We start from the raw sequence: 72,089 nt of genomic DNA on the forward strand, positions 1-72,089 counted from the left end.
ACTATATAAATCTTAAAGCACTATGTAAGTGTGTTATTATAATTATGATTTTAAAAATTAATTTCTTAGTCGAAATAGGCTTTGTTGCTCTTTTTTACAAATAAAGAAACTGAGGTCCAGAGAGCTTAAATGTTGAAGGCCTCGTAGTCATTTACCTACAAAGTTTGATTTTTCTTAGCTGAACGCTCTTTCCATCAGTCTGTTGAAGTTCCCACACCAACCTATGGGGCTAGAAAGGACCTCTTTCATTTTAGGTATGACACAGTATAAAGTTACTCTAATAGGGCATCATGAAATCTGAGGTCTACACAAACACACACACACTTTCTCATTCTCAGACACACATATACACACACTCATTCTCACACACATACACACATTCTCATTCTTCTCCCTTTTTTTTTAAACAATCAAGATTAAATGACTTGCCCAGAGTAATACAGCTAGTAAGTGTCTGAGGCTGGATTTGAACTCAGGCCCTCCTGACTCCTGGGCTGATGTTCTATCCACTGTACCACACACTCTCACTCTTATAGACACTCATTCTCTTAGACACACAAACACGCATGCACACACACACACACCAGCTCTTCCACCTAACAGCTATGTGACCTTGAGCCAGTCATTTAACAACTGTGGGCCTTAGTTCCTTCATTTGTCATGGGTTAAATTTCAGTCATCTGGGAGCTCAAGGAGTCAGCACTTGAATGCCCTCTTCCTTTTAGAGAGTTCTTCCTTCCTTCCTCTCTGCCCACACAATGGAGACTGTTCTGTTATCATTAATCTTCAGGAGGACCTCAGGGAAGGGCTCCCGGATTTCTAAGCTCTTACAGCCTCACTCCAAAAGCAACCACTCCATTTTGATCAGATTCTTGTCTCACTTGCTTCCCCAGGGCTGACTCTGGCTGGGATAGAGGGAGAAGGGGACAATTTTAAATAATGGGAATGTATTTCAAATAAGAATGAAATCTTTTCTAATGATCAGATTAAAGGGGGCAGGGAGGGTGGCATTTAGAACAGCTTCTCATTTGGTTCCAGAGAAGGCATTTGGATCACCCTACATCTCCTTCTCATGAAACCTGGATAATCTACCACACTCAGTTGAGATTTCTGAGCCAACTATTCAGGAGTCAACAGAGAGAGGCAGGAAGCTTGTCTTGTAAAAGGAGCTGGGCGATATTGGTACATTTCCATGCACACTAGCTACCTCCAAAAGCAGATACCACATGGGTAGCAGAGATTTTATTTAACTCATTTGTCTTGTCAGCCTTCTAACACATGATATAATAAAACCTGCATGTCTAGTCATTTCACTACCTCCGATCCTTTTGCAGGAAAAGGATATCCTGAAAAATATTAAAGAAAGGCAGGGTGTCCGACCAAACTCCTGTAAATAAGTCATTTACATGCCTTGAGAGCTCTTTCAACATGATCCACATGCCATGTTTTTTTTCTTCCAATACCTTGCCAAAAAGAAAGAAAAAAAACCCTCTCTCCCTACCTTCATTTCCCAACAAAACACAATGACCTAAGAAGAAAAAATGATAAACAAGAAATAATATCCTGGGCAATAATTGGACCTGAGTTATAATTCTCACCTATGCAATAACTCTAGCCAGAGAAGGGATCCAGGGGAAAAAAAAACTTCCTCACATTGCTCCCCTCTTCTCAATGAATTAAAGCAATAAATTAAATGAAATGATGGATTTAATGATGGAAAGTTACAACAAGCCAATGCACTTATTCCTAGGTGTCAGTGGAGTTAAAATCCTGTCTCTAAGACTTAAAAATGTGACCCTAAGCAAGTCACTTAACTTCTCACAACTTCAGTTTTCTTGTATATAAAATGGGAATGATAATAACTATAACACCTCACAGGTGGTTGTGAGGATCAAATAAGATAGTGTATATTAAACAACTGACAAATATTAAAGCATTATGTAAAGGTTATTTATTCTTATAAAGAGAAGGAGCTGGGACTTTGGGTGGGGGGAGCAGGGACAGCTGGGAATCACACCAATTGCCTTAATGAAGATTTCAGTTTCCTCTTTTGAGACCCCAGAACACAGATGGCACAAGGTGGTACAAAAGCTTCCCGAGTCTTTTTTTTTCTTTTCCCTCTCATTGCTCAAAGCCACAATGAACCAATGACAGGAAGGTAAGTTAGAGCTCTTACATACCCCAGCATGCCAGCCCCTGCCCTAGTGAATAACTTGACTTGTCTACTGCTTCTAAACAGCTGGAAAAATGTCAAACTGTCATCGGTGATTAAAGTGGGATTTTCCAAAGGTTTCAAAAATATTTAATAATTCTAGACCTTATTCCTCCCCCAGAAAATAATGCTTTTCCCTTAATGAAGCTAGGGGGGGAAGGAAATTCCATTTCGCACCCTACCCCTACCCTCTCACCTTGGATTATTTCTTTTAGGCCACCAATTTTGGAGAGAGGAGACTCTAGCAGCTACTGTCAGAGAATGGCCTTCACTAAGAAGCCCTTAATCTTTTCCCCTTCTGATCTGAAAGTTCATTTTGGATGCTTTTGTCTAAGCAATATGCTTGGGAGTATTTCACTCCTTTCATCAGGACAATGATAATCATGGTCTCCTCCTTCACTAGCTCCTTAGGATGGGTTAGTGAGGTTTTGCCATACCTAAATGACTGGATATAAGGTCCTTGAAAGCAAAGGCCACGACTTGTAAGTCATTTCTAAAAAACTTCAGGGTCAGGCATTGGATATTTTGAGTATTCAGAAGAGGGAGTGTAAGATCATGGAGAGAGAACTATATTTGGGGTATAAAGACCTGGGTTCAAATCTCAGTTCTGTACCCTGTTTAATGAATCATTTAATTTGATAATGAGTCATTTAGTTTGATAAATAATGTGACCCCTCTGTGCTTCAGCTTCATAATATGTAAAATGAAGGCTGAACTCAATGGTCTTTAAGGACCTTTCTAGTTCTGTATGCTACTCTTTCCATGTGTTTTCCCCTCCCTAATAGTCTACTTTTAGGTGACTATAATGAATGAATATCTTTGCCATTTCTTAGGCTTTCATGTAATAAATAGAATTCACAGAATCACAGAAACATAGACTTTTAGAGTTGGAGGGGACCTATGTGCTCGTGCAAGCACGCACACACACACACACACACACACACACAAGTACTTTTACAAAATTCTTCTTGTAATTTTAAGTCTAGAGTTGTAAACCAAGAAGACAGGATGGTTGGGGATGAAGATTAAATAAAGACCAGAAGATCTGGCAATCAAAGATCATTGGTAACTTTAAAGAGAACAGTTTCAATCAAATGATGGCTTCAGAAGCCAGATTTCAAAGGGTTGAAAAACAAGTAAATGGAAAAGAAAGTGGAAGCAATTAGTATAGAAAGTTTGTTAAAGGAATTTGAATGAGGAAAGGAAGAATGATGTGGAAGGAAAAGTATAATTCTATAGCTCAAGAAGATGGAAGAGTCTAGGGAAGGTTTCACTAAGTATGAAGGGACAAAGAGACTTGAGTATGTTTAAAGAAAATAGGGAAAGCATCAATACATGGAAAGAGACAGAGAAAGAATGAGGATGAGAGGGGATGGGATCAATGTAGAGGAATTGACCTTGCCAAAGAGAAAGCCCCTCTTTGTCAAAGACTGGGGAAAAGAAGAGAGTGGGAAATGATATCAAGGGGTTTTGAGATAAAGAGAATGGAAGAAGAAGACATTTGCATTAAATAGCCTCAAAAAGGCAAAGTCCACAGCTAAGAAAGTAGTGAGGGATTGGGGAGGGAGGAGTGAAGAAGTAGGTCATGGGATTGAAGGCAACTGAGGAATGGGAGGTTAGTGAGTTTGAGGAAGCCTGTATATGAAAATTAAAGTCCCCTCGAGTAAGTGTAGTTTTTGGAGATGAAAGGAATTTGGAGAGCTAAATGCTGACCTCCTTGAGAAAGAAGGGGAAATCACCTGAAAGTTAATATACCACAACCACCATAATTTGAATTGGATGAAAAATTATAATTGAGTGTATCTTAAAGGAAGAAAGGTTACTGAGAGCTTAAAGTTAAAGTAAAGCGGGGAGCAAGGGATATTCCAACTCTTTCTCTAGGTGAGAAATAACCTTCTCCAAAAAGATGCTTCTCTGTAGGAGAAAGGTGAAAAGCAAGTACCCTTGATAGGGGGGTCAGTTTAGGGCAAGAGATGAACAAGATTAGACAGGAAGTAAATCAGATCCAGAAGAAAGGCAGATAAGAAATGAGGCAAACAGGCCAACCTCAGGGTAGCAAGGAACAATGTAGTCAAATGTTAGACATAGGAGCAGTAGAGATCTGTTGGAGGGGTGTGTGTGTGTGTGTGTGTGTGTGTGTGTGTGTGTGTGTGTGTGTGTGTGTGTGTGTGTGTGCTCACGTAGGTACTGAAATCAAACAATAAAGTAGGTCAGAAGACCTAAACTTAGTTCTGGCTTTGCCATTTCTTAGCTATGTCATCTTGGACAAGTCACAATGTTTCTGGTCCTCAGTTTAGTGCTGTGAGTACACATGTCATATAGAGGCAATGTGACATACTGGATAGAGAACCAGCCTTTAAGTCAAGTAAACTAGTATCCCCTGGGTGTGAGAGAAGATATGGTCAGTACTAGAGAAGAGGTTCCTTTCTTGGGGTGTGAGGGAAGAAGGGGAAGGCAAGGTCTCAGTGAAGGCTATTAAAAAGGAGTGGGAGAGAAAGAGTTCCAGCATGAAGGGGACTGTTCACTATGGACTAGGAATTCATCAGGTTGAAGCAGGTCATAGATGGAGTAGTAAGGATGACAGAGATGAGAAAAGGGGAGGTGGGAGATAGTGATCATTTTCTCCTAATGGACAGTGATTATTCAGAGATATGAAAAGACAGAGGAAAAGTCATAGGGGTAATAGTGGGTGATTTATAAATAGTTGAAGTTCACAGTTTCCATGGGGCATTGCAGATGGCTCTGCTCCTAGGTCCAGAATCTGCCTCCTGCTTACTTGGGTTTCTTGACTGCAAGTCCAATATCTTTTCATTAACCAATTTTTTTTTCTCTAAGAGATTTCACCATTATAATTTCATTTAATTTTTCAAAATATTTTTATTGTGAGTCTGATCATCAGAGAGGACATTCAAGACAACCAGAGAGGAAGGCCAATATTTCAACGTGTGGTGGTGGGAAGGAAGTTATTCTGGGAAACATTTCAATTCTAACTGGGCCCATAGCATGGGCCAGCACAAGCCTTGGAGTAAGAAGGCCTGGGTTAAAATCTTATTTCTGATACTTTTTAGCTATGTGACCTTAAATAAGTCATTTCCTCTCCCTGGGTCTCTATTTCATCATTTGTAAAATGAGGGGGCTGGAATAGATGCTTTCTATGGCTTCTTCCATCTCTAGTATTGCATGATTTTATGATTCTCCACTTTATATCTATATTTTAATTTTTCACGGATGTAGGATGTTCTCCATTCTTTCTACAAATGCAGATTATAACTTCTGTATGGCTTAGCAGAGAGTCTTTGTGAACTGCTATGGTCTGGAACAAAAATTCTGGTAATCCATTTTCTGGTAGTGAGCTTCTTCAAACTTAGCTCGGTCCTTGGATGACAGATATACAGTTTATCACTAGAAGACTATCTACCTTGGTAAAACCTGTCAGCCAGTCAATAAGCATTTATTAAACAATTACTATGAGCCACTTTGCTAAATACTGTAGATAGAAAGAAAGGGAAAAACACAGTGCCTTGACTTCAAGAAGCTATAATAGTAAGGAAATTTGAAAATCTTCCCTGCCCTTTAATGGGCCTCATTTGGAGCCCAAAAGAAAATTGCTTAGGGGAGGCTTGTTTTCAGGAAGGCCCACTCCTTTTGTTATTTTGTAATTAGGCAGTGGGTTATGAGGGTTGTGATGCCCTCTGACCCTGAAGAAGGCTATGTATGTATATATATACCCTAATGTGAGGTTTTGCTTTGGGGCTTGCTTATGGGAAGAGATGTGTAATTTGGCCAAATGAGACTATGTGCAGCCGTTGAGTCCCCCCAATTTTGAAAACCTAGATGTTGGTGCTTTTCTCTCTGGTAACTAGCTATGTAGGTATGTGATAGTCAGACAGCTTGAATCCCTGTCTGTTTGTCTGTTGAATTGTGTTATTTTCTCTGTCTGTATTTTTTGTCTGTAACTTCTGTTTGTATTTTCTCTTAAGTTCAGGGTGCTGACTTTTCCCCCTGAACTAGGTAAATGATATATATTTGATTAAAGTAAGATTGTTAACCCCTTTTGAGTAGAAAAGCAGATCAAAGAACCTATGCTTATAGCTATCCTGGATATGCTAGGGTGCTTGCTGCTACAGGAGCTTATATCCAAATGGGGAGAAAATATGCAAATAATTGTACATATTCACAGCATAATTTAATCACAGGCAGTCTTCAAGGGAAGGTACTGAAGGAGAGGGAGGGAGAGGAGGGGAGAGACCAGGAAAAGTCTCCTGCAGAAGGTGAGATCAAACTGAGTCTTAAAGTCAGAGAAATCAGGAAGTAGAAGTGAAGAAGGAAAGCATTCTAGACATGGAGAACAGAATAAAAAGGCACAGAGATGGGGGATACAGTGCTTGTTTTAAAGGAATATCAAGTAGACCAGTACGGCAGGGTCACAAAGTTCCTGGAAGGGAACAAAGTATGACAAGACTGGAAAAGTAGGGAGATGCAAGGCTGTAAAGTGTTTTATATTTGATCCTAGAGATAGCAGGGAATCCCTGAAGTTTATTGAGTAGGTGCAAGACATAGGCTGACTTGTGCTTTTAAAAAAAAACTACTTGGGCAACTGAATGGAGGCTGGATTGGAATGGAGAGAGATTTGAGGTAGGGATACCAACTAGAAGGCTATTGCAATGGTCAAGGTAAACAGTGATGAGGGCCTTTAACCAAGTGGTTGTTGTGTGAGGGTAGAGATGTTGTGAAGGTAGAAACAACCAGACTTTACAATAGATGACATATGTGGGGTAAGGGTAAGTGAGGAGTCCAGATGACATCAAGCTTGTAGGCTTAGATGACCAGTAGTAGCACTAAAGTTTATGTTCCACTGACTTAGGATTTGAGCATCCAAGGCTGCCTTCAGGTAAGACTTCAGGAACAGCTACCACCTGTAATGAAGGACATTCTGTATAGCATGCTCAGAGTAGACCTTCCTAGTACTGACTTCAGGAATGAAGAAATCTCTAGTTGTTTCCAGGTATGTGGTCACTCTGTGCTGAAGTACTTAGGTACTTTTAAATGATTGTGTGACCTCTTCATTGGCTGCTAAGCCAAGGAATTAATGACTCAGTGGAAGAGACATCATCACAACCATACACCACAACTGTTTGGAGGAAATATCAAGTTGTACATAGTAGGTTTGTAGGTTCATGTGTAAACATCTTTTTTATTGCACTATATCATGGAATCACTTGTTTTATTATGGGAATTGAAAATAAAATAAAATTGTAAAAAGAAGTTACCACTTCTAACTCTCTCTCTCTCTCTCTCTCTCTCATTCCCTTTGATCCTCTAGTGGCATCTTATCCAGACATTCAATGAGGGGTGGGGGATGGATTGGCTCTTTTCTATCCAGATACAATGATTTTCACATCACATCTATAAGAAGGAGTTCTATCCTTTGAATAATTGTACCTGAGTCTTCCTTTTTGCTTCTACATGTTTCCTTTCCTGAATAGGTGACCTAGCATCAACCTTGAGGTGGATGTGTCCAAGTTTGGATGTAATTTTATGCACTTGAGAGATCTGGAGGTCCTGTGGATACATTAAATGAAACTGAGTTTCAGAGTTTTTGTACAAAAAAAGTCAATGTAACCAAGATTAGGAGGGAAGCGGGAAATTGAGGAAGAATTTTTACAACCAGTATTTCTGATAAAGGCCTCAGTTCTAAAATATACAGAGAATTGAGTCAATATATATTCTTATATAAGAATATAAGTCATTCCCCAATTGATAAATGTTCAAAGGATATAGACACAGTTTTCAGAGGAAGAAATTAAAGATATTTATAAGCATATGAAAAAATGCTCTAAATCACTATTGATTAGAGAAATGCAAATTTAAAAAAACCCTGAGCTACCACATCTCACCAGTCAGATTGGCTAAGATGACAAAACAGGAAAATGATAAATGCTGGAGAGAATGTGGAAAAAATTGGAACACTAATGCATTGTTGGTGGAGTTGTGTATTAATCCAACCATTCTAGAGAGCAATCTGGAACTATGCCCAAAGGGCTATAAAAAAAAGTGCATACCCTTTGACCCAGCAATTACCACTTCTGGGGCTATATCCCAAAGAAATCACAGAAGTGGGAAAAAGACCTATACGTACAAAGATATTTATAGCAGCTCTATTTGTGGTGGCAAAGAATTGGAAGTCAAAGGGATGCCCATCAACTGGAGAATGGCTGAACACGTTGTAGTATATGAATGTAATGGGATACTACTGTGCTACAAGAAATGAGCAGACGGACTTCATAACAACCTGGAGAGACTTATATAAATTGATGCTGAGTGAGGAGAGTAGAACCAGGAGAAATTTGTACCCAATTACAGACACATCTATAATGTTATCACATGTGTGATAACGAACTTTGATAGCCTGGACACCGCTCAGCAACACAAAATTAGAAGACAACTACAAAAGACTCATGATGGAAAGGGATGTCTACACCCAGAGAAAGAACTACACAGTCTGCAGACTGAAGCAAACCACTTGCTCTCTCTCCTTTGTGTTTGGTTTTGTTTTATCCCTTCTTTCTCATTTTTCAGCCCGTTGGTTGTAATCCTTTACAACATGACTAATGTTCAACGTGAAGCTATCTGTAGAACCTATATTTGATTACATGTCGCTATGGGGGGAGAGGGGAGGAGAGAGAGGAGGAGAAAATTTGGAAAAAAAAAAGAAACTGACTTTCAGGAATGGGAGTTTCTCCATTTGACAAGATGATTCAATAAAAATAGGAGACCAAATTCCTAGATTGGCATGGACTTTGAGAGGTATAGTGAGGAGCCAAAGTGAAATGTAAAATGCCTAAGTAGTAATCCTGCAACTTGCTTAAAGTCCTGATGAGGCTGACATGTCAACTTCTCATTATATTGTAATGGTAGTTATGAGTAAAGTTACTGAATACTCTTTTAAGTAGATCAGCCAATGTGTGCTATAAGTCTTTTATGTTTATCATTTCTTTTGTGTATAGGAATAAAATACATTTTATATAACTGATTCATAATGTGCACTGATTAGCTTTTTTTTACTCACCACTTGGAGGAGTCCTAAGTATGATTCCCCAAATCTAAGCTTTAAATAATTGTCCAGTGGGTGCCAGATTGGAGTTTTTAAGAACCAACTAGCATAAGAAAAGGAAGTCTAATCCCTTCTCTTTAGTCAAGATTCCCCAGGACTGACCCCGTATAAAGCCAGAGCACAGGGGCCCAATTTGTGCAAAAGAGTATGGGTATAAATGACCCCATCCCTTGTAGACCATCCAAGCATTTTTTTTAATATGGCACATCTTGTATTATTTGAAAAAACTCTCACTTGTATGACATGAAACTCTAGCTCATTTCAAATTTCCAATTAGGCTGATACTTTTTTCAAGGACTGACCTAACAGGCAGTAGGTTTCTCATTTCTGAAAACAACAACAAAATTGTAATAACAGAAGCTATTAGATGGGGTTCAGGCAGTGATATCATGTTGAAACATAGTCCGATACAAAGAAAATTACTGTATAACAAAAGGATTTCTGAGGATTTAAAGGTTACACAACAGCCCATGCAAGAAAATTTCAGCACAACAAAATATCCTGGACTCTGGATTTTACTGTAAGGGGAGGTGATCTATATATCTTCATAAGAGTTTGGTATTTCAGCCTATTAAGAAGTGTAGTCTTAGGGGTGGCCAGGTGGCTCCAGGTGTAAGAGAACCAGCTCCAGTTTTGGGATGACCAGGGGATCAAATCTGGGCTCAGATACTTAGCACCACACCCAGAAATAACTGGCCATGTAACCTTGAGCAAGTTACTTAACCCCAATTGCTTAAAAAAAAAAAAGTGTAGTCTTATAGATAGCTTAGGGTCATGGCCAAGGCCAAGACCAAGAATAGGGTATGCTGCCTTCACAAGAGTCCTTTAGCATGGAGTAAATATTAGAAAATTTGGGAAAGGTTTTATCTGTGAAATGGACAGTATGTGGTCCTTCTTCCCAGGGCTAATATTATGAGGGTGCCAATTAAAGTGAATATGAGAAGAGAAGATCCCAGATGATGGTGTTTTTTTTTTTAATTCTATCTTTACCTGAGGCAGTTTCATTTAATAGAAAATATTTTGGACATAGAGTCAGAAAGAGCAGGGAATATTTGGTAGGTGTGTAGCCATTGGCAAGTAACAAAACTTTTCTGAACTTGGTTCCTCATTTATAAATTGGGGATAATAATTTTTTTTGCAAAGATCCACTGAAGTCATATATGTAAAGCTCTTTGCAAAGCTTAAAGTGCTATAAGAATGTAAACTAGAGTACTATGTACAGGGCAGCAGCATGCTTGAGAAGAAAAACTGCTGACATCATTGTGCCATAAAAAATGGTGAAAGTGATGGCTTCTAAAAAAAACAGAAAGACTTGTATGAAGCAGAGTGAATCAGGAGAACAATCTATGTCGTAACATCATCATAAAAACAAATTACCTTAAAAACTTAAGAACTAAGTTAACAAATGATCAATCAGCTTGCCTTCTCAAGGGATGGGGGAAGGGTGGAAAGAAGGGAGAGAATTTGGAACTTAATATTTTTAAAAATGAATGTTAAATTTTTAATGTAATTGGGAAATATTTAATGAAATAAAAATATATTTTAAAAAAGAAATAGCCAACCATAATTCCAGAGGACCAATGATAAAGCATGCTATCTCCTCTTCCTGACAGAAAGGTGATGGACTCAGGATGCCAAAAAATTTTATATGTGTGTGTGTGTGTGTGTGTGTATTTGGAGCCAGAGGACCTGTGTTGAAATACAAACTCTACCATTGTCCACCAGTCACAACTTCTATGGCCTCAGTTTCCTCACCTGTAAAATGAGGGGTAGTTGAACTAGATGACCTCTAAAGTCCCTTCCAGTTCTAAAATCTTTGAAATTGTTATTATATACTACATCAATCCTAGTTTGATGTTAATTACTAATCTTCAAGCCCTGCCTTCCACTTATAGAAATAAAGGAGTTATAAACTAAAATTTAATGAGCAAGAGGAGTCAGCTGAGTTTCCCAATTCAACCCCATGGATCTATGTGCTAACTGCTAAAGAAATGTGGTTTAACAGATTGGGTCAGATCACATAGTGATAGCATAGGATCATGGGATTTAGAATAGGTTAGAAGCTTAAGGATCATCTAGTCTAATCCTTTATTTCTAGTCTGATAATGAAATAGTCTGGAAGTTGACATAGTTGACATTCACCAGGTGATATCCCAGTGATCATCATATTAGTTCTCTGAAAATTGGATGGGGAAGGCAGTGGAGAAAGAAATATGCTATACATAATTACTCATTGACTCCTTCTATGGGATCAGCTTTGCCATCCTCTTTCTAAAAGTCTTGATGAGGTTACCGAGTACACTTCCTTTCCAGTCTCCCAATGGGGGATGGAACAATGCAATTCAGGTATTCTTAGGGCTTCTGAAAAACCTTGAGAGTCCAGGTATATCATACTGGTAAAGGAGCTACTTAGCAAAACAAGAGTCATGGAGAGAGAAAAGGAAGAGAATGAGGTATTTGCAGTTTATACCTAGGTGACTCTCATCTTCCATTTTCTCTGAATCTGGAAAGTAGAGGAAACATCAATCTATCAGCACAAACATCCCATTTCCATAGCTGATAGTGCAAAATAGCTTTCTGTTCTCTTTGTAGAGAGCTAAAAGTTTTAGGAACTCCTATCTTACAGAGCTATGTGAGCACACTTTTATCACCAACATCTCCCTCTTCCCTTCTCCCAATTCAGACTCTAAAACCTGGCGAATATTTTAAAAGACTATAAAAATTCGATGTGTAGTCAAAGAAAATTATGTTTAAGTGCAAAAAAACATCTTTTACCAACCCTCCTCCTTCACTTCTTACTGATAATAATCTGCTCCTGATCTATATCTACACAGCCACTTTTCCGGTCTCCATCCTAGATCATTTGCATTTAACTTCAGAATCAAGTGAAGAAAAATCCTATCAACTCCCTTCCCATTTTGCTTCTGTCAGTAGCTCTCACAGCAGATAGGAGGCCAGGCACACAGCTTCTCCCCACTCCTGAACTGTCACTAATGTTACTCCATCAGTCCGATGACAGCAGGTTTTAAAAGGTGATTTTTCATACACACGAGTCATTTATGCTAAGCATGGCATCTCTGAAGCCTGGAAAATTACAGCAAAGTCCAGGGTTTTGTTTTGGGTTGTTTTGGGTTTTTTTTTTTTTTTACATTTTTTTCTGTATAGCTCTGTGTCCATAACTACCCCTAAAGTGAAGAAAAAGGAATTAGGGGGCTGGGTTAAAATGTTTAACTTCCATGCAGTTCTCTGGGGACCCACAGATTAAGCAGCCTCCCTGTACAATTTTGAATAAGCTAAGTGTCTCCAGGTGCCAGTATTTAATTGTGCATACAGTTTTTTTTTTTTTTAATCAAGGCAGTCCTCCTCATAGGAAAACTATTCTTACGTTCCGCTTCCAATCTGAACAGCAAGCAAGATTGTCTTCTTTTTTTTTTCCTTCTTTTTAATTTTTTAACCTTTGCCTGCTTAAACTCATACCTGTTTAAGAAGCTTAGGTGGTATTCCTTATAAGACAGCCTACTTCTTAACTTCGGACAGCCAAACTTGGCCTGTATATCTCCAGTGAGTACTGGCTAGGCTGTCAGCATTATTCCTTAATTAAACTCGAAGAGGGAGACGTCGAGGCACTGAGGCTGTACTGCTGGGCGAATCAGCTGAACAGTCACCCAGACAAGCCACGGCTCTGAAAAATAAAAACCCGTCTCCCAAGATTAACGAGGAGAGAGGGTTGTTCAGTACACAATGCGGCTGTGTTTGATCCACTGGCTTGTCACTTGAAATAGCAAACAATTTATTGCTATTAGGCGGCGTTGTCAGGCGCTAATTTCCTGGTACCGCTCAATCATAGGGCTCTAAACATTTTGGGAGAAGAAGGGGGAGGGAGAGGGGATTGTAGGGAGTATCTAAATGTAACCATTTGAGAACTTGGCGGGTGTTCCTTTAACGAGACATTAATGAGAAAAAAAAGAAACAAGCCAATTCTGAGCTATTGTTGAGAAGCCGGGGACCAGCGGACACAAAGAGCCAGGGGGGGAAAAAAACACAAAACCCTACGTCTTTAAAGAGTACGGGACGAGTTCACCTTATCACCCCCGGAGCTGGCTGGGAGGCAAAGTGCTGCTAAGTGAAGGCAAATCATCTGCCATCCCAGCTGCGGCTGGACACCGAGCTATCTCCTATGTTTCACTTCCTTTCCATCAAAACTGCCGGGAATTGACCATTTTCATGCAACAATGCAAAACCCCTCATTACCATCTCCTAAATATGCATGAATAAAATGCTGAATAATGGCCGACCCCATGTCACCCACACACTGGCCTCTTACTGTCCAATAAGCCAACATATTCATCTCCCAGAGATGGAGGGAGAGGGCAAAAGGGAAGGGGGCAAGATGGGGGGAAATAGAGGTGGTGGGAGGGAGAATGATAAAGAGATAGAGATAGAGAAACGAAGAGACACAGGGAAACCGAGACACAGAGAGAGAGAGAGAGAGAGAGAGAGAGAGAGAGAGAGAGAGAGAGAGAGAGAGAGAGAGAGAGAGAGAGAGCGCAACAGAGATAATGAGTGGAGGAAGAATAAGAGATAAGAGGATGAAAATGTTGGGCACGAGGGGAGGGGGGGGAAGGAGAGAGGGAGGGAGAGAAAAGAGTCCTAAAGCCTAAAGTCAGGTGGAAAATAAGGGGATTCTGTAATGCTAACGAAAAAAAATATCAGTCATGTTGAGTGACATTTTTTAAATCCAGGCATCTTCTCTGGGACGCGATATTATCTGACTGTCACGGAATGTGACAGGACTGGGCCGCCTGGCTGGTGTGAGGGGGCAGGACTGTGTGCGGGATTCTGCAAGAGTCTGAGGGTGGGCGGGTTAGAAGGAAATTAGTGCTCTCCCACGCCAATGTCCCCGTGGGTTATCCAGCGGGTCTCGGCAGGATGCTTAAACTTGGTGGGAGAAGGAAAAAGTTGTGTTGGTTATGGAAGACTGAACTGTATTTCCAAATTACTCATCCAAACCCCAATGTTATCCTCACAAGTCAGGTTTGTTTCTCTCCTAATTAGGATAATTCTTCTGGTGGACTCTCCACTGAGGACACACGCCCCTGTCACTCTGTAGCAAGGAGGTTTCCCGTCACCTCTCTCAGTCACTCAGTTGGAAATTCAAAAACCTGGTAAGAAAACCAGTGAGGGTTAAGAACCGGGCATATTTTCTAGTCCTGGCTAGGTGGTGGCTCGAAATGCCCCCATTCTGCCAGAGGAGAGGAGAGGAGAAAGGAGAGGAGAGGAGAGGAGAGGAGAGGAGAGGAGAGGAGAGGAAAAAATATTCTCAGCTCAATTTAAGTCTCATGGAAAGAGCTTACAACTGTAATTAAATCATTAAATTCTTGTCTACGCTTCACAGAGCGGAGAGAAATTAACTTCCCACCAACCTCATTTTCTATTTGAACATGAAATAATGATTTTCTGCCCGTCTAATTACAAAGCCAACATCTGATCAAGCCGGCATCCAGAGGGGATTATCGCATGCACAAGTATTAGACCTCATTACCAGCTTGAGTGCAAAATTATTACATCTTGTAATTGGATGGCGAGATTTATATACAGATCGGCCCGGTTTCTGTAAGATTGTAATTACAAGCTTCGTTGGTTAGCTACTTATCAGAACTTTGCAGGAAAACAAAACAAATGACTGAGCAGAATGAGCATTTCATTAACCTGTAACCCGACCACGGGGGAAGCGATGTAGCGCTCCTGTCGGCTTTCGGGAGCACGGGGAGCTCCAGCCAGGCCGCGCGGGGCCCGCTGGACAGCTGAGAGTAGGCGGCCATGGTAGGCCCGCCTATTCCATTCTGCTGCTTATCCCGAGTCACAGTCTGGTTAGGTAGGGGCTTTGCTCTCTCGAGACATGCAGGCAACAGTGAGGAGGGTTAAAGTAGCGAGTAGAAATCAGCGGAAGGGACAGGAATTTTGGGTTCCTGAAAAGGCAGAGTGTCTGAGAGTGGGAGGGGATGGGATGGGGAGACCGAGGGACCGTGGCGCTGGAAATTCCCGGGACCGAGAAGCCTGAGGCTAGCTTAGTCCTGGGCCTGAAAGCCAACAGTCAGCCGAAGATGGAAGGGAGATATGACTGAGCAAACCCCACTGGCCAAGGGTGGTATGCCTATATAGTCTGGTTTTTTTTTCCTTTTTGTCTTCTAATACACACACTCTCTCTTTCACATAAGTGTGTGTATACCTAATGTATGTGTCTGCATGCTTAGATATGACATTATTTCATCCTCCAAAATACCCCCCCCCCATATATGTGTTCTTTTCTTTCTGCATCTGCCCAAGATATTACTCTTGGAGACAATCTGTGAGCAAAATTAATCTAGCCATAAACTCGAACTTCTGAGTGCTCATCACTGACGCTGGATCGACCATAGGTATCCACGATAGGTATCCACGCTGTCTTCAGTTTGTACGTGGGGTATGGTCTTCTTCCCCTCCATTGCCAACTGAACAACTAGTCTGTCCAAGTGCTAGGTACGTAGTGACTCTACTACCTCCAGAATGTGTGCCAGCAGCTGTCCTAGGGGAGGGAAAGGGAAGGAAAGGGGGGCATCTTGTCAAGCCTCAGGAAGAAGTTGCTTCCCTCATAGCTCCCCTTTTCACTTTGCAAGGAGAAGTCTACCCCCACTGAGGTGTAGAATGGAGTCTCATCAGTAGCGGCTGGGGGTGAGGGAGAGGGAAGGGGGTGAGGAGAAATCGAGGTTAGAGGAGAATAGTTCTTAGTTCTCAGAGTTCCGGGTAGGCTTCGATTAGCGGGTTGGGAACGAATGTATTGGGGAGAGGAGAGGATGCTTCAGGATCTAGTCCTTCTAATCTTCCCTGCCCCCACCCCGTCCCCCACCTTCCTCTCTCTCATTTGCTGCACGGACAGATCAATGAAGGATCGATGCAGAAGAATCTATCAGAGTTGTATTCTTTTTTCCCCTCCTCACAATATGGAATTTAATGTCAAGGTGTGTAATTCAGGCTCCTAGTGAACGGTTCAAGCTCCCCGAATCTCATCCCGAGGTGACCAAGATACCAAGGCCCTTACAATTGAGGCTCCTGTTTTGATGTGGCAGAGTTAATGAGGGAAAGGATTTGGACCAAATCACTGGATTTGGTCTCCAGAAGGTGACATTGGGGTCAGGTCTCAGTGCTGGGTCTTCTTCATACAGTGTTTCCTCCTCTTCCAGGCCGTGCTTCCTGTCCCACTGCTGGAAGTTTAGCCGGAAACGAAATCGGGCGCCGGGGTGCCGTAGCAGAGTGTGCTTGATGATCATGGAGACAACTCTACATTTGAGGTGGCTCTGGGACCGGAAATGGCCTGACCCGAGGACCAAAGCCCGAGGCTCCAGACCCTAAAGACATCCTCACGCCCCCGCCTCTACCTATCCCTCTTCTTTCGGCCTGTTCATTGCTTTTGTTCTGATGATTCTGCGGAATTTCTATTTTCTTAACAATCAGACACCACTGAAAATGTACAGGGACCAGAAAAACCATGGGTTGAGAAACTGAGAGAGGTGGTTGGAGGGACAGACGGTAAATGCCACTCTCTCTGTGTTGGGTACCACCCTCTGCCCTGTGCGAAATTCCTTATCCTGGCGCTGAGGTCTTTGTCACTAGGGGCTGGGGCCGCGGGCAACCAGGAACCAGGATCCGTCAGACAGATGGACACCAGGAAGGAACCGGAGCTCTAGTGGAATTAAAAATCAATAACCCAATCAGGAAAGTGGCGGCCAAGTTTCCGCCTCCTCATTTACCGAAGGGGATAGGGAATGAAGGTGGAGGAATAAAGATTAGTTGCTCTCTCTCCCTGCCCGGAATTAAAAAGTATCAAGTCCCAGAATTGCTAGCGGCGCTATAGAGAGGAGTTTAATGAGATTAGCGACGTTCCTTTGGATTTCCCTAACCCGATTCGGGGAATTTTAATCCAGGGGTTTGGTTGTGCTCTAATCTGCGGGAATCAAGAACCAAGGGGAGGGGGCATAGAGATTTCAGATTTCATTTCTGAATACGACAATTCCAAGAAATATAATCGAAATCTCGGCCTCTCTGAACACGGAGTAGTCCGAGATGGGTCAGTGTGGTTCATAGGGAAACCGGAGAGAAAAACGCTTAGGGAGAGAACCGCGGGGGCGCTGGGATCGAAAGGGAGAGAATAGACCAAAAGGAAAATACTAACTTTAGAACTTCCACAGATGTTATTCCAAAACTCTTCGTCGGCCCACAAAGGGGTCCTGCTTTCACATCCCATACCTTTGCCCCAAATTCTCGTACCAGGTATCCAGAAGGGCTTCCCCGGACACTACAGCCTGAAGGCCTCTCTCCTCCCAAGAATCAATCGCCTCCAACCCCTAGGAGTTTAGGCCCCGCGGTACTAGGGGGGTGGGAGTGGGGGTGGGGGGCGAGAACCCGCGTTAATTTTCTAATTAGAGATTCGCACTCGGTTACAAAGGCGTTAATGAGGGTAATTTAGGGGCAGCTCTCCAGCGGTTTTGCCCCGCCCCGGCGGGGGAGGTGGAGGCGGGATTGTGCTCCCGCCCCAAATCAGCAGTTTAATTTGGCTCGGCCTTTCCTTTTGAAGTGACTAGGCGAATTGCGGCTCTTTGAAGCCCAGATTAGGACGAAATTACTACCCTCCCTCTCATCCCCTTTAGAATTCATTCCTGGCCCGAAATACTGCACTGGGGTGGGGGTGGAGGTGAAGGTGCTGAGAGGAGGCCCTGGCTGGAAAAGGGACAGGGAGAAATAACCCTCCATGATACCAGTCTCATCCTCACAGCTTCCAAACAACCAAATCTACTAAAAATCTAACAAACTGGGATATTTCCCCATTTATACAGTAACCCTTCCTCCAACCCCGGGGTAGGTGAGAATGCGGGAGGGAGGAGGAGCTCATTGCACTCTTATTTATTAAACTTCCCATGTGCTCCCCAGGATAAACGTTTCCTTGCCCTCGTCCCCACCCCCTCCCAATCACATCTCTCCGCTCTTTAGAGAAGGGGCGGGAGAAGGACTCTTGCCCCCCGCGGTACATCCGCACGGGGCAGGGCTCACCCTACTGTAACAAGCACCCGGGATTGGCGATCTCCGAAAGGAGACAGGAGAGAAAGTCGAATAAGCGAGCGAGACGTCAGGCCAGAGATTTGGGGAAGGGAGAGGGAGGGGGAAGAGTGAGGGACACATACACCGCATACACACAACACCCTTAGTGACCACAAACCCCGAGCAGAGGTGGGGAGTATCAGCCAAAGAGCTGTAGCAAAGTGGGGGGGGGCGAGAGAAAGGGGGGGAGAACACACAGAAAGAAGAAAAAGAGGGTGCCGAGGAAGTAAGGAAGAGGAGGGAGAAGAAGAGAGGGGAGAGAGGAGCCTGGGAAAAGAGAAATCGGAGATATTGAGAGAGGAGAGGAGAGAGTAGAGAACTGAGGGGGGGAAAGGAGAGCTGGAGAGGAGGGGCTTGCGGCAAAGTAGAAATGTCAATCAGCGCCGGGAGCCCCGGTAATCTCCGCCAATCTGTTAGGACCTGACCTGGCTCTGAGCCGCTGCCGCCGCTGCCGCCGCGGAACAGATCAATAGGGGAGCGCGGAGTGGAGCGCAGCGCAGGGCAGCGCAGTGCGGGAGTCAGTTCCCGCGCCCGAAGCCCCCAGCCCCCGATGCCTGCGGGAGCCCGCGGGCGGCGCTGAGCAGGGCGGCCCCGGGGGCCGGCCCCCGGCTCCGTCCGCCCTCCCACCCCTCCCCCAGGTCCCCGGCTGCACCATGTCCTTTCCTCAGCTCGGATACCAGTACATCCGCCCTCTCTACCCGCCAGAGCGTCCTGGGGCCGGAGGCGGCGGCGGCGGCGCTGGTGGTGGTGGTGGCACTGGCGGGGCGGGCGGAGGAGCCAGTGGAGGGGCCCGGAGTGGCCCGGGCGGCGGGGCCACAGAGCTGGCAGCCTCCGGGACTCTGTCCAATGTGCTCTCCTCTATGTACGGAGTAGGAGCGCCCTACGCAGCCGCCGCTGCAGCGGCAGCTGCAGCCCAGGGCTACGGTGCTTTTCTGCCCTACACCACTGAACTGCCCATCTTCCCGCAGCTGGTAAGCGCAGCCCGGGGAGCCAACGGGACCCAGAGGCTGGGGTCGGGAATGGGGGGGTGGGTGTGGATTTAGCAGATTGCTGGGTACTATGGGTGCGGGGGCTGAGGATCCAGAAGTGCACGGGTATACCAGGGCACATGGGAATGGGAAAGGGTGTACAGACTAGGAGCGCAGAAGGTGTCTCACCCCTGCACCCTCCGCGCGTGTCCCCTCCCTCGTGTTTGCACAGGGTGCGCAGTATGAGTTAAAGGAGAGCCCAGGAGTGCAGCATCCTGCCGCAGCCGCCGCCTTCCCGCACCCCCACGCAGCCTTCTACCCTTACGGCCAGTACCAGTTCGGTGATCCGTCCCGTCCCAAAAACGCTACTCGGGAGAGCACTAGTACGCTGAAGGCCTGGCTCAATGAGCACCGAAAGAACCCGTACCCCACCAAAGGCGAGAAGATCATGTTGGCAATCATTACCAAGATGACTCTCACCCAGGTCTCCACCTGGTTCGCCAATGCTAGGAGGCGCCTCAAGAAGGAGAACAAAATGACCTGGGCACCCCGAAGTCGAACGGACGAGGAGGGCAATGCATATGGCAGTGAAAGAGAGGAAGACGAGGAAGAGGACGAAGAAGATAGCAAACGAGACCTGGAACTAGAAGAGGAAGACTTAGGTGGGGAGGAGGAAGACGCGGGGGGCGAGGGCCTGGGCGAGGAGGAGGAGGACGAGGAGATAGACCTGGAGAATTTAGACGGAACAGTCTCGGGATCCGAGTTGTCGCTGGTCACCGCAGCCCGGCGAGATGCGGACCTCAGCCTGGGGACCATTTCGGACGCTAAGAATAGCGACTCGGAGGACGGTTCTGAGGGCTTCGAGGAGAGACCGCCTCCGGTCTTACCCTTAGCCCCAGCTCCACCGCCTGCGGGTCCAATGCCCCCGTCTACTCCCTCTCCTCCAACTGGCTTGGATCCTTGCGTTCCGGCCCCAGCTCCACCTTCCACATTGCAGAAACCCAAAATCTGGTCTCTGGCGGAGACTGCCACTAGTCCAGACAACCCGCGCCGCTCTCCGTCTGGCGCCGGGGGCTCTCCCCCGGGAGCAGCAGCCGCACCACCACCAGCCCTGCAGTTAGCCCCCGCTGCCGCAGCAGCCGCCGCGGCCGCGGCTCACAGACTAGTCACCGGGCCTCTGGGCAAGTTTCCCCCGTGGACCAACAGGCCATTTCCGGGCCCACCTCCCGCCCCCCGTCCGCACCCTCTCTCCCTACTCAGTTCGGGTCCCCCGCATCTGCTGGGGCTACCAGGCCCTCCAGGTCCCTCTTCTGCCGCCGCCTTCGTCCGGCCTGCGGAGCCTGAAGGCGGAACAGGTGATTATTGAGCGTCTGAGAAGAGTGGCAGGGGACAGGCTACGGGAGGAAACTGTGGGGTTTTGTAAGGAAACCACCCTGGAATGGGAGTCTTGAACCCTTGAACAGATCCCTGGGCTAGGCGGGGGAGTCAGACCCAGGTCCCGCTTAGCACCTTAACTCGGATTCCTCACGTCCCTAGCACACAGCTCTAAAAGGCCGTTTTTTCCTTCCCTCCTAGATCGCTCTAGTGCCTTGGAAGTAGAGAAAAAGTTACTAAAGACAGCTTTCCAGCCCGTGCCCAGGCGGTAAGAGACCCTACTGGGAAAAGGGGGAGGGCAGTAGGAGTACTGTGACACACATACACCCAGGGGAAAGAAAAAAGGGACCACAGGAAGCTTTTTTGGAGGAGGGGCATACTGCTTCGAGGCACTTCCATCGGGAAACGTGCATTTAGCTTCCAAAGAACCAGATCTACCCCTTTTCCTCTCCCTTAGCCCTGGGTCTCCCTTACACCCACCTAAAAATCACCAGATTTTTGAGATCTTGTTTAAGCAGCCTGGGGAACCGAAACCGCGGCGGACACCAGGCCGGGACTTCTTTCTTGCCCAGTTCGGGAAAGCAGGTCCCCGAACTGTGCAACGCCCCCCTTTCCTTCCGGTTCCCCGAATGGAGGACAACGAGGGAGGATGGAAGGGCACAGGGCCTCGGGCTTGGTCACTGGGCCCTGGGTTTGGCCTCACTGGGTTTGGCCTCAGCCCATGACCTAAGGAACATTTTTTTTCCCGTTATGGTTCCGGGTCGATGTCTGTGTGATATATACATATACAAATAAATTATGATATACAGCATTTTAAATTTGAATCCTTCTCCTCCCGTGAGAGCGGGCCGGGGATTCCCATCCCAGGCCCATTTAATCATGCCTCCTTGTGCTGTCTCTCTCTTTCTTCCAGGCCCCAGAACCATCTGGACGCGGCCCTGGTTTTATCGGCGCTCTCATCATCTTAGTTCCCCCTCCCGTTTTTTAAATTTTGTTGTAATGATTGTAAAAAAAAAAATATCGCTCTGTATAGTTATGACTTGTAAGCATGTCCGTGTATGAAAAACTAAACAAAACTAAACAAAAAAGAGGGAAAAAAAAACTCCAACCATCCCACCCTTCTTCTCTTTGCCCCCTCCCAACCCAGACCGCTTCTGTGCTCTCCTCGAGATTAGCTGAGTTTGTAAGGTTATTGGGGGAGGGGGGAACGGGGAGTCCAGTGAGAATTAGGTGTGTCGAATTTTTTTTGTATATACAGTAAAAAAAATGTACATATGTGTGAACCAAATTGTACAACAAAGTTATCTATTTTTGGCTAAATAAATGAGCTGATGCCACTTTGACTATACCTGTGCCTGTCTGGTCCTAGGACGAATTTGTTTTTCTGGGTGTTTTTTGAGTCCTGAAACCCTGTGAGAGAGAAGAGAGATGAGATTTAAACCAAGAAACTCAAGAGATTCGGGAAGAGGAAGAGATGGGTCAAAGGACGAGAAAAGACAACTGAAAAAGACAAGGAAGGAGAGATACAGGGAAACAGAAACGCAAGAAAACTGTGGAAATAGAGGCAGGGGACCATAGAACAAGGAGCCTAGAAGATCTAGAAAACTTGGCCGAGAGGTTCGTTCAGGATGTATTTGTGTCAAACTAGGGCAACCAGTCTGGGTAGGGTCTTAAGGTAACAAAGATGGAGGGAGGGGGAATGAAAGGAAAGCTCTGTGTGTGTGTGTGTGTGTGTTGTGTTGTGTTGTGTTGTGTGCGTACGTGCGCACAATGTCACTATGAAAGGAAAGAGGGGTGGGGGTATTTCTTTATAATGTGTGTCCCCATGTCGGACCATTCCTCCGAAGCTAAGGTTCCCGGTACTAAAACCCAGAAACCACTGGAAGTGGTGACTTCAGAGGGATCTGAGGGGTGACTGAGCCGGGAAACTGTCTACAACTGGGATGGGGTGGGGGCCTGGGGGAGGAAGCTGGGGAATTTTGGGGCAGGAGCTCCCCCTACAGGAGAAAAATGCCCTCTTGCCTTGTCTTTTTGCCCTTCTCCTGCCGGCCTGAGTGCCTCGCCCCGTCTTGGTCGGACTTTCTCCTTTTCCTCCGTCTTCGCCTTCTTTGACTTGAGATCAGAAAACGAGATGGTCTGACCACCCCTGCCTGTGGAGGCGGACATCAGGCGGGGAGAACTATGTTCTTTTGGCACCTTTATTTTCGGTACAGAAAACTTTGAGCAGCCAGAAATTGGGTTTACAGTGACCTGAAGAATTCACCCCCAAACCGGGGTTTGTGCGAATTATCCGGGTCACCGAGGCTGTTTTGGAAGTCGTTTCCGAAACCGAGAGGTCGAACGGCCTCATTTTCACGACTCATTTTCACCCTCTTGCGAAGAGGGCACTGGACTGGAGACGCACCGGGCAGAGCCTTGACCCTGCGAGCAAGCGACGCGGATGTGCGGGGAGGGGAGAGACGTGGAACAGGGACGGAAAAAATCGGGGCTCTGTGGCCATACCTAACAAGGTGCTAAACTGTGGGAGAAGGGAGACCCCCCCCTCGTGGGGAGGAAAGGAGAAGCTGGGGCGAAGGGCAGAGAAATTCGGGGAGCGAGTCTGTCTCTTTCGTTCCGGGCTGTGCGCCATCCGATCGTTTTCTTCTGCTAGTGTTGAATAAGGCAAACTGTAGGCAGCCAGATGCCTGGGACTCGAAGAGGGGAGTGGGGCCTTCGAGGTGGGTAATGTTCTGATTTGGGAAAAGAACGAGCCTGGGCTTTTTCTTCTTCTTTTCTTTTTCAGAGAGCTATCTCACCATGCCAGACGGAAAATAAATCGGGTCTAACCGCCTGTTTCTGCCTAGAGCCCTCTCACTGTCTTTTTCCTTTTGTCTACTGTATGTGTTTTGGGGGTTTCTCTAAGATGCTTCGTGTTTCTTTATAGATCCAGAGTTGTTCATCCCCCTGATATACTTCTACTAGGGCTACACCCTGGAAGATCTTGGGTCCAATCGTGGCCTTGCTGTTCCCTTCGAATTTTCCCATGGGCGTCAGTTTTAGGTGATAAACTAGGGTTTGGAGTATGATGGAAGGAAGAGGGTCTATTCCACACACCATCTACCCAATCTTGAGTTCTAGGCTAGAGGGAAGGAACCAGGGTGAGAAAAGGAACCTGGGTGAGGAAAGGAGGGAGACTTCGGAACTGTAAAAGGAGCTTTTGCTAAGGGGTGGTTTTCTCAGCCTACCCTTTTCCAGTCTGGGGAGATGAGAGCGGCCAGTCATACCTAAAAGGATGCTAAAGTGGGAAAGCTGTCTCTCAGGGGATAGGAGTAGATGAGGGAGAAAGAAATAAAATCATTCTGGAAGAGGGAAAGCAACCTACTGAATGTCCAGGTTGGTTACAGAGGCTCCCAAAAAGATAGTTCTAATTTAAATTTAAATTTCTGGACTTTTTTTTTTCTAACCACATTCCTCAGATTTAGGTCCATAGAAATACAGGCCCACTCCTCTGTATCAGATGTGTAAAAACCAGGTTTCTAATTTCAGAGGATAGAGAGGTGAGAAGCTGAGATAAGAATAGGATCCCAGATGGGGAAAGGAAATTTCCAGGGCCCAATAGCCAAAGAGCTAGATTTCGGATCCAAGTTTAAAATTGTCAGAGGAAAGAGGTTTGTTTGTTTTTTAATCACCTGGGACATTAAAGGAGTTGAAAAGCCAAGAGTAACTTGGAACCAGGACTTAGGATTCAATCTTCTTTTCGTCTTATATTCTGGAGATTATTATTCAGTGAAAAATACAGACCCCTAACAAGATAGGTTCCTTTCCCATTTGGTAGGGAATTGGGATGTTTTAGATTAGTTAATGAATGTAAACATTAGAATGGTTGGTATGTTTCCAGACTAGGAGGTTTATAAACTAGAAAGAAGAGACTGTCCTGATGAAATAGTTTCTCTTCTTTTTTTTTAAATACAATTTAGTTGTAGATTTGTTTTATTACATCTATTTCATTGGGTTTTTCAGTTCATGTGCCTTTCTCACTTTGCTTTCCCTTTTTTCCTGATTTTTTTTTAACTTGCTGTGTTCTTAGGGGCTTCAGCAACTCAAGTTATTCCTGGGTGTTGATCCCTAAAATTTAAAAGGAAAACAACAAAAGAGAGGTATCATTCTTAGTACTGATTAAGCCTAAATTAGAAATAAAATATGTCAATCACTCTGTCTGGAATGGGTCCCTGCTGTCTGGGCTGGTTATGCAAAGCACACTAAGGTATATAGGGATAATCAATTAGGTCAGGGGAAGGAGTATGTGTCACTTGCTTCCCTCATTATCTCCATGGAGTAGACAGAGTAGGGGATGCATGTCACTAGGGCTAGGGAGCCAGAGGAGAATAAAATTATCTCCCTAAGTGATTGGCCACCTCTGGGACAAGAACATTAACATGTTAAAATTGAATTTATTTTCAAGGAGAACTGGGAAGGAAGCAGGATCTAATCCCCTGCCCATGCCAGAGAGAAAACCCAAAGGGGTCAGGCAGTTCTTAGTCCACAGACGGCTCCAGGGAGAAGTGGAAAGGTTACAATCATTATGGCCCCTTAGCCCCATGGCCCAATAAAAGGGGAGGAAGGGAGAGGGAATAGTCATTAAGCAGGCATCTCACCAGGGGAATAACAGAACAGTATCCCCTTCTTGAGAGTTAGTTCCCCATCATGATCCAGTCAGCTTTCATCAGGACCACTACCCCAGGAGGATCATAAGGAACCATTCATCTTAGACTGGTTAGTATTCTAGAAAAATCAGAGGGACTCATTGAGTGAGTACTATCCCCACGCCCTAACCTTCTAGAACTAGGATTTTTGGTGTTTGGAGATTCTATCAGGAATTCAATTTGGAACTATATCCATCTGGAAATTCATTTCCTAGCCCAGAAAGATAACTCTAGCTATACAGTGTCAAACGTCCCAATGAAAACTGGAAAACAAAGTGGATTTACATGGAGACATGAGTTATTATTTACGTTATAATGCCTTTGAGTTTTACAAGGTGCCTTCCTCACATGAACCCTGAGGTAAGCTAAGTAATGCTTCCTTTATTATCTCCGTTTTACAGATGAAGAAAGCAGAAGCACCAAGTGGTTGAGACTGACCCAAGGTCATACAACTAGTAAATACTAGAGCTAGGATTAAAAAACAGACTGTACTAAATGAATCTGGCATCCTTTCTGCACTACCATACTGCCTAGTAAAAACACATATGCTTAAAAATCTGTATGCTTGGAAATGTGTAGACATGGCCCATATCCAAACTCCAGCATGATTTTACACAAGTAACTCTAGGTCGCTGTTTTCTCCCCTGTAAAATAAGAGTATTGGATTAGATGATTCCTAAGGTCCCTTCCAACTCTGACTTTCTGCTCCTTTGATTAGAACAGAAATGAAACCAAATTATACCCTGGATGCTTCAGTTAACCTGAGTACTTTGGGAAAACAAGAAATCAAACAGTGAACAAAACAGGACATTTTTCTAGTACAGAAGCAGTCTCAGTGGGGCTTGGATACTAAGTAAATGCAGCCCAGTTGGATTATTCCCTTTCTAGGTACAAGAGTACCCTCAAACCCTCTGCTTCCAGATGGGAAATGGAGCCATCAGCAGTCAGCCAGGGGAAACTATCAAAGGAGTTATAGAAGATTTTCAAATGTAGGTCTGAAAGTGAAAAAGAGAAAGAAATAAAATGTATCATGCTACAAACACAGTCCCTCAGACGTTGTCATTTTAGTGAACAGAATGCTCTGGCTAGAGCTGCATCAGCCTGGTCTGGTTTAAAAAAAAAAAAAAAGTCATCGCTATTGTATGGCAGGCCTAGCTTTGATGCTGCCGCTTTACTCTGTGAGAAAGGCTCTGGTCTTTATAAGACTATCCCAATTGTCCCAACTGAGGAACTGAACAAAAGCTACTCTTATTGGGGAGGGGTAAAAAGGGGAGGGAGCAAAGCAGGAGTGAGTGGGAAGGAAGGAACAGGGAGGAACAGAGGAGGAAGAATAAGAAGGAAGGGAGAGCCAAGTGAAGACAATCTGGGACAGGTGTTGATCCAGGCTCTAGAATATTCTATCCCAGAAAACAGCAACAACAACACCAAGTCGGCACAGGAGCCTTAATGAAAGGGTATTGGTGTAGTTGTGCTTTATGCTTTTAAGTCTCTTGGCCCTGTATGATCAAGTGAGATGGAACAGAATGATGTTCTTGCTAGGAAAGAAAGGCAAATTTAAATTCACCTTGTCGTGAATTCTATAGCAAGAACAAAAATTGTTCAGGTCCTTCTGTAGTCAGAGTCTGGAAGCAGGGCCCGACTTAGTGTGAATGCCATAATAATGAGAGGTCCAAGATGGTGGTACCTGGATGAGAAGAACAAAGCCAGGAGTTTGTAGTGGTCAATTTCCCCTGGTTTGTTTGTAATGTTGAAAACAGGCTCCCAAGATTTCCTGAAAGAAGAATACTCACAAGAACTTTGGGGGGATTTGTTTATTTGTTTGTTTATCCAACTGGGTGTGGGTGGGGGTGAGAAGAGAGGAGGGTGGAGTCTCACTTATCAGGGTGGAGGAGGAAGACAAAGCCTGGGTAAGGTCTTATTCTCTAGCTCCAGCCAGTCAGAATGGGAAGCCGGATGATTTCATGGCTTTTGTCCAGGAGTGGAGGGGACTGAATTCTCTCACTGCATTAGGCCACTAACAAGTGGGACTGGAGCCCTCTAGGGCCTTTGTAGTGCACTCATCTGAGAGATTGCGCTTTTCTCGGCCCTTCAGATTTATTTTGCCAAAGTTACAGGGCAATTATGGAAATGCGCCCTTTGAAGCCAGACTGATTTCTCTTTATTTTCTTCTCCCTGACAAAGCAAAGCTTCCCTTGCCTACTGTTTCTTCCCTACCCCCACTCCTTTCCTTTCGTTCCTCTATTTCTCCAGCAATCACTGGGGGGAGGGGAAGGAATAGGAGGAGAGGGAGGAAGTTTCCAGGGGGTGATTTCAGCATTCTTTTAAATTATAAAAAATTGGTGATATATGTTTATATGGACACGGATTTTAAAACGAGACTTTGAAGGCCAAGAGAGAGGGAAGAGAGAAAACAAGAGGAAGGCAACTACACACCCACAAGTGTGTGTGTGCGTATATGACGTCTCCCCAGTGCCAGGGCCCTCAGGACCCGCCCGGGCAGGCGAAGCTGCCGATAACTGGCAGGCGGGAGAATGTTTGGCTAACTGATTGGCCCAGCTGTCTCAGGTTCCTGCCATGCCTGGGGAGTTGTCAGCCCCACAAATTCAGCAGGATAAGTGTTTTGCTCTCTTTACCTCACATCTCAGAAGCAAGAGGCCCAGAATAAACAGAGCTGTACTTTCTCAGCTTTGTACATTATTTATCATTGTGCTACAGAATCTAGAGGCTGTGTGTGAACCAAGCCCATGGATTTCTTACCTCTTACCCCACTTGAATTCATACCTTGATGTTGAGGAAATGTGTCTGAAGCCAGATGTTGGAGAATTAAGCTCTGGGGGTGGAAAGTTGACAAACCTGATTGTCTTTCTGTACAGTGGCTCAAGTTTCTGTTTCTCTGAATAGTGCCCATGCTGTCTGTTTCCATATTTCTCTTTTTCTCCTTCCTTCCTTCAAGAATCTGGGGTGAATTACTCAGAGCCTGAACCCTTGAACAAACAGGACAGGAAGATTTTTCCTCTCCTAAGGAGTTCAGGGTCCCTTTCTGAGTTGGCTAATTCTTTTAAAGTTTCTATTCCCTTTCCCTCCTTTCACTGTGGTCAGAAGTTTATCTACATACTAGGGCAACTTTCTCTAGATCCAGCTAGATTCTAAGCTGAGTTTGTGCCTAAGAGAATAAATGAGGTAGAGGAAAGGAGCAGAGTTAGAAAGTGATCTGTAAAAAAGAGGGTGAGGGCTGCCCACGCACAACGAGGTTCAGAGAGTCCCACGGTTGAAGGAAGGCCTGTTAGCTGAACCAGAGCTAGCCTAGGGAGGCATTAGGGAAGGGTATTACAGTCCTTACTTTCCTACCAACTGGGAGGCCTGAATTAGCTGAAGTTCCTGGTGGTGCAAAAGGCTCAGGACATGCTCTTCTCCATGTTGACATCCAAAGTTGTTCAGTCTTGCCCAGAAGAGACTAGGAAGGCTAAGTTACAGAGCCATTCTGTCTCCTTTGTTGTTCAGTAATAATAGCCAGCATGTATATGGAGCTTGAAGGTGCACAAAGTGCTTTCTGTGTGTTAAATCATGTGATCCTTACAACGACCCTGTGAGGTAGGTGCTATTATTATCCTTATCTTACAAGCAGGTGAGTTTAAATGACTTCCATGATGTTCACAGGGTTACACTGCTAGTTAGTTAAGTGTCTGAGGGAGGATTCAAACTCAGATCTTCCTGGTTCCAAGTCCAGAGCTCTGCTTCCTATATCACCTAGCTGCCACACCCTGTATCACACCCTTTCGGCCTGCAGGCTCAGAGGATAGCAAAGCAGAAAGATGACTGGTAGCATGGTGTAGAAAGAGCCCTACCAGGGCAATCAGAAGACTTTGGTTCTATTACCAGTTCTGCCATGATTGACTGTGGCAAGCCACTTCATCTCTGGGCTTCGGTTTTCTCATCTGCCAAATGGGGTTTGACTATATTCAAGGTTCTTAATCAGAGGTCACAAACTTAAAAAAAAGTGATAACTATGTTTCAGTATAATTGGATTCCTTTGTTATCATCTTTTTATTTCAGGCATTTAAACATATTATTCTAAGGATGGGTTCATCCATTTCACCAGCATGCCAAAGGGGTTTAAGATATAAAGCCCGTTAAGAATTCCTTGATTTAATAATCTCTATAGTCTCTTCCATCTTTAACCTTCAAGTAGCTGTGTCCTATAGCTCCCATTAGTTAACAGACAATTCCATGTTAAGAGCACAAAGCTGATAAACATTTGCACTCTTCTAAGCTGTTTTTAGTAGCTAGGTGGCTCAGTGAATAGAGCACCAGGTCTAGAGTTAAGAAGACCTGAATTCAAATCCATCCTCAGACATGTACAGGCTGTGTGACCCTTGGCAAGTCACTTGACCCTGTTTTCTTCAATTTCCTCATCTGTAAGATGAGCTGGAGAAGGAAATGGCAAACCTCTCCAGTATCTTTGCCAAGAAAACCCTAAATGGGGTCGAGAAAAGTTGGACATGACCAAAATGACTGAATAATAACAAAGGATATTTTTATTTCTGGGACTTTCTTCAACAGATAATGAGAAAGGAAATGACCATCTTGTGGATGGGGGGAAAGGCATCCCTGCCTCATGCCTACTGGCCACCTGGATTCATGAGAGAGGTCAAGATCTCAAAAAATTATAGGGCCACCCTTATGCTGAAATGAAGCAGTAACTATCCATTCAAAATACTTTGAGGAACACTACTCTCATCCCAAGTGTTCTACTATTTGACATTCTATCAAGATCATTCATTTATGATAAGTACCCCCTTCTCCAGGTGGCTCATGAGTGCTAGAACTGGAAGGGTTCTATGTATGAGTCATCTAGTCCAATTACCTTGGGGTTTTTTGTTTGTTTTTTGCTTTTTGGAAGGGGGAAGGTAGGGCAATTGGGGTTAAGTGATTTGCACAAGGTCACACAGCTAGTTTTGTGTTAAGTGCCTGAGGACCGATTTGAACTCAGGTCCTCCTGACTCCAGGGCCGGTGCTCTATTCACTCTACCACCTAGTCACCCCCTCAGGTTTTTTTTTTTAACAGATGAATAAATTAAATCCTGGAAAAATGAAGTCATTTGTCCAACGTCACACAAATACTAAGAAGAAGAACTAAGATTTAAATTCTGGTGCTTTGACTTCCAAGTTGATCATTCTTTCTAGGATCCAGGGAATCATGAGAACCTACTAGTGGTTACCTGGTGGGAGGGATAATAACAATACAGGTTTTTATAATGCTTTAATGTTTGTAAAGTACTTTCTTCACAAAAAGTTTGTGAAATAAGTGGTATGAGTATCCTTATTTTGCAAATGAGGATACTGAGGCTCTGATGAATTCAGCAATTTGCTCATGGCAAACAGCTGGTAGATATAGGAGCCTCGACCAATGCTGTTTTCATGCTGCCTTTCATCAATGAAAGAGCAAGCAAAGGGTACCCAAGACAATGGTCAACACAGTCATTATTTTGTCCACAGTTAGTGCCAACATCCGAAAGATCCAGTAATTTCTGTACTTCCCAATTCCCCTTTCAGAGTTCATTGCCTACCTAGGCAGAACAGTAGATAGAATATTGACCGCAAGTCAAAAGTCCTAAATTCAAATCTGGCCTCAGACACTGACTAACTGTGTGACCTTGGACAAATCACTTAACCTCTATTTGCCTCAGTTTCTTTATTTGTAAAATGGGGATAATAAGAACACATCTCCCAGGGTTGTTGTGAGGATCAAATGACATAATACTTGAAAATTGCTTAACACAGTACCTGAAACACAATAGATATTACATAAATGCTAGCTATTATTATTACCCCTATTCGTATTTAGCTAATTTGTGTAATGGTTATAATTTATCCATAAGTATATTAGTTATATATTATTATTACTATTATAAGTTTATTCCTTATATTATAGAATACTGTAAACATGGGGTTAGAGAGTGGTTCCTTTCAAATAGCTCATGAGAAAGAAGGAGACACCAAAGGCTTGGCTTGGTGGTATGACAATTAGTATTGTGGGGCTAGAGCATGTCCTGGGGTGAACTTTTCTTATACTGGGTATGGAGAGAGCACCCGTTACAAATATGACCCACTTCGTGGTTTCAGTTTACTTTTGTTCATATATCTTTTAAGAAGGCCAAAGTTCTATTAAGAGATCTACATAACCCTCTCATTGGAATTTAGGGGATTTTCCTTCTCTCCATCCTCCTCCCCCATCCCCAGCCCCACCTGACAGCTGAATCAAGAGGCCTGTTTTCCTATGGAGAGCCCCAGGTGCATTTCAGCTGCTACCTTGGATCTCAGCCCATAACATTTTTTTGGATAATTTTTTTCACCTTTTAAAATCTTTGAATTTTAATGGGGGGCAGGGGCGGGTGGTGTTTTTATATCCTATTACAAGCTGGAAAGGGGGAAAAGCATATTGTACTGAAAAATGCAACAAACTTGCAGTTGGAAGACCTGGGCTCTGCCCAGATTGGCTGTAACCCTGGGAAAATCATCTCATCTTTTGGGACCTCAGTTTCCTTTTCTGTAAAGTGAAGTGGTGAGACTGAAATAATTTCTAATGTTCATTCTAGCTCTGACAGTCTGTCCCAAGGTCCTTTCTCTTTCTGACATTGTATCCCTGAGGCACCTTCAAGTTTTAACAATTCTGTTTAAAGTTCTCTCCTAATGGTTCACATTCTGTGATCAGCTCACTGAGAATATGGGCTTTGTTTGTTTTGTTTGTTGTGGTCTAGATCTGTGTTTTAATCAGTTTAGGGAACTCCAGGTGTAGAAGTTCCTTGAATTGATACAGAGGCAACATGTGTGACTTAGAGACTTAGAGCAGAGGTTCTTAACTTCCCTTGACAATCTGATGAAGCCTATGGACTCCTAGACTAATGTTCTTAAATGCAGGTAATAAAACATATAAGATCATAAAGGAAATCAATTCCACCAAAATTGTTATCAAAACCGTAAAATTTACAAGTTCCCAGACCTCCCTAAAATCTATCCATGAACCCCTTGCAAGTCCATGGATACTAAGAATCCCTGGCTTAGAAAGGTGCCAGCAGGGCTTAAAGCCAGGTCTTCCTGACTCTAATACCAGTCCACTCACTGTCCATTTTGTCAATGCTTAGTTAAATACAGTAATTACTTAGCCTTTACTAAATTGAACTCAATTGTGGTACAGTATTTCCTTTGCAATACTATACAAATATAGTATATATACTTGCATATGTACTATACTAGTACAATATATACAAGATTGCATTCTCTAGTCCCACCAATCCCCTATCCATTAATAAGGAGGTTTAGAGCCCCAAAAGTTTAATCAGTGGGGATATTTTGGCCATTCTTTTGTGGTTTCCATACTGGTAGAGTCTGCAAATGCTAAAACAATGGTATTCAGATCCTCCTAATTCCATTGGGCTCTTTGCCTCATCTGTAAAATGGGGATAATAATAGCACCTACCTCCCATGGTTGTTGTGAAAATCAAATTAGAGAATTGTTAAGCATTTAGCATAGTGCCCATTACTATATGCTAAGTGCTATATAAATGTTATTATAATCCCATGGCCAGAATGTAGTATTGTGGTCCAATTGAAATCAGCAATTCCTCAGCAAAAGGATTCTACCATTTACTTTTACAATTTACTTCATGACCCACAAACAGCACACAAGCAGGTGACAAAGATATATCATTGACCAAAAATGTGGAACTGAGGAGAAAGGGAATGAAGGGAAATAGGACAGAAAAAGTCCAACTCTGTGATTTAGGGAATCTCAAGCACTTCTAAGAAAAACCGTCTCATCTATTTGGTTCCCCTTCCCCCCAAAGAAGTGCCATTCCCTTCTCCTATTTTCTCCTATCTCAAGTAATTGAAAGAGTTGGAGGATCTGGATTCCAGTCCTCACTTTGACACTTGTTAGCTCCATAACCTCAGATAAATTCCTCCCCTATAAAATGGGAATAATAATACATGTACTCCCTACCTCCCAGGGGTGTTATGGAAAAAGTCCTTAGGCACTCTCCTAGGATCTCAGGAGTCATTTAGACTTAATTATACTTGAACAGACTCCGGCTTATGTTTGAAGATCTCCAGTGATAAGAGACATACTATATCCCAAGGTAGCTCATTACATTTTTGAATGTTTCTAATTATTCCTTATATAAAACTAAAATTGCTTCTCTGTAATTCCTACCCATTGCCGCTAGTTCCGCCCTCTGGGGCCAAGCAGAATGAGTTTAAATAAGAGAAGCATAATAAAATAAGATTATGATAAGATAGCCCCTCCAAGGATTTAAAAGTAAGTATCATACCTGCTCTTCCCAGTCCTGAGTCTTTTCTTCTCCTGGCTAAATATTCCTAGTTCCTCTAGTCATGTTTCTTATAGTGTGGTCTCTATCCTCTCACCTTTCTGGTTGCTTTCTGTCTCAATTTCTCAACATTTTTCCTAAAATGTGGCTCTCACCATTGAACAGAGATCTAGTCTGATCAAAGCAAAGGACAATGGGACTATTACCTCCCTTTGCTCTAGGCACAATGCTTACTATTAATATGGCCTAAAATGGGCTTAGCATGTTGGGTTGCAACATCATATTGTTGATTTATATTGAGCCTTTAATCCACTAAATCCCTCAGGTATTTTTCATAAGAGAGCAGCTAAGTGGCACAGTGGATAGAGCACTGGGCTGGGAATCAGGAAGACTCATCTCCCTGAGTTCAAATCTGGCCTAAGGCACTTGCTGCCTGTGTGACTCTGGGCAAGTCACTTAACCGTGTTTGCCTCAGTTTCCTCATCTGTAAAATAAGCTGGAGAAGAAAATTATAAACCACTCCAGTATCTTTGCCAAGAAAACCCCAAATGGGGTCATGAAGAGTCAGACAAAATTGAAAAATTACTGGACAACATTTTTCATAAGAACTGTTGTCTGGTCATGCCCTCACTATAGTTGTAAAGTTTATTTTTTTCCCCAAGTATAGAACCATACATTTGTCACGAATTCATTTATTAAATTGAGCCCATCTTTCTAACTTGTCAAGTTCTTTGTGGATCCTGATCCTATGTGTCACATGTAAGCTATCCCAGACAGTTTTGCATTTGCAAAATGATAAGCATGCATTCTATCCCCTCATCCAAGTCATTGACAAAAATATTAACCAGCACTCAGCCAAGGACAGATCCCTGGGGCGTCCTAAGAGAGCCAGCTGTTATTATTACAAAGTATACTCAACTCAAACTCCTTCTGTCCTAGACCCCTGCTTTTGGAAAGGGAAAACACACGACTTCACCCAGAGTAACCCTGATATAATTGATTGCATTGTGAAAAAAAAAACAGTTGGGAAACCACCAAAGTCTTTCACAAGTTGTATTTTAAAGAAAATCTTCCTCATTCTTACAGGAGGTAAGAGAAGAAGATAGGACAAAAATCTTGCTGTTGGATGAGTCATACAACACCAGTTCCTTGGTGTTATGATTGGTAGAAGAGGAATATGTATCAAGGAAGACCTTCTTAATCTGAAAAGTCCAGCCATAGAATGAAAATCCCTGGGTTTCAACTCTTTTATTTATGTCTTGTGAGACAGTAGACAAGTCACTTACCCTCTCTTGGCATTAGTTTCCTCATCTGTGAAATGGGAATGTTGGGCTAGGTGATCTCAAAGAACCATTCCAGCTCTGAAACTTCTGGTTCTACTTGATGGAAGTCAGTTCCACATTAATTTAAGTTCAGTTTGTGATGTAGGTAATTCAAGCATAAAACCTCCCTTGCTTTTGTTTGTGATAAACTGGGAGAGGTTAGCATTCCTCCTTGCTCTGGTAAAGTATATCAAGTCTTCAACCAATCCTTCAATCAACAAGAATTTATTAAATGCCTACTATGTGCCACATACTTTTCTAGGTGCTGGGAATGGAAGAAAAAAATGTAAGTGTCTACCCTTAGTGAGTTTACAATCTACCTCAGGACAAATATCATGAAGACCAAATTCTGGGAAATGTGTAATTCAGCAAATATTCACAAGCTAAGATGGCTATCTGCACAAACACACACACACTTACAACAGTGAAATATTGTCAAAATCCACAAGTCCATGGGCATACAACATAGAGAGACACAAAAGCTTACAAAGGTAAGGATGACAGACAAAAATAGTCTAGACAAATGGCTATAAATTTTTTTTCTTGAGGCTGATGATGGAAAAAGGATTCTCACTGCATAGTTGCTGCATAGGAGGTCCTGCTGAAAATACTTATATATAATTTGATAAAAAGAAGCTTTTGTAGGGAAAAATTATGGTCTAAAGCTTTCTTATTTGGGAAACTCCCAGCTGCTGTGTTCATATCCTAGTTATTATAGTAAAGACTTCCAAATGGAAATATTTGAAAGGAGAATGACAGGGAAACATTAAAGGTACCCAATTATTTCACTCCACAGTCGATCTTGAATACCTACTATGTGCATCACAAAACAGAAAACCCTCGTAGCCAAGCAGGTGTGGGTCCAGAAAGAAGAATGCCATTGAAACATGATAGAAAAGCATAGAGAGATTTTCAGAAAATTTTACTTAAACAAAACTTAGCATGGCTGGGCTGTGATTGAGGACAATTGGAAAATGCAGGGAAAGCACAGTAACTGAAGTCTAGTGCCAAAGGAGAAATGAACAATGAATAGCACTGTGTAACTTAACATTTCTAGTTGCCTATTGGACATCTTGAATTAGATATTCCATAGAAATGTTTAACTCAAGATGTATAAAACTGAACTCATTATCTTCTCATTATCTTCTCCCCACAAAGCACTTCCCTCCTCCAAACTTTTCTACTATTCTCCTGGGTACCACCCATCTTCCCAGTCACCCAGGCTTGAAACCTACATGCTGTCCTCCAGTTTGTGATATATGATCTCTCTCTCTCTCCTCCCCCCTCCCCTTCTCTCATTTGTACATAGTTATTTACATGTTACCTCCCCAATTAGACTGTAAACTCCTTGAGGGTAGGGACTGTCTTTTGCCTTTGTGTCCCTAGCACTTAACACAGTGGCTGGCACATGCTTTACAAATGCTTTTTGACCAGTGCCACCAAATCTTTTGTCAAATCCAATAATTTGTGCCTTTGTAACATCTTTTGTATATATACCTTTTTTTTTTTTCCTGAGACTACCACCATCTTGGTGTAGACCCTCATTGCCTCATGACTGACCTATTGCAATAGCCTGCTGGTTAGTCTCTCTGTCTCAAGTTTCTCCCCACTCCAGTCTTAATGCACACGTCTGACCATATCACCCACTATTCAAAAAACTCTAGTGGCTCCCTATCACTTCCAGGATCAAACATCAAGTCCTCTATTTGGCATTCAAATCCCTTCATATATACCTTCTTTCATAGCCCCCCCTACCTTTCCAGTCTTCTTACACCTTATCCCTACATACTTTACAATCTAGTGATACTAGGCTCCTTTTGGCTCCTTCTCATGTTCCACCATCTCCGGACTCCAGGTGTTTTCACTATCTGTCTCCTAAGCCTGGAATTCCAGTCTTAGGAGTCTCTCCTCATCTCCTCCTCCTGGCATCCCTGAATTCCTTCAAATCTCAGCTAAAAAACCCACCTTCTATTCGAAACCTTTCCAGTCTTTCTTAGTGCCACTGTCTCCAATTTATCCTGTATGTATGTTTGTACAGAGTTGTTTGCATGCTGTCTCCCCCATTAGACTGTGAGTCCCTTGAAAGCAGGGACTGTCTTTGGTGCTTCTTTGTATCCCTGGCACTTAACACAGTGTGTGGTACATAGTAGGTAGTTATTAAATGCTTGTTAACTGACTGCTGAGGTAGAGAACAGAATCTTTGTTTCAGATTAACCTCAGGACATTATTAAGAGCTCTACAGCTTCTAGTCATCAGATAAACAGATTTCAAGGAAAAGGTTGCTCAGCAAGAGACAGGGATTTTATAGGTACACCTAAGCATTGCAGCCTTCTTGAATTGATTAACCTTCCCTAATTAGCACTTGCTGCTGCAAAACCAAGAGTATGAATACCCACATAAAATTATTAGCTAAGAGAAAGGGGCAAGAGGATAAAGACTTTTTTTTTACTTTACTACTGTACTGAGCTACTGATGAAATTAATGAGAAGAAAATTGTCTTGCAAATGACAGGCATGTGAGAGGAAGATCACCAAGCAAGGTACAGAGAGAAAAAGATCAAAAAAGACATCACAAAATACTCCTTCCATATGTTAAGGGTGGGAAGGGATGTGGGGAGGAGTACTTTAGAAGTGAGAATGTCAGCAAGATGAGAGGCAAGATGAGAGAGATTAGGGTGACAGTCAGGCCCAGTCCAGGACAGTGACAGGGAAACTAGGAGGGGGCATCTACTAGAGACTCAAATGAATCCACAGGCATTCTAGAGTAGTTACAGGCAAATGAATGTAACTGTCTTAGAGATGAGCAGAATGACCTTTCTCCTGCCCTGTCCCTTTCCATGCTGATGTTTACTTCTATAAATTTAGGGGTGATGGGATAGGAGAGCCATCTGACTCAATGATAGTTCCAAACTAAACTTTTTCATCTGTATCTTCCTTGGACAAATATACTTTTCAGCTCCTGAAATTATTCATTGGTTTTGATGTCTATATAACCAATAGATCTTCTGCTTATGTGTGAAACATCACATTTAAGTACTTTGGGCAAAGGCTGACACAGTTAAATTCATTCTAGAACTCTCGTGTTATTCCCAGCATAGTTCAGGGACTCACTTGTAAATTGGTTTATATAAATTTCCTTCCTCTTAGCAATTCACTGTGTAGTTATCCTAACAGTCTGTTTTATTACAAAATCATCAAGGAAGACATCGTGGTCTAGCAGAAGTAGAAGGTAAAGGGTAAGTAAGGTAAAAGATATAGTGATGCCTTACAGGTCTTTTGACATGTGAAGTTAAGGTATACAAAGTAATCCAAATACTAAATGAAATTATAGTGGGAGTAGGGAGTAGAATTTGTACAAAACCAGTTTCCTAAAGGGTACCTGCTTTTTGATGCCAAAAAGACATAAAATATGTATCTGAAAGTCTTAGAAGAAGAGGAAAGCTTAAGTCAAAATTAGGGGATATGAAAAAAAAAACTGATGTACTCAAAACTATAAAGAGAACAGGGAGAAGTTCAGGAGAGAGAACACCTGCCCACAAGCAACAGAATCTTGCCAAGGTAGAGGGAATGCCTGATCCTGGATAAAGGTGATGAGAAAGAAATGCTGGCTCTACCTCCAGCAGCTCCCAGGGAGACACAGAATTCAGCTTCCTCAAACATCCAGGCTTGAGAATCAAAGGACCCTGGATCAGTCCCTTATGCCGCCAACCCCCCTTCCCCTAATTAAAACTAAATTATCTTCAGGGCCACTTGATCAAGCCTAGCCTGATTTCAGGGGCACCTCTTTCTTCTGAGCTCCCAAATTCCTTAACAAAGAAAAAAAAAAGCTTTTCATTCCACAAGTAAAGATAAAAGGCTTAAGATGCAAATGCAGGGTTGATGTAACTAACACTTCAGTGCAATGGACCCAGTCCATCAATCAACAAGTGCAAATGACTATTTATCAGATCTGTTTCCTGTTTTGCCCATGGGGTGGGGGGGAGAGAAGCAAAGAATCTTGGTTATCTTAGAGGGTATGTGTTGAGGGTGGGGGAGAAGGAGTGTGAGGTGTGTGTGTGGGGGGGGGGGGGGGAGGGATGAGAATGAAAGGAAGCTGGTTACATTAGACTAATTTCAAAGCATCACAGTTGGGCCTAGAGTTGGCCTTGTTTTATTTTCACTTGAGTGAGAATCAAACAAAATGATAGAACCATGGAATTTTAGAGGTGGAAATGTACTGGAGACATAGGTATTTGCTATTGTTGTGTAGCTAGGGGGAAAAAAAGGCAGTTCCGTTTCAGATGATTTATGGATATATTTTTAAAAATATATAACTAACCTTTTACAAGGTAGCTTTCTCTCTACAGTGGAATGTGATTCTAAATTTACCTCTAATCCATCATGTGGCATATATATATCAATCAATCAATCAACCAATATCTCAAGCTCCTCCTAGGTGTCAGGCATGTTTCTTCACCAGGCTAAGCATGTTTTTCCACTTGTAGAATAGGGATGAGCAATGCTGCCCAGCCTGAGAATGAGCTATGTATGAAGATCATAGCTCCAAGAATAGTTGGAAAGGTTTCGAAAAGTGAACATACAATGATACAGAACAGATTAGGATGCCATGCAGAAGAGAAGTACCAAGTAGGAGACAGAAGATTGGCTTTGGATGCAGAGGACTTGGATTCAAGTGTCAGAGCTGCCATAGGATCATGATATATTAGAGCTGGAGGGTTTTTAGAGGTCATTTAATCTAATCCTCCCTACTATCAACACCCTTCATTGTATATATAGAAAAGCTAAAGCAGGGAGTGGGAGGGTAGCTTGCTCAAGGTTGCAAGTTACAAGGTCACCTATGGGTAGCAGAGATGGGATTTGAACACATGTTCCAGGACTTCAGGTCTAGTGTTCTTTCTACTGTGTCATAAACTGTCCACTTAACTGTGAACTTCTCTGGGACTCAGTTTCCTCATCTGTAAAAATGAAGATTAAAATACTCATACCATGCCTTTGTCATAGAGTTGTTGTAAGAAAAGTGCCTTAAAAAAATTAACAGTGCCATAGAAAATTGGAATCAGCCTTTAAAATGTGTGCCATTTTAAAGGAGATAGGGAAAATGCCCTATGATTGTCAGTGGTGAATGAGATTCACTGTTTATACTTCCAAACATTATTGCTTTGTCTCTTGGCTTTAGGAAGACTAAAGTTTGTTTTCATTTTTCCCTCCATGCTAAAGGGAAGGCAGGGCCCAGGCCCCACATTCCACTCTAAATAAGGGATTGGAGGACCGTTAAATCTAATTAGGCTGATTTTGCAGCTTTGAAAGAATTTTTTTTTAAATTCTGTGGACTGTCTCCCCCAGGCAATCTTGCAATAACTAGTCAAGCCATGAACTCAGCTCCTAACTCACCACAAATCAGGGTCAATACAACTCAGCATCCATATTCATCAATTTACCTTCTAGCTAGGCTAATGAGACAGTCAATCCAGGAATAGTTGAAGATTGCTTATTCAGTTTTCAGATTATCCTGGGTCCTGGGTTCTCCTGCTGCTAACCTTTTGGGCCTTCTCCTCTTCATGAGATCCTTCCTTCCTAAGAGAGAAAGGCAGATCAGAAAACTCTGATTAAATGTTTGGGGAAGAGGGCAAGAAGGAAATTCAAAATAAAGCCTAAAATAGTTTGTGGTTCTTAATGAATCTCCTTTATCTCAGTCTTTTCATATGCACAGATAACTGAACGTTGGCCATAATATCTTGATGAAAGGAAGGAAAGAAGACACATGAATGATATCCCAATGGGGGCAAAAAAACAGATTGCAAGGTCCAACCTAAAGAATAGCAGGGGGAGAAAAGAATAGCAGGAGAGAATCAGTTTCGTTCTAATAACTCCTCAGAAAATAGTAGGCCCAGACATAGTCCTCAGGTGATCATGAAAGCACACCTGAACATCATTCTTGATCTTATGTCTAAAATATGGAATCAAGATTGTAAGTGTGGAAAACCAGAAGTGGTAGCAAAGACGGTGACTTTAATCCTCTTCTACTTAAACTCTAGTCTTCACCTCCTTCCTCCAGACATCCATAAACCAGACAGTAGTTGAATGGCTCTGCTCCTTTGAAAAAGAAGGAGATCAGGAAAGGAGACCAATGCACAAAACTGGGATGAGGTCACTGAATTTCACTAACCCTTTCATCCACCAAAAATTAGAAAGAATGTTGCAAAGAATCCAATAATAATTTATATTACTAGAATATATATTATCTATATAATCTATATTAACCCAATAATTATCTACACACAGTTTAAAAGTCACTTCTCTGAAAAAAAATTCCCTCAATCAGACAAGCCAAGGAAACTCCATAATTGCAACTTAAAGTAACTTCAGTCTTTTTTCAAAGGATAGAGGAAACTGAATAAAGAAAAACAAAACCCTCAATTACCACATCCTCTCATGGTAGTAAGAAGGTGATACAGAAGAGGATAGAAACTTGTAATTTCTATGAAAAGTAGTTTACAGAATTCGTTTTTAAAAATTGCTTTACATTTCTAAATGACTATTGTGAAAAAAGAGCTTTTTATAAAAGTCAATAAGCTAGAAGAGTTCCAGAGACAATTTAAAACCTTTATTGGAAGGAAGCTCCGGATGAATGTGTGTAAGGATCAAAAAATGTCAGGTACTTGACAAAGGAAAAGACCTTGAATGGCTAAGTGAGAGAGTCAAAGGAGGTTATCACTGGGAAAAGGGCATCTTTAAAAAATGGAAACATTGTCCAAGCAAAGAGAACAATGGAGGCCACAAGGTGTGATAGGTCAGGTGTGGGCTTGAAATTGGAGTTGGAAGAGCTCTTTGCCAGGGACCTTTTTATTGTCTTAGACCATAAAAGGTATAAGGTATAAAGTGATGGGGCCAGATCAAGAATCAATGGAACCACTTGAAGCTCAGGGTGCTCAAAAGGAGCACTCAGGTATCACAAGGAGAGAGCAGAAAGATTGGTTGGGTTCTTTGCTTCAGTCTTTACTGATGGGGAAAAGGGAGAGATTAGAGTGCACCACTCTTTTACCTTCTTTAGAAGCAGACATTTGATCGGTAGGAAGTAAAATGATGATATGTACATGGGAGGCACTAAATCAAAATACTGCCTGCCTGACAATTCTGAATAAACTACTGGGAAATTGAGGAACATGTAGGAATTACAGACCCTGGTAATGGAAACCTGCTTCAATTTACCAACCTTTTGTTTAAGACTCCTAGCTCTTGGTTGTGATTTGTTCTTTGTTCTCAAAGAAGACTGTGACATCAGGAAGATGATGACACGACTTGCATTAACTTTGATTTGAGTGAGGGAGGGCTGTGCAAAGCCACCAGTCTTCCTTTCTCCTCCACAGTCACCTGGATCCAGTTGCCAGATATCTATCAGGATGACTGTGGGAGACCTTGGCCCTTTTAAGCTAAGGTCTTTTCAGGTTCTCACTTTGAGTGAAGCAACATCCATTCAGTGAATAGACTTCTTTAAGAAGTGAGTCAAACCCCAATTGCCCTGCCTTCCCCCCTCCAAAAAGAAAAAAAAAGTGAGTCAAAAGATGGCTCCTTTAGGGAAAAAAAAATCAAACTGGAAGGGGAAGACCCTCAGGATTGCTGGCCAAAAGAGAAACAGTTATTATTTACATTCACTGAACCAGAAAGGCCCAAAAAATAACCATTAAGTGGTACTTGGGCAGGGACCTATTGTTCTCCAATCCATGAGATCCAGAATGAATTGGGTTTAAGGCTTAGTCTTTGAAAAAGAAATGTAGTTAGTAAATCCCAAGTTAACTAGATAGCTTTTGGCCATTAAAATTTCTCCAGGATCAAAGTGAATGTAAATAGTAACTATTTCTCTTTTGGCCAGCAACTCTAAGGGTCTTCCCCTCCCAATTTGATTTTTTTCTTTTTTTACTAAAGAAACATACCTTGACTCACTTCTTAAAGAAGCCTATTCACTGAATGGGTGTTGCCTCACTCAAAGTGAGAACCTGAAAAAGATTTAAAAGAACCAAGGTCTTCCACTGCATCCTGGCCCATCTCCAATCATCCTGATAGATATGTGGCAACTGGACCCAGATGACTATGAAGGAGAAAGTGAGACTGATGACTTTGCACTTTCCCTAATTCAAATCAAAGTTAAGTTTGACATGATGCCCTGATGCTATAGTCCTCTTCGAGAATGAAGGACAAACCATACAACTACAACTACGACTTAGCTCTTGGACAGGAAGTTGACTTAAAGGCAGGAGACAAAGAGTAAGGATAAATGGGAATTTTCTATGGATGGAGAAATCATGTTGCCTTTTCACCAATGAGTTTAATTTTTATGAGGATGCTGAATCTAAAGATTATTAAATTGGAACAGGCTTCTGTGAACAGAGTTCAGAGTTCTTTCCTAGGTTTTCTTTCTAATTGAAGCTATTTTAATTCTATTCCAATATCAAAATGGAAACCATTCTGTGTCTCTTCACCTTAATGGGCCCATGGTTTGACCATCTGATGATTTTTAAAATTCATCTTTTGACAGCAGCAATGAAGCCTGGGAGAATGGAAAGAACACTTGACTGGAAATCAAAAAGTGCTTCTTTCTTGCCCCAGCTCTGCCACTTCTTAGATGTATAACCTTGGGTGCCTCTATGGGCCCCAGTTTCCTTGGACTAGATGATCTCCAGATCTCATCTAGGTCCCCAAATCCTATAATATTAAGTCTTGGCTTGAATTCTTATATGTTGTGACTTATTTATCAGAAACTGTCCATTATGATCAGCAGCAGATGTTGCTCCCGTTTGTGCTACAAAATGAGGTTTCAGGTTATTGATGACCTATAGAGATGACTGTACCGGCATAGCTGGGGGGGGGGGGTGGAAATAATGGGCATCCATTGGTCCTTCCATATTTGTAAAAGATTCCAGGGCATGAAGTTTTTAATCAAGAGACTGGGAGAAAGCCTGGAGGGCAATAGATCTTGATACACATTAAATGCAGCTCTCTCTCCTTCTCATCTCTTGGAAAGCAATTCCCAATAATAATAATAATTGATACATATAGCTGGAATGGACCAATCAATAATAACTTTAATGTTTGCAAAGCTCTTTACGTGCACTGTTTCATTTGACTATCACAACCCAGGTTGGTAGGTAACGCAGGTATTATTACACACACCCCCTCCCATTTTACACAGGTGGAAAATGGTCTTAGAAAGGTTAAGTAACTTGCTCTTGATCACATAGTTAGTAAATATTATAAGCAAAATTTGAACCCATGACTTCCTGAGTCCCAAGTGTGGCTCCGTAATCAGAACACAAATAACTCTTCCTACAGAAGTAGTCTGGTTGCATCTCCCTTTATGGTACTTTGTCTTAATTCTGCAAGAAAACATTTCCCAGCAACGACTACTGTCCCAAAGTTCCATTAGCCAAGGGCAAGGAAAATGTTGTTAAGTCTAGAGTCATGTGAAATAATCTCAGAAAAGATAGACACAAAATATTCTGGGCCTCACTTAAAAAAAAACGGTTATGGTGTTGTGAATAGTTAATGATCATTTTGAAAAGTTCCCTTTTTCTTCCCTCTTCCCATTTAAAACCCTTTTTTAATTAGTCCTACCTCTGATACATATTGTCTGTATGACCTTAGGCAAGTCATTTACTATCTTGGTGCTAGAAACAATTCTTTAAGTCAACTACAAGTTGCTGAGAAGGTGCCAAATTGCATTGGTAAAGGTAATTTCCTCACCTGAGAATTCCCTCTATGAATAAAATCACAGATCCAGTCTCTATCTCTATCCCTATTCCTATAGAAATACAATACAATAAAATAAAGTATTGTTAAAATACACAAAAGAAAATGGGTTCAGAAAGGGATGTACATGGGGGTTGCAGTTCTTAAATTGTATATATAAAACTGTATACACTGAGAACTTCACAAGTTTTTACACAGTCCTCTTTCTTGTCCTGATTTGTATATTGAAATGATTATTGATAATTGTTAAGATCATAATGAAAAATAAAATTCATTTTTCAAAAATAAGAGATTTTGAGTCCAGAAGACCCTACTTATTCAAGTCTTGACTCTGAAACTTATTAACTATGCAACTGAGCCTCAGTTTCCTCATCTGTAAAATAGGAATATAAACAGCACTTACCTAATATCATTTTTTGTGAGGCTCTAATGTATGTAAAATATTTCTGCAAACTTCAAATCTCTATATAAATGTCAACTATTAGTGTTCCAGAGTTTTAGGAACACCACTTCAATTGTTTGTGTACAGATTGTGTATTATTGGTGTCACATTTGAAATCTCAAAATGATTTCCCTATGGCATCTAATTTGCTTCTGTGCCAACTCCCTGTTCTCACTTAGAGTGCGATTGGGGATGTGAGCTCATTTTAACTAGATGAACAGCTGACAAAATTAGGCAGGTGAAGCTATTTGTATAAATGATTGCTAAAGTACAATCCAGAAATCATTTCTGAGCCTTTTACAATTTTGGATTGTTCCAATCATTGCTTTCCTTTATTAATATGAACAGCTGGGAGCCAACTGTAATTCTGTGCTGATCTTAAGACTGTGGTCTCATAGAATTCGACTGGGATGATACAGTGCATCTTTCTAACCCCAAATTCCTTCTACCTATGGTTGCTCCTGCCAACTGGTGATCTAGCTTTCTAACAGTTAAGACATAGTCCCAAAGAACACGGGTTGGTAAGGGGAGATGGTAGGAATTAGTACAGAGGAAGAGCATTATCCCAGAGGAGTCCCCAGTGCTAATTACAGAGGACAGAATCTTAGAAGTTTAATTGACAATCAACAGTCCCAAACTGAACTGTACATCTCTGCTTCTGTCTTCCTGCTCACGTCAAACCAATTCTTCCAGTCACCTTGTCATTAGCCTGCTATGTTGGTGATATTAGTTACATATGATGACAATTAGAGGTAGAATCTCCCTGGCTCCTGATAGTATATTAAGGCAGAGCTGCAACTATTTTAAGATTTTAAGCAGATTTATACTTCGTGCTTCAAAGAATGCCAACCAGCAAGGAAAATATGGTAACCGTTGCTTTAAATTATAGCTATCATTACTTCAAAAGGATATTCAATCAGAAACCACTGCAAACTAAAACTATTTACATCTCCTGACACTTAAAAGCAAGCAAGTAGTTTTAGCCTGTCAGCCCTGGACATGTTGGCTACAAAGAGAAAGGTACCTCTCTGGGCCAAAAAGAAAAAAAAATACCCAACACTTGCAAACCATCAGGAACCCCAGAAGAAAAATACTTTAGAGCCTTCAGGTCTTATCCTGACCTCTTCCTTACTTCACAGGACATGTGAGGTTGTCTACAGTTTGGGGATGCTTAGATAGCCTACCTACTAGACAAATCCAATCCAAACATTTTTTTTCCCAGATTGAGAAATATTACATTAGTATCTGATCTCTGACTCCCCATTCTTGTTTGCTCCTGGTAACTCTCCTTCAAATATAGGAAGCTGCAAGTTTGTGTTCTGCATCTTTGCAGAATGATAGATGGAATGAAGTAGGGTTGGTAGGTCAGGGAGTGAGTGGATGACAGATCAAAGAACATAGAACTAGAAGGTACATTAAATCTCCTTATTTTATAGATGAGAAAACTGAAGCCAAGGAAGTTAAGGGACTTACCCAAAGTCACAGAGCAAAGCAACTGTAAAGTCAAAAGGTACATACTGGGAGAAGCTCAGTGTGGGACTCTAGCATTTTGTGTTTGAAAGTATATGAGCTTTGGGGGCAGCTAGTTGGCACAGTGAATAGAGCACCGACCCTGGAGTCAGGAGGACCTGAGTTCAGATCTGGCCTCAGACACTTGACACATTTACTAGCCGTGTGACTTTGGGCAAGTCACTTAACCCCAATTGCCCTCCAAAAAGTAAAAAAAAAAAAGTATATGAGCTTTGAAGGAAAAGTTCAGACTTCATTATGGGCTTGGAATATCAGAACTCCTAATCAACTTGGGGGTAGAACCAGCTCTGGCCTATAGCTAATGCTCATATGTCTGGAAACAAGCAAATTATGTACTTCTTTATCACCATCCCCCTCCCAATGTTATGTTCCATAACCATTGTGTTCCATAACCATCCCATTCCAGCAAGGGATGGTGGCCAAGTGGTGGACAGTAGGCACAATGGAATGGTACATATATCAAAGTCCTTTAGGTAGCCCAAAGGGGGGTAGAAATTGATGTCTAAGATTCCCTCCCTGGTACCTTTTTTTTTTTGTCTTTTTTGGAGGGGGGAAGGCAGGGCAATTGGGGTTAAATGACTTACCCAAGGTCACACAGCTAGTAAATGTTAAGTGTCTGAGACCAGATTTGAACTTAGGTCCTCCTGACTCCAGGGCTGGTGCTCTATTCACTGTGCCACCTAGCTACCCCTTTCTCTCTGGTACCTTCTAGCAAAAGAAACAGCCTTACTGCCCTGATCCATGGTCTGCTACAAGTCTGGGGAAGGAGAGTACATTGTCCTTCTTTTTAAAAAACTCTTGGTTCTCACCAGCCCCTCCCTTGGCAAACAGTCTTTGAGAAAATTGTGCTGTCAAGCAAATTGTCATGGCTTAGGTCTAAAGGAGATTGGACCAAATGGCAGGAAGGTCAGGAGACTTGAGGCCTGGACCTAGTTCTGGAATTCCCTGGCTTTACACTTTTGGGCAAATAACTTTACCTCTATGGATCTCAGCTTAACCATCTATCAAATGGACATAATGACACCTGTACCACCTACCCCCTATGCCTCCCCCCATCCACCACTTTAAAGGAGTATAGATCAGGAAATGGTCAAAGGACAAATGAGGAAACACTTTACATAGAAATAAAGGCAATATTATAAAATTAGGTTGTAGGTAGGGATTCAAGTTGGGCAATGAAGGAATGGGGCTCATATGGAAGGAAGGAGGGATAATCAAGATTATAATTTTTTGTTTATAAACTTCCTCATTGGGATGAGGGCCACTGAGGCACAGGATCAAAGCTGCATTTCTCAAAGGAAGAAAATGAGTCATAGCAGGGAGAACATCCTAGATTTTGCAGGATTATGCCAAATTCAAATAGTCTGTCCCATTTCTCCCATAAACCAAATGCCCTCTAAAATCCTTTGAGTCATCATTTGTAGTTCGGAAGGTACTGCCATAAGAGGCACTGGGGATTGTATCTGCAGCTAGAAAGACATCTGACTATGCCAGATTCTGTGCCTGACCCCAATGAACTCAAAAGGGGGGTGACTTCATTTGATTAAGCCTTTATCTTTTAATTGGACTATAAGTTTCTTGAGGCAAGGACTGTGCTTATAATTCTCTGTGTACTCCACAGTGTCTTTGGAGGTTCTAAGCACGTAATAGGCACTTGATTGATGATAAAAAAAAATTATATTTATAAAGCTTTTAAAGCTAATTTTAGGTGCGAAGGTTGATAATAAAGGGAGGATACAACCAATTCTCAAATAAACTTATGGAGAATGCTACCTAAGTGGTCTTTGGGGCAAAGCTTTTTTTGGGGGGGGTACAAATTACTTTTCTGAAAGCTGGGAAATTCAAGAAACAAGTAATCCAGAGACACAGGATTTTGTAAAGATCAGGAGTATGGAATCAAAATTTTACCCTCCAAATAGGCATCCTTTTCATTAATTTTACTGATAAACTGTAATTGATTAATTTTGTAATCAGTTTCTTCACCAGTTAAAAATCTTTAGAGCACAGATGAGGAAATGGAAAAGGCTGAAGACAAGGAAGCTTGAAATCATGGCCATCATCCAGCTGACCATATTTCTTCTGATCCCATTTCCCCATAAACTCAACAGAGCCATAGATTTACCCTCCACTCCCATCACAGACAAAGTGAATACAATAAGAAGAGTCTCTTTATCAAAATGGAGTGGAGCCCTGATTCTAAATTTCTAACACAAATACTAAGCATTTTTATAGAATGCCTGAGAATCAACTCTATTTTAGACATGAGCCAAATCCTACCACTTAATAGCTGTGTGACTTTGGGCAAGACATTTAACCTCTGAGACTCAGTTTTACCATCTATAAAAATAAAGATGTTGAACTAGAGATTCTTAAGCTGCTTTCTAGATTGAAATTTCTATTCTTCTAAGTACCTGATAATCATATATCTTTAAAAGTCTAAATTCTGGAAGATATTCAAACACATAAGTGCTAATGATGGAGAGGCACCAGGGAGGAAATGGGGGGGGGGAGGATGGAGTGGCTTGAATGGAATAAACTCTTTACTAAGCCTCCTACCACCCAGGGGAATTCTGTATGTTTCCTTCAGATCATAAAATACCCACCTAATTTAAGATAAATTGGTGACAATGATGTAGCTACACCACAAGCACTTTGCACCAGACAGTCTATATGATAAGTCATGGGGAATTTAAAAGGTTACTGACATTTTCAGTTATGCATCTTTTCATTAAAGGTAACTACCACTTTAAGCAAATTGTTTCAGGGACTGGAATGCAGCAATAACTGATCTAATTAGTGTAGGTTGTAATTTAGGAGGGTTCATTATGTCACAGACATTATGACTCCTGGGTATTACTAAAGGACTCATTTGTAGCCCTTGAAATGAATTTCTCATGAACACCCATAATGTCACCCCTATAACTAGTATGCAACTTTAAGATGATTTGACATATTTAGACCTCTGACTTTCTTAGGGATTAGGTTTCTAGACAGTAGTAAACAAATCAGCAAACAGTACACTAGATTTACTCTCTGTTAAAAGAAAACATAACTCGATGGCCAATTTAGCCTGGAGTGGCCATTGAACCCTTCGACGTAATTAGGAGAGTGGGGATGTCCTTTCTAGTGATAACCAAACAATCCTGAGCCTACAAAACTTTTAAATCCATTATTGTATCTTTGAGCTCTCTACCAAGGCAGAAAGAAAGTTAAAATGCTGTGTGGGTATAGAAGTCATTGCCTTAGGTCCAATTCCATCCCTCCCAAACCCGGAATTACTCCCAGATTCAGAGCAGGCGGATTTTCCAATTTATAGACCAACTTTCAGTTCTGTAACCTGAGTGGGAAGTTAGCCACAGAGCACAGATTCATTTTAGCAAATCTCTTTAGTTAGCAAACTAAGTCAAGACAGTAAGCAACTGATTAACGACCAAGTGATTCAACTGAGTGCTAGTCCTTGATTTCTGTTTCTTTTTCTTTCCAGGTTGTCAGTTTCAAATGAATATCTACTGTTTAAACAAAACAAACACCAATTTGCTTTTGTTTTTTAAGCTTTAGTTAGATTTCTTCTCTGCTCTCTAGATCTCAGTTAAGGTAAGGCTATTGAAGTTGTTTCTTTTCGGTTTTAATTTCTAAAAATCCACTACAAAACTGAAAGAATGAATGAAATTTAAATACCTGTAAAAGCCACGAAGCTGATTGTTTTCTTAATCATGCCTAGGTAAAAATCTAGAGTTCAAATTTTTATCTTTCAAGTCAATAAAAACATTTATTAGATACTGTATGCAAGATGGTACTATATGTTTGTGGGTAGGTCGGTTGGAAAACAGAAATAAAGATAGACATAACACATACTCTTTTTCTCAAGGAGTTTATAATCCAGGTAGATTTCCCACTTCATTTTCAGGTGGAACTGATTCCAGTTTATTCCAATTGCTATATTAATGGATAACATTTCAAAGATTCACAAAACTCATCTCTTTAGCAGCTGCTTAGCCTTATAGAAAGTCTTGACCATATTTTTGAGGACCAACAGTAAGAATTTTGAACTTGGTTTTTGTAACGACCTTGGGAAGAAGAGAGGGTATATAGTGTTGTCCCCCTTTTTTTATTCATGAGAAAATAGAGGTAAAGTCCACTGATCAAAGTCATAGAGATATAGAGTAATAGATCCAAGGTGAAATCCCAGATGTCCCGACACCATGGTTCTATGCTACATCATGGAAATGTTTGCTGGAGCTTTGCTGAGGGGGAAAGACCAGATCACAGAGTCCTAGATTTAAAGTTGAAAGGGCCGTTAGAGGTCATCTAGTCCAATCCTTTCATTTTATAGATAAGGAAAGTGAGGCCTGGAGAAGGGAAGGTATTTGCCTAAGGTCACAAGGGAATCGACAGAATTAGGATTTGAATCTTGGTCCTTCGATTCTAATTCTAGTGCACTCCCTGGACTCTCAGGTCCCTTGTAGCTCTAAATCTAGCTCATAAAGCCTTGTCAAATGATCAGAAATTGCATAGATGTTGGGATGCTGTTTGTGGCTTCTCCTCTTAAGATGTAGCAGAAATTCAGAGCATACCTTCCAGCTGAAGATCTTCTTTCTCTAATGCAAGTACCATAAACCAATCAGTTGTCCTAAGGCTTCAGAGAATTTATAAGAGGCCATTAATCTGATTAATAATTGGTTTGCTGCCAAGTTCAGTGGCCCACTTGCTGTTACCACTTAGTATATTTTTAATGTATGAGATTTGGTCTCATTACTTGTCTTCTTGCTGGGAAATATGGGTAAGTAAAAAGGCTGAGCTATACAAGTTGAGAGAAGAACCTAGCATGAACTTAGTCTGCTTGTGTGAAGAGTTTGCTGGTGAAACATCTTCCTACCCAGACCAGACTCCCAACCCTCACCCCTAACCATATTGATTTCCAACATCTGGTAATAGAGTATACATACAGTTCACTACTCTTGAAATGAAAGTTGAGAAGAAAGATGGGTTCAAGAGCCCTTCCTCATTTTGCACCAGGCAATTCAAAGTTTCACCAGCTTGGGGCAGTATCTGTGATTGGTAGACCATTCTTTCAATTGTGATGGTGCTTGCCAGGATTTAATGATAGGGCTGAGATTGCTTTTATACCTTTTTTTTCTTCCTGCTACAATTTTTAGAGAATTTGGGAGATTCAGACTTTTAAACAGATCCTTATTTTCTGGCCATCCTGCCTTCTGGGTTCCCTAAATTAAAGGGATATTTTGTCTGATTTGAAAACAATTATTTAAAACAGTGGTAAAAAGTCATGACATTATACTGGCATGGCGATACTTTCAAAAATATCCTGAGAAGAGTTTGTCTTTGTTAGTTGTGAACCAAAATTCCTCCAGCTGATTTCTATTAAAAAATATAAGTTACAGAAATGGTAAATTCAGTCCAAAACTTGCATCAGCTGCTTGATCTGATAGATTGAAATGAAATTTTAAAAAAAAAATTTAAAATTCTCCCAGGACTTTCCAGACTTTTTCTGTATTTGCCAGATTGTGATCTAATCCCAGAAATGTCTTCAGGGATGTTTGTGGATCTAGTTTGGGTCCAGTTAAAGTTATTTAAGGCAATCATGTTGTACACTTTGCTAGTGGCATTTGGACCAAATCAAAGCATATCAATAATCTAAGCCTCGTGCCCTGGACACTCATGCTAAAATAGCAGCTGCTCATTACGACCTTGCACTTTTTAAAATCTGCCATATAAAATGGAGGACTTTAAGGAAAGCTCTTTAAAGAAGGAGGATAGAGTAGATTTGGGGAAAATAAATTCTGATAAATCATTTCCCCAAATATGAACTCAGCCTTATAAAGAGACTAACTATATCAGACATTTTTCTTGTAACCAACATCCAGCTGTTTCTTCTAAAGGTTTCCAGAGAACATAGATATACTCTGTTTCTGAAATACTCCAAGAGGGACTCTTCAAGTTTTGCTTTTTAAAATCCTGTAGAATTATTTAATGTCTTCTTGTCACTCCTTGCACAGACGTTTCCATGGACTGGGCAGATGTGGTTTCAGCACTGCCCCACTTTCACCAGCTCTTGCCACGTACACATGTAAAACAGATTAAAGTTCTGGGTTTTATTTTTTTAATCTACACCAAGTTTGACATTTTCAGAGTTCTTCCCTAGATAAAGCAGAAGACCATGAATATAACTTCACTTGGAAGCATAATCAAAAGAGTTGATACTTAATTGTTTCAGAGGATGACCATTTCAAGGGCTTGGAAACATCTGTAGTGAGATGTCTCATTTCTCTTCATTAGAAAATGTCCTTATTGAGCAGGCTGCCAGGTTATGTGCTGAAGACTATAGGTTTTCCACCTCACACTGCACCCCAAGGGACTATTCCAAACAAAAGAACTCCACTTGGACACCAATTCTGTCATAACCCTTCAGCTTTGTGAAGTATTTCACTTAATATTTTTAACATCTGCAAGGATGCAAGCAGACAAGTCATGGGAACAGAAACAAGTATGCCCAGAGTAATAATCCCTTAGGTTTACAAAGTGTTTTATACTTTCCAAACCACTTTCACAAACGTTATTTAATTTGATCCTCATGACAATCCTGTGAATTGGGCAGGGCAGGTTTTGTTATCCTTGTTTTACAGGTAAGGAAACTGAGCCAGAGAGGTTAAATGAGTTGCCCAAAATTACACAGCTAGCAAGAGACTAGACTAAAACCGAGGTCTCCTCATTCTTGAACTTCTTAGACTTCTGAATTGAATCCAGTACTCTTTCCCTACATCAGAGTACCTCTTTATAAAGTCTATTAGCAGGCCTAAACTTCCACAGAACAAGTGAGCTGCAAAGCTATGTGGCCCTCCTCTATCACCGAAAAACTCTACTTAGCCTCTCAGTTCAGAGGGACACCAGAGGAGACTGCTTCCATTGTTCGAAGGGCATCACAGATTTAGAACTGTGAGGAATCTTCAGGGTTCTGTTCTAACTCTTTTTCCCTCTCCCCCATTTTACAGATGAGGACACCAAGGAACAGAGAGGTGAATCCAAGGCTCCGAAGTCAGCCCTTCAAGTTCAAGAACATTGGAGATCAGTTCTGGAGCTCTGAGCTAAGGTGTGTGTATGTGTATGGGAGGAGGGGTGGTGGAGATCATTCTACACCTCAGGTTTTTGTTTTTTTTTCCGAACTTTCAGTGTCACTTCGAGCCTCCCAAACTATACCCCAAACTGACTTTAACCTAAAGTAATCCTTCAGCACTTTTGCAGAACTGTGAACTTGTCAATGCAAGTTTTCAACCCTCCATGGGGTGTAGATTGCAACCCATTCATACTCTCTCACCCTTCGTGGGGAGTCTATTACGCTAGATCTTCCTCTAGGTCTTTTTCTGGTGGAAGGGGTACATAGGCGGGAGGGGCTGGAAGGGATCCAAGGCAATAGAAGGAAAAATCATAGAGCTGCTAATATTCTCTATTTCAATATTCAATCTATTTCAGCATCTTCCATCTCCCCTCTTCTAGAGGGGACTGTATCGGAGGTGGCACATAAGAATGAGGCTACATCCTATACTGGTCCTTAGTGCCTAAAGCTTCTCCTCTATCTCCTGGAAGAGGTTGAACTATATAGGTTTTATAGGAGGAAAAAGAGAATTAGTCAACCGAAACTAGCCATTATTCTCTACCTCATTTTTCACCTGCTTCAAGCTCCCTGCCCCCCACCCCCATCCTCATCCTTAAATAGCCTTCCAATTTCCCCAAAACTGTTCGGTCTTCCTAGGGATTTCTCTCGGCCTCTATCCTCACTGCCCAGGGATTCCTCCCTAGGCAGCGGGCACTGCCAGTCCCTGAGCCGCGGCGCCTTGTGGCCCGAACCCCGGCTCTGGCCTTTCGCCGGGCTCAAGTCTGGCTGAGGTGTCCTCTTCCGCGGCTCTCAGAGCCCGCCTCTCTCTGCCTCTGGCAAGCGGGCCCTTTAAGCCGCACACTGCGCTCTCTTCTTTATGTCGTTATCAGGACTCCCCGGCCTGCCCAGGTGCCTGCTCTCATTCACTCAATTATCGTCTTCGCAGGACACAATGCTCTCCTCTGAAAGCCTACATTGTGGGGAGATAGAGACACTTTCATGGCAAGGCTTCAGAGCTAAATCCTCTTTTGATACTGTCAGAAACTCCCCGCCAAGCTGACACTGTATGTTGGAGGGAAAAGGGCTCACCGTCGCAGAAAGCTGAAATTAAATTAAACAGGATATTAATACCTAGTAGTTAAGGAAACGATATTTCCTTTTTGATTCTGCCCTCAGCACAGGAGCCAAAAAATGCTTGCCAGCCTGGCCGAACCAGCCTAGCCTTAGGTTTTTTAGAGCAAAATACCAACATGTGTCTTCCCAACAAGAAGTTGCAGCTGGTCGCTCCCCGAGCCCTTCCTCTCACTACCCCCCCCCCCCTCCCTTGCTTCCACCCCCCCCCCCCCCCATCCCTAGTCACTGGTTTTCTCCCCCCTTCCTGTCCCTGTTCCCATTGCATAAGCACTGCCTGTCTCTATGGCAATGATTCCAGGTCTAGAACCACTGTTTGCAAAAAATAACTCTCAATATCTTCCCCCTTTTCCCCCTTATTTCCCATTATTAAATTGTTTATTTTGAGCCAGTAATTGTTCATTGGTGGTAGAGGAGCTGACTGTTCCTTCCTCTGCTATAAACTATTTCTTTAAAAATTATTAATAACACCCTCTATGCACCTCATTTACAGTAAATAAAAGGGACTTTCTTCCCATTTGTTCTTCCATGTCCTGCAATGATGCTCTGGAGGATTTCAGTTTATCCTTCTTTATTAGATTAGGTGGACATCAAGCCCTTTTCCCTCTAACAAGGAGAGACAGCCTGTTGGGATTCTTCATAGTGTCCTAAATTAGAGTGAGATGGGTGCCCAGTTTATTATCTTTTTAAAAAATGTTTTGAAGACACAACCTGTGGTTTCATCCCCTATAAGGAACTCTAAAGAGGAACTTTCTCCGTGGAAGCTGACATGCATTTCCTTTGTTATATTGTCTTAGAGTTTCTTGGGGTACTGAAAGGTTAGTGATTTTTCCAAGATCTCTCAGCCATTATGTGTCAGAAGCTATAACAAATAATCTTGGAGAAATAGTGGAGAGAAGGGCCTGCTGTGCATGGTCCATGGGGTCCTGGAGAGTTGAACATGAATGAACAACCAACCAAACAAACAAAAAAAGCCATAGCATCCTTAGCCAAGATAGTCGAGCCTCTTAGACACTACCAACTTGGAACAATTTTCGTCGGTCATCATTGTCATCATTATCATCATCATCAACAACTTGGAGTGTGGTGTAGACTTACTTGATAGCTAATTTACAGAAGATCATAAGCTGTCCTATCACACCTTCCTTCTAATGACTCATAATCTAGTCTATGGAATATTCTAGAGACCATCTAGTCATGCCCTAATAGATGGTTCACCTAGACAACATTCTTGACAAGTCATGAAGCTTGAATTGGAAGACCTCCTATGGTGAAAAGTTCCATCAGCTTCAGACCTCTCTCATTTTAGGGAGGAAGACATATTTTCCCATTCTTTTCAGTGGACTAAGAAACTGAGCCTCAAAGAAGCTGAGCCACTTGTCCTTCCTATTCAGAGCACAAAGATGCCATGGGGTTAAAATAGGACAGTGGCAGGAAACTATTCCAGAGAGAGTAGGAGAGAGAATTCATAGCCAAGTACCTGGACCAACTTCTAGGAAGTCTGCCTTATTCTCTAATAGGCTGGAGCTTCACATCTGCTATGGGTAATGCCCCTGTCTTTGGCTATAAATGATCTCCTTGTCTGGAGCAGTACATTCTATTCCATCTCACATCTCCACCCTTTGCACAGATTATTCCTCATTTTGGGAGTGCTCTGTCTTCTCACCTCCACCTCTTAGACTCCCAATATTCCTTCAAAGTTCAGTTACCTCTTGCATAAGGCTTTTCCTGATTCCCAATATTGTTAGGTCTCCCTACTGATATTATTTTGCATATATTATCTATTGACTTATTCGGGGACACATCATTTTCCCCTAGTTGAACATAAGCTTCTTCAAAGGTAAGGACTGTTTTTGTTTTTGTCTTTGGATCTCAGCACCTAACACAGTTCCTGGCACATAGTAGATGTTAAAAAAAAAGGTTTGTTGAATGAATGAAGATGAATAAATTATTGCATAAGTGCCAGGTATTGGGAATAAAGAGGTAAAAGACATAGTTCCTACTTCATGGAACTTCAACTTGAAAGGCAGGGTGAGATAGAGCAGAAGGAGCCCTGTCTTAGAGCCAGGAGATCTAGGTTTGGGTCCTAGCTCCAATTCCTATTGGCATGTGGCCCTGGGGGAATCATCTAATATTTCTGAGCATTAGATTTCTTATCTGTAAGAGGGATAATAATCTTGGCATTACCTACCTCATGGGTTTGTTGTAAGAGCAATACTTTGTCAACCTAGAACTACTACTGAAATGTGAACTATGAATGTTGATATTAGTGAGGGATGGGGAAGCAGGGAGCCCTAAAGACTCACGTCAGGAAACTTCTATTTCTCTTCAATATTCTGACCTTGAGAGACTCCCTCTTTCATTCTGCTATCCCTTCCCCAGCTAGCCTTCAATTCCAGGTCATCATGGATTATTCTTCCATTTGCCCTGTGAATAGGGAAATATATAACTCCCATTTTATTTTGCTTCCTTGAATACTCCCTGATAGGAAGGACTGTTCATTTGTTAATTCATTTATTCATTTCTTTGAAAAATCTGTTGAGCTGCTAAATACTTTGGGCTTATCTGTAAAGCTAGGCTTGTCCTCACTTCTGTGTTTCTCTTACTTAATAAAAGATACAGGAGTCACAAAAAAGAAAAATGCCCCTTCTATTCCACATCTGTAAATGCGTCTTTCAAATTTGTTTTCTATATTCTATTAAAATGAGCTTCTCTGACAACATTCTGGCATGGAATACTGTAGAAATGAGAAGAGCAGAAAGATTGATCCTCCATAAATCAGTATGTTTCACTCTAACAAGTAATTATGTGATTGAAACAAGCACTATAAAATGGGCCGGCAACATCTCCGACTTTTGTGGCTCTCAGAATAATAGGACTAAACTTTAGTATCAGATGGTTTGTATTTTGTTTTTTTTTTTCAAACAAAAATAAATCATCTAAATCCATGAAAACATAAAGTACAACTGACAATGCAGATGAAAAAGAAGAAAAGGCAGCAACAGCAGCAGCAGCAACAGCAGCAGTAGTAGGAGGTGTGATACATCGAAATTCTCCTCCCAAACAGAACCACGCTCTCTACCCCAAGAAGGGGCACCTTCAGGTTCCCTGAAAAGGAGGTTAGGATGAAACTTTCTCACATCCTCAGTGCCTGGCACATAGTAGGCTCTTAGTGAGAGCCTACTTGAATGAATGAATAAATGGGAGAGATGCAGGGGAACATCCTAGAAAGGGGCATCAGAGTAGAAGATGTACTAATATTCTGACATTCTACTAAATTTTTCCTTTTTTTTTTTGGTGATCATGGTAATAGACCTATACTCTTATGAATGTGGGGATCTCCTGGGGACAATGACAGGTTGAATAATTTGTCCAATGGTCACACAGCTAGATCTTTCTGACTCCAGTGTCAGATCACTATCTACCACTCCATCCTACACAGACCACTATCCACTATGCCATCCTACTGCATCCATACTCTTCTAGATCATAGGATCATAAATTTAGAACTAGAATAGATCTTAGAGGTTACCTAAATCAGCCCCCTTCATTTTATACTTGAGGAAACTGAGGCCCAAAGAGGTTAAGTGACTTAATCAGCTTGAGGCAACTGGCTGCCACATAGAGCACTGGTCCTGGAATCAAGAGACCTGTGTTTCTATCTGGCTTCAAACACTTACCAGCTGTGTGACCGTGGGAAGGTCACTCAATCTCTGTTTGCCTCAGTTTCCTCAACTATAAAATGAGGATATGAAGCACTTACCTTGCAGAATTGTTTCAAGGATCAAACGAAATCATTTTTGTATAACCTTCTTAGCATAGTGCCTTGAACGTAGTAGGTGTTTTATAGATGCTTATTTCCTTCCCTCTCCATTTCCCCTTGTCCAAGATAACGCAGGTAACAAAGTAGCAGAGACAGAATTCTAACTCAGGAGCTCTGACCCCCCCCCCCAGTCCATTACTCTAACCATTATGCAATTGACATCATGGGGAGTTTGGAGACTTTACCAATTTAGGGGGCGAGGAGCAGGTCATGGTGTCCTCAGACCCCTTAACTGTCTGTTCATTCAGAAGCTAGGGACTACACTGGAGGTTGACCACATCAGCATGGGTTGCAGCAAAGAAGGGAAGTGCCCTGGCAGTTCTTCTTTTGGCCAGCCAGATGTCTTTCCTTGCCTTGCCGACTCCTGGACTGATGATGAGCAAACAGAGTGTCAGGCATGAGGAAATGTTTATTGCAGAGGTATAAACCTTTGAAAACAGGGGATTGATGGTGGAAATGGAAACACATACAGACCATTAAGTGTAATGGCCTGCCTGGGACAGCTGGGCTGCAATAGACATAGATCATATTTGCTGATAGGATACAGAAGTTGCCAGGTTCTGCAGATCTTTCCAAACACTGGTGACCCAGTACCCAGGATAGTGAATCTTCCCCCTCTCCTTAACCCCTCCAAGGTAAATTTCTTAACCTGTGAACCAACTTGCTAGCCACTCTGGTTAAGGCACCCAGTGAAATCTGTGCCTAGGGGTAGGACTCACAGCAGAAACAAAGACTTTGAACAATAGGTAAGGTATCCATTTTAAATCATAGGATCACAGATTTAGAATGGGAAGCCATTTAGAGGTCACCTATTTCAACATTAATTTGACTGAGGCCTAGAGACATTCAAAGATCTACCCAAGGTCACAGAGGTAGTAAGCTCAAACACAGATCCTCTGACCCCCATTCCATTCTCTTACCACTGTACCATGATGTAGTTCAAAAAAAGACCATCCCATTCATTGATGGTCAATCTGTTCATCAAGAAGTGAAATGTAGTGCTGCATCTCAGTCCCAGGGTTCTTGCCTGGTAAGGAAAATGGTGATTAATGTACTTCACTAGAGGTCTAAGGAGCACAAAACCTATAATTTCTGAACCCACCTCTAAGTCTAGCAATGGCACCAGACAGCCCAAGGGAGCCATCCTGGTCATGGTTCTTCATAAGAAATGCAATCCAGGATGATGGCTGCCATCTACCCATTGGAGTGGAGGCTGATTTGCACAAGATTGCTCCAATATTCTTCTACTCTCCCCCAAGGGGCAGCTGCACTGAAGAATTCTTATCTGATGTACCATGGCCTCCCACTAACCACTTGCCATTATTACCATTTCTGATTTAATAGTTAACACAAGGCCTCCCCTGGCAGCTCTAGAGAGCAGACTCAAAGTGAAACAAAACTGTAAATCTGCAATTATTATCTTTTCTTTTCTTCTCCTCTCCCTTCCCCACCCCCACCTTTTTGGCAGACAGATGACATGAACAGGACTTAGGGAGTTAATATCTGAAGTGCTTTTTTTTTTAATAGGCCTAGCTTCCAGTTTCTCCATCTTTTGTGCAAGTTTAATAAAATAAATTTTGAATATCAATAAAGTACGTTCTATTTTTCTTGGCATGTCCCTGCCTTGCTATATCCTTCTATTGCAGAAGTCATGCCAGAGGGAGATCACTTTTCCACAGTCCATTGAAGTGGTGCCATAAGGCCTGGAGATGATTGGCTAAAATGCTCCAAAGGTATTCAAATTTCTTTAAAGAAGAAATTCAATTTATGTGCATTTATATTACAATGTCTGTCAGGAAGAAAGGTTATAATCACCAGCATATTTTAGATTTACATTTTCTTCTGTACATGAGGTAATGGTATTAGAAGTAAACTATGAGGTTTAGAGTTGAATTGGATGTATGGCCCTATTTTCATTGCTGCTAAAAGCATGTTTTTGAAGTTCTTGAGGAGAGCATATGTTAGCATATGTTAGGGAAATATCAAGAACAGGAGGCTGGGTGGTTGATTTTAAAATATTTGTCTTTCTCTTTGGCCGCCCCATGTGCAATTCAGGGAGTCTTTCTTCTTCCTCAATTCAAGTGAAATGAGTTTGGGGGTCTCAGCACCTGAGACAAGATTCAGAGCTAAGGCAAAATCTAACCTAGTGGGGTCCAGTAGGAGCTTCCTCCCTTCTCTCCCAGCTTTTATTCTGGGGCTATCCAAACAGCCTCTCACCTCATTAGCTCAGCTCCAGTGGGGTTGGAGATGGGGAGGGGTATTTATCATATACAGTCCCTGTGGAGGAAGTTCTCAAGCTATTGTACTTCTAGTCATAATGATAATAATAGCTAATAGTTATATAGCAATTCGTGGGCAGCTAGGTGGCACAGTAGATAGTACCAGGCCTGGAGTCAAGAAGACCTGAGTTCAAATCCAGCCTCAGGAAACTGGGCAAGTCATTTAACCATCTTTTACCTCAGTTTCTTCATCAATAAAATGAACTGGAGAAGGAAATAGCAAACAACTCCAGTACCTTTGTCAAGAAAACCCCTAAAAGGGGTCATGAAGAGTTGGACACAACTGGAAAAATGACTAAACAAACAAATATAGCAATTTAAAGTTTGCAAAGTATTTGATAGACCTCATTTTACCCTCATAACAACCCTATGGGGTAAGAGCTATTATTTTCCTCATTTTAGAGAAGAGGAAACTAAGGCAGAAAGAAGTTAAATAACTTTCCTGGGATCATACAGCTAATGTGTATGAGGCAGGATTTGAACTCAGGTTTTGCTGACTCCAAGTCCAGTGTTCTGTTCTCCGATATACCCCTCCTATACTGAGCTTCTTATGGGTGATCAACATCAGTCGTAGGCATACAGCGGATTTCCTGGATTGACTGTTTTGACTATGGGGAAACAGGACGGCATGGTAGAATGACACTTGGACGTGGAGTCAGGAGAAACCTGAGTTCAAATCATGGCTTGGGGAGCTATCAACTATGATCCTGACTGAGTCATTCATATCTCTGAGTCTTAGTTTTCCTATCAGTAAGTTGGGAATAACATTCATACTACCTACTTCATAGAGTTTTCAGGAAAGTATTTTATAAACCTAAAAGTGATATATAAATGTGAGTTATTAAAATTCATAGCTCAATTTAGGCAAAATGGTTCATCCTATTGCTACTTGTAGGCAAAACTTGAAAATAAGTCCCCATTTCCAAGAAATGTTCATACCCAAGTGTAAAAAATGGGATTCCTGGGATATGATCTGTGAAAAAAAAATGTGTTTGCTAATGAATTTTCCTTAGGGATTCAAATGGAAGCTATTTCTACTTTTTATTTTCCTCACAATCCACCAAGAAGGATTTGGATGTCCAACCTCTTGAATGGGTTTTCACAAGGCTTCTGTAAATCCTGTTTTAAATTATCTCATAAGTTACATTTTTTACTCCAAACTTTAGATTTGTGTCTTTTGGTTTTCCTTTGAAATCTCATAAGTATCACCAAGATTTGACAGGTCAGAACTCATGACTGGAGTATAGTCATCCAAGTTCAAAAGAAATAGATCTACAACGGATGTAGCAGATAGGTATGTCAAGAATGAAGACCTCCAGTTCAGTCAGTCAATAAACATATATTAAATGCAGAGAGAGAGAGAGAGAGAGAGAGAGAGAGAGAGAGAGAGAGAGAGAGAGAAGGAAGGAAAGAAGGAAGGAAGGAAGGAAGGAAAGAAGGAAGGAAGGAAGGAAGGAAGGAAGGAAGGCAGGCAATCCCTGCACTGAAGGAGCTTACAATCTAATGGGGAAGACTACACACAAAAGAAAACGGAAGAGGGCAGGGGAAAAGGTAGCAAGTTAGAGGTAATCATGGAGTCCAATCCAAAGAATGTAGGTGGTGGGAAATGAAATTTACTGGTCTGGGAGCCCTCTTTAAATGGAGGCTTTGGGAGGAGCCCTTTGTTTTGCCTTCCAGTCAACCATTTAGGAGAGACAAAAGGTACTGATGACATATAAGCATAAAAGCTGTTGCATTCTCACAGCATGATGAGTTTTTTTGGTGATGAGCTTTCCTGGAGACCTGGTGGAATCCATTCCAAGTTGTTCAGAACACAAGGAAGGATACTTAGCATGGAAGGGCATGGTATAGTGGAAAATAATACTCAGACCACACTAAGAGGATATGGGTTCAAATTTGGCCTCTGTCTCTTACTACTTGTGAGACCTTGGGCAAGTCATTTGGGACTCAGTTTTCTCATCTGTAAAATGAGTTAGTTGACCTCTGAACTAGATGGCTTCTGAAGATCCTTCCAGCTTTAGACTGTGATCCTATCCATGGCAGAGAGTATTTGCTGAAAAGAAAGAAGAAAAAAACAGTCACTTTTTAATCTGATACATACATAGACTAGACTCTAGAACAAGCCTAAGGTTCCTTTCTGTTCTAAGATTAAATGACTTCAAGCTTCTAATGGAAAAAAAGCATAGAGCTAGAGATCAGAAGACCAGACTAAAGGCTCGCATTTACTTTGTGACCTCAAGCAAAGCTATTAGCCTCTATGCATCTAAATTCCCTCCATGATAAAAGGAGGAAATGATACATACCTCTCCCACCTGTCTTACTGAGTTGTCATGGGGATAAAATGAGTTAATATAGGTGAAATCACTTTGAAACCCAAACAAACAAAACCTCCTCACAAGTGTGCAAACATGAAGTCTTCTTATTTCACTCTACCTTCTTTTGTCTTGGTGTTCTCTTTCCAAATATCTGAAGACTCCTTTCTGGTGAGTCTCTTTTTACCCCCCTCCTTCTGGGCTCACTGATGCCAATCTGTTCTTTTCTTTATCTAATTTTCCTCTGAAGTACAGCCAGGTCACTGCCTTGCCCCTCCTTCCCTTCACAAAAGACCAAAGAGCTGAGCTTACCATGATACTTCCCTGTAAATTTTGGTTTCAAAGTACACAGTAACAAATACTCTCAACAACCACAGTGAAGCCTTCACCTCCACATGGTTTGATGTCTATATTTTCCTGTCCATAAATTGGGACCTCAACAGAACATTTTTAAATAAACTTGTTTTGTTTCTATTTCCTTGGCTCTTTGACTGACACTGTATTGGAGTGACCACCAGATTCTGAGGAAATACATCTGGTGATATGAAACTGGATGTACCCATAGAAGACCTCATAGAATCAGACTAAGGGAACCCAATAGAGTATAAGCTTCCTGAGGGCAAGGACTGTTTTAATTTTTTACCTTGAATCCCTAGTGCCAAATATAGTGCTTGGCACACAGTTGGCCTTAAATAAATGAACAGAATGGAATGGAAGAATAGCCACACCAGTCTGTTTCTGTTTGATGAGATATAGATCTTGGTTCCTCTTGGCTTCTAAAAGAAGATGATTGTGGGGAGAGAAGGGATGGAGGAGGAAATGGTAGATGTATGTGAACATTTGTAAGTTAAAAAAAATCTTTCAAGAGATCGACATTCCTGTCTCAAATTAAACCCTATCCACACAGCTGTATTTCTAGCCCACAAAATTAAAAAATAGGGAGAGAAATATCTGAAGAAAGAAGAGTGAATTTCTAGAAACTTATATACAAGAGTCTGAAAAGATCTTGTGCAGTTTGATTAAATTAAGAGAAAGTATTCTGAAATACAAAACACTCCTGCCAAATTGGATTCTCATTCCCTGTGTTGTTTTTGGAAGGAGAGCAGGACCTTGAATGTAAAGTTCTAGCAGAGATAAGTCACTCCAAAAAGCAGTTTACAAACTTTCCATGTCACACCAAATGGGGCCTCCTTTTGTTCTTGAAACTGATTTGAGGAAAATGTCCCCAATTCTGCTGTCCAAGACTGCAAACTAGCCAAATCCCATTGGCAGGATGGCCTTGGCCCTTGGACAGGGAGCAGCTGTGGGCTTCATTGCATCAAAAAAGAAAAAAAATATCATTGATATCTAATTAGTCTTCCTGAACACAAGTCTTTGCTTTGCCCAGGCCTCAGTTTACCTTACTTGAAATAAAGTGCTCAGAGTTTTAAGAGGTCAGGAATTCTGGATTGAGATAGGAAGGCTATTACTTGTGGCAGCTCTCTCAACACTTTTTCTAAGGGAAGCATTTTGTAAACGTTAAGGCTATAGAAAGGCAAATAATTATTTGTCTCTTGGACACAAACAGACTCATGCATGTTGATAGCTAACATTTCAGTGGAGAAAAGGGTCATGGTCTTACCTTTAGAAGACTATCCAATCACTCAGTCAGCCAGCAGTTTTCAAGTACTTCTAGTATGGCAGGTGCTTCAGTTTGATTTTGGCACCTACAGTGAGGACTCGAGCATAGAAAACTAAAGAAACCCAAATTTAATTCAATCCGATAAGCATTTGTCTATTAAGGACCTATTACATGCAAACCAGCATAGAGCTGTGCGTAGAGAGAAAGCCTCAAAGTCAAGGAGACCTGGTTTCAAGTCCTACTTCTTTTTTTTTTTTTGGAGGGCAATTGGGTTTAAGTGACTTGCCCAAGGTCACATGGCTAGTAAGTGTGTCAAGTGTCTACGGTCAGATTTGAACTCAAGTCCTCCTGACTCCAGGGCCGGTGCTCTATTCACCATGCCAAGTCTTACTTCTAAAAGGTGCTGGCTGTTTGACTCTGAGCAAGTCATTTAATCTTTCAGTGCTCCAGACTACTCTCTAAGACTGCCATCCTACAACAGCAGAGTTTCCTTACATCCATGAATCACTGATCCAGACCCCAAAATAAAGTTATGCATGTTAACATACCTAGCATAGGCACCTGCTCATGGGAAGGCAGTCCCAGAAATCCATAAGGAATCCTAAATCATCCTAATCTTGGTCTCTCCTAGTGCCACCCCCAGGCCTGCCTCACTCATCAACCTGGGTCATGGCTTCCAGCTGCATATGGTGATTGTTCCATGAAGTCATTCAGGCGTTAACTGGTCTTTGCTAAAATTATCCTCCAGTACCTCAGCATGTCCCAGGGGTAAACCTGAGCTCTCAAATGCTTTGGAGGGCAAACATAGAGTCTGACAGATCTTACCAAGTTGGACATACTACCAGTTTGTATGCAAGACCATTCATATGTGCCAAGGAGAGGAACAGCTTAGCTAAGTTAGGAGACACATATCCCCAGGGTGACCATGGGCTAATAAGTTTCTTGGCCAAAATAATTCTTAAAGGCTCTACAGATTGGTAATGAAGCTGGGGATGAAGCCAGTGGAGACAGTTGTCTTACTAATGACATGGAGGATCTTTGCAACCTCCAAGTAACTGACTCCATGAAGCATGTTCAAGCAGCTCACAGAAGCAACTCCTGATGGTGCCATCGGAAGAGAAATGATTAACCTTGTTGCCCTTGGCTTCCAGAAATCACCTGGGCTCTGAATTGATCTTTATTTTACACGAAACTCCCCACTTTTAACAGACTGATTTCCCAAATATCTTTCCTTATTGAGCACTGGATTCTCATGGCAAATCATTGTTCATTTTCTTTAAATAAAACATCAGATTTTTAAAAATATATACACTTTTACATAAAGAGATTTAATAGCTATCACGTTCATTCATCTTAGCCCATTCACCAAGAACCATCAATGGCTTTCTTTTTCACCTCTAGGACAAAATAGAAACTCTTCAGCTTGGCATTTAAATCTCTTAACAGTCTAGCTCCTCCCCAATTCTTTGGGCTTATCTCGTGTGACCTGCTTTATTCATTCTATGTTCCAGTCCAACTAGTTGACAAAATGGCCCCCAGACTTAGCATCTGATCTTCTTCCTCCTTGCCTTTTGCGAGGACCAACCTCTTCATCTCCTCTTCTTAGAATCCTTTTGAGTCCTTTAAAACTCAGCTAGCATACTGCCTTCTCCAAAAAGCTTTTCCTGATCTCCCCAGATAGTTGTTTCTACTCCTTCTTCATCATATCATATATATCATTATCAATTTCATATATTCCCCCCTATCCCCAGTAAAATGTAAGCTGCTTCTTCTTCTTCTTCTTCTTCTTCTTGCTTTTTGGAGGGCAATTGGGGTTAAGTGACTTGCCCAAAGTCACACAGCTAGTAAATGTGTCAAGTGTCTGAGGCTGCATTTGAACTCAGGTCCTCCTGACTCCAGGGCCAGTGCTCTATTCACTGTGCCACCTGGCTGCCCCAAAATGTAAACTTTTTGAGAATAGGAAGTGTCTCATTTTTATCTTTATATCTCCAGTGTAAAGAACAGCACCTTGAATATTTTTATGGTCTGACCTTTTATGTAGAGAGCTATAGAAAACTTTTGAACCAATAAAGATAGTATTTGTTCTATGATGTAGAATCTTAGAACCAATTAATCAATAACCATTTATTAAGCCTCTATTATGTGCCAGGCATTATGCTAAGCACTGGGGATACAAAAAGATTCAAAAGATAGTCCCAGCATTCCAGGACCTCTCAGTCTAGGGGAGACAACATGCAAACCAATCTTTACAAGCAAGCCAAATAAAGGATAAATGGGGAATAATTCATAGAGGGAAGGCACTGGAATTAAGTGGACCAGGGGAAAGCTTCCTTTAAAAGATGGGATTCTAGTTGAGATGTAAAGGAACTCAGTGGGTGGAGTTGTAGAAAAAGTGCATTCGAAGTCTGAGAGAGGGTCAGAGGAAATGCCTGGAGATGAGAGATAGAGTGTCTTGTCTGTGGAACAACCAGAAGGTCATTGTCACAGGCCCAAAGAGTAGAGGTGGGGAGTAAGGTGAAGGAGAAGGGAAAGGTAGGAGGGGACTAGGTTATGAAGGGATTTGAATACCAGATAGAACAATTTGTATTTGATTCTGGCAGCCCTAGGGAGCTACCAGAGTTTATTGAATGTGTGTGTGTGTGCATGTGTGCGTGTGTGTGTGTGTGTGTGTGTGTGTGTGTGGTTCGACTTGTACTTTAGGAAAATCATTTTAGTGACTGAATGGAGAATGGATTGGAAGGGGGAAGAGACTTGAAGCAGGCAGATCCCTTTGAGTCCTTGAGAGTTGCCCGAGGTTCTAAGAGGTTAAATTAGCCCAGTGTCACAAATTGTGTCAAAGGCCAACCTTGAACCAAGGTCTTCCTGACTCTAAGGCCATCTCTCTATCTAGCACAGTACATTGTCTCTCACTTTGCACACAGTAGGTCCTAAATTGTTGAAATTAATCTAATTGAAAACTGTTAGAATGGATGGAATTGATGTAGCAATTATTTACTGAAGTTCATCAAACCGTGGTTTGTTCTGATGGTTCAACACAAACCCAGGACCTTTCTCAGTCTTTGCAAACCCGATGACAAATGTTCTTCCCGCTCAGGTCAATCAATATGCATTTAGTGTTTACTACATAATCAGACACTGTGCCGAGATGGGGCTACAAAAAAAAAAAAAAGAGAGGAAAAAACACAGTACCCACCCTCAAGGAGCTCATAGTCTAATGGTGGAACCAAGATCCAAACAACTTCATGCATACAAGAAGGATACAGAGTAAATGGAAGATAATCTTGGAATAAGTCATTTGCGGTGGTGGGCAAGCCTCCCCCCGCCCAGTCCCTAACCAGCAGTGATGTTTCCCATCTGCCCATACACTTAGCAGCTGGGGAGGCTCATTCAGAAGAGTCTTGTAGGGTAGGAGAGGACATGGAGATTGCATCAAGGAGAAAGAGGAAGAGAGAAGCCATACTTCAGAGCCAAAACAGTTAAGCAGTGAGAGGGTACATGGAGTGCAATGCCAACTTATGGTGAAGTGACACATGTTTCTGCTTTAGGTGATCAGTTTTTATTTTTAATGTTGAAGGTTAAAATTAAATGCATTACCATAGATCAGTTTACAGGGATTTGGGACATCTGTTTTGGAAATGTAAAACAAAACTGAATAACATCATTAGATGTATTACTAGAATTGGAGCAAAATATCAATATCAGCCTGGGACAACTCCATGCTACCTTTGTGCTTTAGCAATCTTCACCCACGGTGGGAAAACCTGCTGGCCAGAGACAGTACACAGCTGCCTACAAAAAAGAAAAAAAAGGCACAAAACCAAAACAAATCCAAAGTGAACCTGCCCTTCCCACCTCCCCCACCAAACAAGGAGGGAGACGGGGAAATATTCTAGCCTTTTTAGTGGCCAGGTACCAGATGCCAGCTTGACCCCTTCTGTCATGATGAAGATGGATAATCAGCTACATTGAGGGCAACTTGCTGAGAAGCCTGATGCTTTGAGTTGCCTCCAAGGCCATCCCTCATGCCCCGAGGCATCTTGCTCCCTGAGAGCTACATACTGCCCTCTGAGAACCAGCCAGAAGACAATCGGCAAGCCAGCTTACTGCCTCAATAATGAGCAAATGCTTTCTGGTTTGCTATTTACACTGCTCTTTGGGAGAGAAAACAAGTCTTCCAACTGAAGTACTCCAATTTCTACTATTTATCCAAGATTACACATATAATCCCATAATAAAACACCATTCCTGCCCAGAAAATGGAATGATTACCTACAGATGTGCCCAAACCAAAACATCTGCACATCCAAAATGGCCACCGGCATGATATTTTATCTACTCTGGGCTGATAACCCAAACAGCTAATTACCTTCTGAAACATTCTGGGTGGAAATCCTAGGGAACCCTGCTGAGGGATGAGACACATCCTAATGACAGTTGTGACATGCTGTGTATATGCCGCCTGGGAGAGGAGGCCACCCCATGTCTGACTTCAAGTAACACCTTGTAGGTTGATGAAGTTTGGGCCCAAACAACAGGCAGCCACAGACATGTGAAAATAAAATGCTTTTCTGATGGCGCCTGGCACCGTGCCAGGAAAATACTTCATCTGAATTTTTATTCAGCTAACAAATGATGTGTGTCTGGCTTTCTCCTGCTACTTAAGTGCATGAGTGCACCAAAGTTTTCTTGGCACCCATTTGGAATGGGGACATCATAGTCAGACACTTCAAGCCATAGAAGTCTTTACCCACCTCTAGTTCACCATAGTAAGCTGGCAATTATTTGATGGCATTTGCTGGTATCATATAATCATCTTTTCACTAGTTTGATTTGTCTGGCAATATACTGCTTAAGGATGTAACCTAATAACCGAGACAAACAAGAAGTCTGTTTATTATTACTTTTGATAGAAAGATTCATAACATCCCGTAATGCTTTTGCATTTTTTTTATTCTGTCTGGCTACTAGACACTGAAGCCTTTGGGGACTTTTATTAAAGTGCATTCAGCCCTTCTTTAGGATGAGGTTAATGCTGGATTTATGCCTCCCTAGAACACCATGCGCAAAGCTAAAATCATGCTTGTTTAGTACTTGGTTCACGTACCAAACTGTTGGCCATAAAAATTCAGCAAGCACAAACTAGAGCTGAGGGGTTTGAAAACAGGAAAAGGTGAGCAATTTCTAGAAATTTAGCAAAGGCGTTGGGACTTCATTTTGAGGGCAGCACGGACAAGAGAAAATATGTGCAGCTTTAGCAGTGGTTTCCTTTGCCAAAGCAAAGCTCCGCCATCTTTCGTTTGCATAGAGAGAACCAGCAGGATGCAACAGGTCCAAGCCAGGGCTCCCAATGCCTGAGAAACACAGACCAGAGAACTTGGCTGGTAATTCTGTGCCAAATTCTGCAGATGAGGACTTTATGCAAGGCCACATTCTCTTCTTATTTATCTTTAATAACCTTCAACCAGAAAACAACATTGGTATATAACCTTTGAATAAAGCCTGGGTAAAGGCTGGGGGAGAGAGACAGAGGAAGACTTCTGGGCAAAGGCTGTGGGATCTACACCAGATGGTTCCAGTAAGAAGGGGATAAACATTTCAAGGCAGCTTCCCGATGGTTGGCTGGACAGGGTGGCTGGGAGACAGAATGCATGTTTCTTACACATGTTGGCAATGTGGCTCCAAGAGTGGAAATGTCCTAGGAAGACTAGCAGTTCTAGAAAATATTCTAGAAAAATTCCCATCTTATGGGCAGGTCCTCTGCTTGTTCAAGAAGTTGCTGGCCAGATGATAAAAAGTAGTCACTCCTGTTCCCCACCCCTCCCCCACTCTCAACCCACCTGCAATCAGAGGGGTCCTTCAGGGATCTTCTCCCCTCCAACCAGATCTCAGCAACCAATACAATAGCAAGAGAAGACCTTGGGAAGTGAAAAGAAATTTAGAGACAACTGTAAAATCCTCGCCAGTCCACCCTAATCTGTACAGAAGCTTCTAAAGCAGTGAAATGAGTGGCTTTGAACCTCTCTCTCTCTCTACCACTAGACCATATGGGAATAGACCAGAAAGCATCGAAAAGACAGAAAGATGGAAGGAGGGGGAGAGTCCAATGATTTCCCTCTGGTAAATTATCTCCAATATAATCTATATATACCTTGTTCATATGTAGTTGTTTACATGTTGGTTCCACCATCAGAATGTAAACTCCTTGAGGGCAGGGACTTTTTTTTTCTCTTTTTTTCATTTTTAGCACTCATCACAGTGCCTGGAGTGAATTGAGATCCAATTCCTGCATTCTTCTCAGATTGAATGATAAAACTCTATATAACTGAGAGCTGGTTATATGAGCTCAATGCTCTCCACTCAGAGACTCATAATCACTTTATGATAAATTCATTAATAGCTGGCATAAGTGATACCAATAAGCAGTATGTCTTCTTTACCACACCTCCCTCCTCTTTCTACCCACCAGACCTACATGAATTCCTGCTCTTGGCATAGTCACCAGGTGTAAATTTAGCTTATGAAAGTTCCCAATAAAGTTAATTAAGGGAGAAAAATTCTCTTCCAGGGCACTCCCTCTCCATCAGGCCACAGTGAAAAGTGTGAACTTAGAGAAATGATTGTAGGGTTATGTTTTAGAGATAAAAGTGAATTTAGGTGACAAGTAAAATACAGTGAGAGGTACTTTATGCCAAGTGAGGCAGTAGAAAGAGTGACAGGTTTATAAGGAAGCAAACAAGCATTTATGTGCCAGGTACTGTACTAAGTACCTTGCAAATATTATTTCATTTGATCCTCACAATAATTCTGAAAACTGGCAGGTGCTGTTATTACCCCCATTTTACAGTTGAGGAAATTGAGGCAAACCAAGGAGAGGTGACTTTCCCAGGGTCACACAGCTAGTAACTGTCTGAGGCTAGATTTGAACTCTTATCTTCCTGACGTCAGTCTCGCTCTATAACCTGTGCCACCTAC

At 42.0% G+C, this 72,089-nt stretch overlaps 1 protein-coding gene and 2 long non-coding RNA genes across 6 annotated transcripts in view; all 3 read left to right on the forward strand.

Moving 5' to 3' along the window:
• Nucleotides 1-14,375: 14,375 nt before the first annotated feature.
• On the forward strand, nt 14,376-17,183 carry LOC138157048 (uncharacterized). Of its 4 annotated transcripts, none has more exons than XR_011167281.1 (2): nt 14,376-14,491; nt 16,547-17,183. It is a non-coding gene; the product is annotated as an uncharacterized lncRNA (long non-coding RNA). The 4 variants fall into 4 exon arrangements; XR_011167282.1 differs by lacking the exon at nt 14,376-14,491 and adding an exon at nt 14,882-15,201; XR_011167283.1 differs by lacking the exon at nt 14,376-14,491 and adding an exon at nt 15,210-15,474.
• A 1,893-nt stretch (nt 17,184-19,076) lies between these two features.
• On the forward strand, nt 19,077-22,148 carry IRX3 (iroquois homeobox 3). Its single transcript, XM_069082467.1, has 4 exons — nt 19,077-19,429; nt 19,659-20,781; nt 21,002-21,068; nt 21,714-22,148. Exons 1-4 carry the CDS (start codon nt 19,112-19,114, stop codon nt 21,766-21,768), a joined length of 1,563 nt encoding a protein of 520 aa, XP_068938568.1. The 5' UTR covers nt 19,077-19,111; the 3' UTR covers nt 21,769-22,148.
• A 37,825-nt stretch (nt 22,149-59,973) lies between these two features.
• Nucleotides 59,974-72,089, forward strand: part of LOC138157049 (uncharacterized) — a 28,769-nt gene continuing 16,653 nt past the window's right edge. The window contains exon 1 of the long non-coding RNA XR_011167284.1: nt 59,974-60,638. This is a non-coding gene — a long non-coding RNA (uncharacterized lncRNA). The remainder of the gene's footprint in view (nt 60,639-72,089) is intronic.

This window comes from Petaurus breviceps, unplaced genomic scaffold (genome assembly GCF_028583685.1).
Source record: "Petaurus breviceps papuanus isolate PSGF00001 unplaced genomic scaffold, PetGlider_PUasm1.0 171, whole genome shotgun sequence".
In the NCBI taxonomy this organism is placed as follows: Eukaryota; Metazoa; Chordata; class Mammalia; order Diprotodontia; family Petauridae; genus Petaurus; species Petaurus breviceps.

What these genes read in the sequence shown, in the direction of transcription:
- IRX3 (XM_069082467.1), top strand. Translation starts at nt 19,112, where the DNA reads ATGTCCTTTCCTCAGCTCGGATACCAGTACATCCGCCCTCTCTACCCG. An exon ending in TGCCCATCTTCCCGCAGCTG is followed by an intron (nt 19,430 to 19,658) that starts GTAAGCGCAGCC and finishes GTGTTTGCACAG; the next exon opens with GGTGCGCAGTATGAGTTAAA. An exon ending in TTCCAGCCCGTGCCCAGGCG is followed by an intron (nt 21,069 to 21,713) that starts GTAAGAGACCCT and finishes TCTTTCTTCCAG; the next exon opens with GCCCCAGAACCATCTGGACG.